Source organism: Lepidochelys kempii, chromosome 11, assembly GCF_965140285.1.
Source record: "Lepidochelys kempii isolate rLepKem1 chromosome 11, rLepKem1.hap1, whole genome shotgun sequence".
Lineage (NCBI taxonomy): Eukaryota > Metazoa > Chordata > Testudines > Cheloniidae > Lepidochelys > Lepidochelys kempii.
Window position 1 is genome coordinate 53,391,879 of NC_136390.1, and position 72,089 is coordinate 53,463,967.

Sequence of the window (72,089 nt, forward strand, 5' to 3'; positions counted from 1 at the left end):
GACCCTGTAACTTCTCTGAAAAACTGGTTCTTCATCCTGATAGCACACAAGGGGAAAATAAAACAAACTGGTATGCCGTGGAAGTGATTGTAGATCTGATTGTGAATGAAACTCAGGCAGTAAATGCACACAGGCCCTGATCTTTCATCACTGATGTGGATGGGGACATAATCAGGCCCATATTTACAAATGAAGACTTTGTGTCTGATACCAGTTACACCAAAATCCTTCATCATATAAAATAAATACACATGGCAGGAGCTATGCTGTGGGCACACAATCTCCTGCTTAGCACAAAATCGACCAGTTACTCACCTGAAGTCTTTTACAAGCTGCCTCTTCACAAAGACTCACTCATCACCTTGGGTTCCCTTTTTTCATTATAATCATTGCTCTCAGTGACTTATCTGTGTTCTTTGTTCTTCCAGCGATCTCAGGAATGCAAGAGCCAGAGACAATCTGCAGCCTTGAAATAGGCTAATTCAAGGGTCTCATTCATTTTCTTTCTTCTCCATCCCTTCACCTCCAAGCTGTTGACCTAGCTGGCCCATTGGTCTGCTCTGTAATGGTGGGATAGAATTTTCAAAGGAGCCTAAAGAAGTTAGGTGCCCAATTCCAAATTATCTTCCTTTGAAAAGCTTAATTCCATTTACGTATACTCCTGTTGATCCAAAACCCTATTATCCGAACCTCCGCAATATCCAACCCCCTTTCTTGTCCTTCATGAGATATACATGCTGCTGTGGTCATGTCTCTCTTCCTGGGGGTCAAGGAAGGGAGATAGATAATGCGGATATTAGAGCAAAGACCACCGTAAGGACTGTGAGGAGGAGACATCTGTGGCCATGGGGCCAGCCACCCCACTGCTGTCAAAGACCTAGCGGAGCTGCAGAGGGCTTCCCACGCTGCTCCAGGGCTGGCCAGGGGTCTCTGCTCTGCTCCACTAGGACCGCAGCCTTGTTCCTGCACCTCCCCAGCTGTTACTATCCCTGCAGCAGCACAGGGACCCTTTGCAGCCCTGCTGTCACAGGAGTGAGTGAGCAGGGCAGAGCAGAGCAGAGACCCTTGGCCCGGACAGTGAGGAGGACGAGCCCCTGGCTGTGGGGAAGGCTCCTGCCCTCTCAATTATCTGAACTCCCAATTAGCCAAATAAAATGTGTGGTCCCACCCAGGCTATTTGGATATGCAGGAGTATACTGTATATGTCAGGAGGAAGTCACTCTTCACTCACCTTAAAAATGACCTGCAAAGACCAAATAAATCTTGGGTTTTTGCTCTTTTATTTTGCTTCTTTTTAATTTGTAGAAAAGGCTTGACAGGTCCCTATAAAATATAATACAGACACTATTTGTTACATTAGAATTTCAGATCTTGTCTACCTGGAAGACAGTCTGTTGGCTGGAGAACTTTTTGAAATTATGACATTCCAAGAAATAAGAGAGTGAAAGCTGAATAATTTGGGAGGGAAGGAATTTTTAGCTTGACCATAAAAAGCCCTCTGCTTTGTTTTTTAATACCCTTTTAACTCCAGTAGTTAATGAACAGTTTGGAGAAAAGATGTTTTGTTAAAGGTTCAACACATCTGTCCTTTCAATCAAAGAGTGAGAGCTTGCAAAAAACATAGGAGAACCCTAAGACATCTTTGAGTAAAACAAACAAAACCCCCAACAACAAAATCAAGCACATTTGACATCCTTAATATCTCTGAGGTAACAAACAAGCAGAAAAATAAAACCTTTAAAATGCCTTTCTTTATACATCACAAAGAAGCAACAAGGGAAACAAAACAGTTATTCTGTTTCAGTGGCAATTGATATTAGCCTAACTTGTTTTGCTAACAGCCTGTGGCTCCAATCAACCAACAGAATCCAAGGACATTGGTGACTTTCCTTACAGCTGCTCTACCCAAAATGGAGACAAATCAAAGTTTTAATATTATTAAAACCTTTTTATTGGTCAATTGGAGACAACGGAACAGAAGCTGCAGATATTTCATGGCAATGCAGGTTTTAACAATGCTGAGAGTTCACCAACTTGACAATTCCCTCTAAATGAAAGCAGCAAATGTGCATGCTGTGTTATGGTAACCACCTTTACACATGATTAACCAAGCCATCATCTCCTTTGTAAAATGAGGTTTATGTTCCTTTAATGGAGTGTACGATCTAATTAGCTGAATATTCCCATGTACTTTAGACTCAAATGCATGTACGATAGTGTGGTAGGCATGACACCCCTTCCAGCTGCTACTGCACTCCTTTGGGTTTCAGTGGGAACTAAATCAGGCTTGTGGAAGTTGAGATAGTGGCAGATGTGAAATGTCTTGAAGGAGGATGAGCATCCTGACAGTTTGTTACTGACTACTTGATGTTCAGCTACATCGTGTTCATGAAAGTGGAGTTTTTGTGAAATGCTCTCTCTCCTGCTTGTGCAGTTTCGGTTAAGCTCAGCTCAAACAAGCTCTTACTTGCAACATAATCTTATTTATGTGTTGTTCCTGCTCATGTCCTGACTCTTAAATATTGTTACTGGAAACCAGTAATACTCAGACCTCAGGGGTTCAGGAGCCAAATTAGTGATGAGCATTACGCAAAAGAGTTTCATTTGTTTGTTTCATTTGCTATAGTACTATATATGCACATTTAAACAGTATGACAGGAACTATTACCTTTATTATATATATTATTCTCACAGCAAAATGACTGAGGAAGTGTAAAAAGAAAAGGAGTACTTGTGGCACCTTAGAGACTAACCAATTTATTTGAGCATGAGCTTTTGTGAGCTACAGCTCACTTCATCGGATGCATGCCGTGGAATAATTTTATCAACTACATTTGGTTAATAACATAGTAAAAACATCCTTACTGGTAAGTAACTTAGATTGTGTGATTTAATTATCAACCAATGTTTTAATATCATGTACTGCAAAGAGCCACTTGAGTATCACTGCTCTAAACACAACATGCAGCAAAATCTAGAATGCAGTAAAATGGCTTCTAAGACAATTCAGTGCAGATCAGTAATGTTTCAAAAACAGCATCCCAACTCACATCTTGATTCATTTGGAACAATGGTTCTCTAGACACCGCTGCAGATTTATTAGTCAGGATGTGCTACTTAAGGTCAGGGTGCACGTGCTCCCTCTTTGTGCCATCTTGTGGATTTCAGCAGAAACCATTGCCTAAATTACCATATTTTAGCAGAGATTTTGGTTATATACCCTCTTTCTACAGCAAGTAGCCTGAGAGTAATAATTACTGCTGCTGCTGTGCCTGGGGATAATGCAACGGTCATCATAGGCCTGACTCCGTGGGTGCTCTGGGGCTGGAACATCCACAGGGAAAAAAAAATCTAGTGGGTGTTGAGCACCCGCTAGCCACAGCTGTTCAGTGGCGCCACTGATCAGCTGTTTGGCGGCTCCCCCAATCAGCTGATTGATAGGCATTGCCGCCAAACAGCTGATTGATAGGCAGCTCAGAGACAAGGCTTGGGGGAGGACAGGACCTTGGGGAGGGATCAGAGGGGGGGCAGGAAGAGGTGGAGTGAAGGTAGGGCCTTGAGGGAAGGGGTGCGGTGGAGACGGGGCCTTGGGGCAGAGCAGGAGTGGAGCACTGCTGGGGAAAAATAGAAGTCAGCGTCTATGGCAGCCATTATGCATTCAGAAGTAGCTCAAACAGAGTCTTGCACATGAGAACACAGGGGGTCCTTAACCCATCTTAAATTCTGATTACCCATTCTGACAGCTCACGAAACTAGTCTTATTGACTTCAGTAGGACTTCTTGCATAAGGGCTAGCCACAGGGAGACAGGGCAGCAGAACAGGGCTCTACACTGCCATGTGATCTTTAACTCCCACCTGACGCATAATGCTTAACTTACCAGGCACCACCTATGGCAGCATCTAAAAATGAGTAGGATGTCATGGGCTTTTGCTGAGGCCTCACAGCTGGGCTTCTTCCTGGTGTGAGTCATGTTTTAACAGTTTGTCTTGTGGACACCTCCCTTCCTTTTATGATTGCACAGGCCACTTCCCTTCCTATCTGCCATCTCTTGGGTCTTTCTATTTCACTAAACCCTGCATATGGTGGAAGGAGAAGAAAGAGAAAGGAAAAGCATTGTGCGTAAGGGTAAGCGTGGCTGCTGACCTCCTGGAGACTGCCCTCGGTTCATGTGAATATGCAGTTTATGAAGCCCTTTGGGATGAAATGATTTATGCTGATGGTCTTTGTTAACATGTACTTAACTTAAATAACTGAGGAATGGAAGGGAGAGAAAAAGTCTTTGAATGTTTGATGCTTCCTTGCTCCTTACATTAAGGTGTGAGGTAGCTCGCAGACTGCATTTCTGAGACCTCTAACAAGTCTTCCACGTAATGCCAGCTATTTGTAAGGTAAAAAGACAAACAAGCCAGCACCTTTTAAAAAACAAACCACAAACTCTTTCAGGCCTCCTTTACCCATCGTGGAAAAGAGAGAGAGAAGAAAAAAAAAGAGAGAGAGAGAAAGACAAACCTAATGTGTTTTCTTAAAAACCAACATTGCAGTCCATCTGCCTCTTTATGGAATGCAGGGTGGGCAGAATGTCTGCGCCCTCCCTCGGGCCAGCACGCTGGCATGCTGCTGCCTTCTGAACAAGCTGCTAGTGCCAGAGAAACCCTGCAAAGAAGGAATGATAATAATTGAGCCTTGTGGTCACAAGCCTGTGTGTTGCTGTTGCAAGGCTGTCATGGGATAAATATGGGGGAAGCCTGCAGGCACTGCCAATGGTACAAATCGTGCCTGTGAAAGTGGAAAACATTTGAGAAGCCTTTGGAAACTTTACTTTTTCAGCTAAAACAGAGAGAAAAGGGATTGTCTCCCCGAGCTTTAAAATGTTTTTTAAGTCACTGTAAACAGCTTCTTACCACACTATGCTGTACTGGGCTAATAAGCCCTACAGCTGGAAACCAAGGGCTGGTGCACTTTCCAAGGGCAAATACAGAGGATATACACAAAACACTGCATTCCACAGAAATTTACTTCTGTTTAATTTTTAAAGTGTTTTTTTTTTCTGTGTGTCTTGTATGTTAGGCCTTATATACTGTAACAGGGCATAGCGGGGGCCCCCCTTGGTCCTGCCTCTGCTCTGCTCCAAAAAACCACTCAGAGACCTTCTGGCTCAGCAATCACCGGTGCAGTTTATTTACAGTGTGCAATCCCACCACCTTCTCACTATATACAGCTTGGGGGCTTCTCAGTCTGTACAGGAAGGAAGAGCTTCCACTCTCTGGTTTCCCCCTTTCAGTCCACCTCCCTAGCTTCCTTCCTCTGAGGCTTTTATGCAGCCCCTGGCAGCTGTTTCCCCTTTGCCAAGCAGGTGCAGGTTTCTCCAGGCAACTCCAATCTACCTCCCTTAATTGGAGCTGGCATGACAGAGGCTGGCTCAGCAGTTCGTGCCCAGCACCCTGTCACATATACCCACAAGTTGTACCACTTTACACCAGTACAACTCCATACTGTAGGTGCAGTTATACCGATAAAGAGGTGCTTGTACGGATATAGCTTACTCCTGTACAGAAAGGGAAAAAACTATACCAGTATAAGGTGCATTTATATCGGTATACTGTATTTACACTGCAGTTTTTACTGGCATACTTACACTGGTTAAAAAAATCACACCCATAACTGACACAGCTATGCCATTACCATTTTTTTAAGTGTAGACCAGGCCTTAGAAATATCAGAAATCTGGTGTTCCATGGAAGACTTGTTGGAGGCCTAAAAAATGGGGACTTTGAATTTTATCAGGCCTTGATCCATCAAAGCACAAGTTTAATTTTAAGCATGTGAATAGTCCCACTGAAGTCTTTGAGTTGGAGCAGACTTAACTGAAGACTCATGTTAAGAGGCTTAAGTGGGGCATAGTTTCTTCTGCAGGCCCTTCACCTGGGGCAAACTTCACTTTAAATCCCTCTGACCCAATTCCTGATTCACAACGGGAAGGCAAAACATCCTCCCTCCAATGTTACAGTAGAAGTACCGCAGAGGAGGGGTCTAACTTGAAGCAGGAGTAGGCCATGGATTTAAGTGGGACTACTCACATGAGCCAAGTAAAGCACCTTGGTAAGTGTTTGCAGGACTGGGGATGTATTTGGTAAAGTATGCTAAAAATGCATGGAATGTCCAAAACATTTCAGTCACTCACCTTTCGTACTAAACTTTGGTTTTCAAGGGACGCTGTCAATTCAAAACTCATACTTTACATTCTTATGTTATTAAAAACACCCCAGAAACCCTCAGGGAATTTTGTTTTCAACCCCTCTTTTTCTTTCTCAGCCTCACCCTGTGTTTTCACTGGTAACTGCAAGGCAGGGGAAGTCTGACACTTCCTAGTCCTTGTTGCTCCCAGGCACTAGCATGCTGATGCACTGCTCTGGAACAGGATGTGAAGAGAGCAACTCTTCCTATCAGGGTATTAGTTAGAGGCGAATGGGAGTAAATGTATTGTTAGTCTCCCACCCCCAACACCCACAGATAGAGGAAGGCTCCTAGCTGCCTCAGACATATTGTCTTTTGGCAGATCTCAAGCCTGAGGTCGTCCTTACCCTATGTGGCTTCCACGACAGCAATGCCCCTGGCCCAGGTAGGTGTAGCTAGTGCACTCTTGATGTGTCAAGAGCATTGTGTGATCCTAGACTGGTGTTTTCAAGGGTCTTCAAAACAGTGGTCTGGAATGCCCCCCTTCCAAGTCCAAATATTTCAGAGCAAAATAAAAATATAGGCAGGTAGATAGCTTGGGGCTAGAATCAAATCAATGAGAGTTTTGCCATTGATTTCATAGGGGTCAGGATTTAATTCAGACTGCTTAGAATTCTTTTAACAACTATTTAACTCAAGCTCCTACTTGGGAGTGAAACTCTATTTGGGCCTAATCCTACAAACACTTAGACCTTGTCTATACAGGAAAATTGTACCAATTTAACTAAATCAGTTTAGAAATGGATTTAGTTCAATCAGTGCAAGCCCCTTGTGTAGACACTCTTATTTTGGGCTAAGGCTGAATACCATAGTATTTCCTTGGTAAGGAATTCACTTAATAGGAAATAGGCATCCAGATCTTTTAGGTAGCTTTGCAAATCTGAGCTGTAGGCCCCAATTGTGCAATTCATTAGGGGTGCTTGCCATGTGGGTGCACGTGCCTGGAGAATAGTAGGAGCTAATTGTCAGTGGGATCAGAAGAATTTGCAAAAAGAAAAGGAGTACTTGTGGCACCTTAGAGACTAACCAATTTATCTGAGCATGAGCTTTCGTGAGCTACAGCTCACTTCATCGGATGCATACTGTAGCTCACGAAAGCTTATGCTCAAATAAATTGATGCATAAAGTGGAAAATACAGTGAGGAGATTTATATACACACAGACCATGAAAAAATACACATTGTAAGGAGAGTGATCACTTAAGATGAGCTATTACCAAAAGGGGGGTGGGGGGAAAGAAAACCTTTTGAAGTGATAATCAAGGTGGGCCATTTCCGGGCCATTTCCAGGAGTTAACAAGAACCTCTGAGGAACAGGGGGGGAAGAATAAACAAGGGGAAATAGTTTTACTTAGTGTAATGACTCAACCACTCCCAGTCTCTATTCAAGCCTAAGTTAATTGTATCCAATTATAATTGAGTCATTATACTAAGTAAGGTTTCAGATTTCAGAGTAACAGCCCTGTTAGTCTGTATTCGCAAAAGAAAAGGAGTACTTGTGGCACCTTAGAGACTAACCAATTTATTTGAGCATAACCTTTCGTGAGCTACAGCATGCGTCCGATGAAGTGAGCTGTAGCTCACGAAAGCTTATGCTCAAATAAATTGGTTAGTCTCTAAGGTGCCACAAGTACTCCTGTTCTTTTTGTGAATACAGACTAACACGGCTGCTACTCTGAAATCAGAAGAATTTGGATTGTCAGGTCCTTTGTGGAAGACTTCTCCCCTGCTCCCCTGCCCCCGGCCTCTTTAGCTGAGGGATGAGAAAGTTGTAACAGGTCTCTGAAGACAACACTTTATTTCCTGACATTTCTAAGGCTAAAAAGAAGCAGAAAAAAAAGAGAGAGTTGAAAAAATCAAGGTTTCTTTGTACACTATCAAGAAGCAACACCACCAAGAAGAAAGAAAGAGAAGAGTGTTTTCTTTGCATATCACCTTGAAAGTCTTTAGTAAATGGCAGCCTTTTAATCATTGTTAGATATTATCCAGGCTGCACTCAAGAAATGAAAAATTTGAAGGAAGATTAAAAAAAAGTGAGATTTTAAATGTCTCTTCATGAAACAGAGCAAAATATTTCATCAGTACAGGGACAGACAGCGTAAACATTGCCTTAAAGTTAATCCATAAGGCACGTGTATATCCCTGCTAATTAGTCTTGTGGCACGTCTATGTGTCTTCATCTCTCCTCCAGCCATAAGTGACGAGTAAGATACGGTACAAATCTGAGACGCCTCCACGCACTAAGTGCATAAATCTTGGAGCAGGTCTGGGACTGCCAAGCTCCACTGTGCGGAGCTTGGGCGTCGTCTGTGACCTCCCTCAGAAATAGAACTTGCAGCAAGTCTGGAACCCCCTCAGCCATGCTGCTATTTTTAGTGCACTAGCTAGAGTAGACCTAGCATGTGGCCATCTACCTGTGCTTGGAAGCAGCCTCCAGTCCCAGCTATGGCACAGCTACATGCCAGTAAGCCTTCGGACTGGTCGGTCAACCTGGAAGGAGAAACTGGAAGCACTGCCTTAACATTAATCGTTAAACGAAGCTGATTCCCTTCTGTGCGTCCTCCTGATTGCTGCCACTTGTTATCGCAGGCAGTGGCATGGCCTCTGTGACCCTACTGTAGGCAAATGGCTCTGTGAGGCGTTGGGTAACTTGGTTTAGAAAAGCTTTCTCATGAGATGTGATTAAATTCAACCAGTATTATGCAATCTGGCTACCTTTTTTCAACCACACTGACTCGAACACCTTAGTGGCCAAACCACCTGATTTAATATTATTTGTACCTTATTGACCCCCTGTGTTATGCTGAAGTTTATTTTGTTTTCCCTGATAGCTATTCATTTTTTCCACTGGTACTTGATTACAAGCAATCTCTTGCTTACGTTCAGTCACTGTATCTTTATAACACTTCACCCTAGTTCTTTTTCTTCTTTACTTGTGACTTTCTTTAATAGAAGTATTTTCAAAAAGTTTGTAGTTCCGAAATGAGGGCATCTCCTCCTTGCAAATGAGTGGCAGGTCTATGACCTACCTCGCCATCTTTTCCCCCCCATGCTGTAACTCAATGCTTGAGACTCAGAGCAGGTCTGTGACCCCTCCACAATTCTCTCGCAGGGAGAGAGAGCCGGGGCAGGTCTGTGGTTTTTCCCATCCCAGCCTTTATTGTTTATTAGTATTAATGTTTATTATAGTCGTGCCTAGAAGCCAACTGAGACTGGTGCCTCATTGTGCTAGGCGCTGTATAAACAGAATAAGAGTTTATAATCTAAATGGACAAGACACGCAAAAGGTAGAGGAAAGGATATAAAGCCTTATGGGAAAGTTTTGCCCGTTATACCGATAAAGGTGTACTAGCACAACCCCTTATATGGACATCCTTATTCCACTATAAGAGAAGCTTTTTTTTTTTTTTTTTTTTTCAGTTTAGCTCAAGCCCCTTCCTAAGCTCCAGCAGCTAAAGTAAAAAAGGCCACTCTCATACTGGAATCAGAGTGTCTCTGTGGGAAAGTTATGCAGGTATAGCTACGTCGATTTAAATTCACACCTCAGATTATACTGAATAGTTTTCCCCAGGTAGACAAGGCCCCACGCACACGCAGAATGAACAAGACCGTGGCAAATGCCATGGTAGCGCCACAATGTTGGGTCTGAGTTTGTTGTTTAAATCTTTTTCGTGGCGTTTGTGTAAGGAGAGGATTAGTTAGATGGAAGGACAGGGTGGAGGGTTTGAAACAAATAGCCAACCAGCACAGGGGCAGGATTGGGTTGTGTCCTTGATCCTTTTGCACCCTCAATGATTGAAATTCAGGGCAGGGCTGGATTCAGATAATTTGAGGTTTAGGGAGAGAAAAAGACTCCTCCCATACACATATCTTCTACCTTCCCCTTCTAAACTGAAGCCCTGATTCTGCAAACGTTACTTAAGCAATGTGGGTTGAGCTCAGTGGGGATACTTCACAGGGTAAAATTAAACATGTGCATGAATGGGACTGGGACTCAAGCATGGCCGGAGTGCTTCAGAACATGGGTGGAGATGTTTTATAACTGCGTTCATCTAAACATTTCTGAACATAGAAATTAAAAGATAAGGCCAAATGCTACGCCCTATCCAGCCACGCTTTGGCTGCCACTAGATGGGGAGGATAGCGAATGTGGTGTGAAATCTGGATGTCAGATACACCCAAAGTTCAGGGAGTTTGGACGTAGAGTTCCAGTTCTGGCTTGGGATCCAGGTTTGGTTTTGAACCTCTCCAAAGCAGAAGGCTATTTAGATTGTTTTAGTTCCAAAGAAAGGTTAGCGCATAGATGGAATAAGAATTAGACAGAAGGGAAAAGGGTTATAAGATCTAATGTAAGGTGAACCCACCCACGCACTCCTTGCAGTGTTCCTTCCATAAATGCTAATGTGACTCATACCGGACCCTGTCCTGTTTGGCTGTGCACAATGCAGGGAGCAGCACTGTGAGGCAGCAGCAAAGAACAGAGAGAGTTTTATTGCACACTCATGGAGGTTGCAGGCAAATAGTGTCTCTTTCCAGCTACCTTCATCTCTGAACACAATGGACTCTGGCAAATGTCCAAGACAACTAGCTGGCAGGAGTGCAGTGTCCTGCACACTGCCCAGGGGCTGTACTACAAATGTGGTAGTCAGCAGGCAGCACTTCAATGCTCCATGTGCTCAGAGTCCATCCACAGCTGACAATTTGGTGTGATTGCTCTCCGTTTAAATCCCTCCTTGACAGCAACACCACATGGTTGTTGCTCAGTTAATTACCCTCACCAGCTTCATGTGGTCAGTTTTTTCGTAAACCTCCTGCCAACTGCTCCACATTGCTGTAGCTGGAGCTCCGCACAGTTGGTGTCTCAGCTAGACTATGTGGAACTAGAGTGGAAAAGCTGCTTCTTTTTAGACTTCCCCTTTCAGCCAGCTGTTCTTGGCTACTTGTCCCACCCCAGGCCGGGAAGCTGGACTGAACTGGAGCAGCTGGGCAATGAGGGTTTTGCAGGGCTCAGGCAGAGGGGGAAGACCATCAGGGTAGAGGACCCCCTTCTTCTGGCGGCGGGGCATGCTGTGGATGTGGGTATCATCAAAGGGCATGCAGCCGGTCACCATCACATAGAGCACCACGCCCAAGCTCCATATGTCGTACTTCTTGGCGTCGTAGGGAATGCCCAGCAGCACCTCAGGGGAGGCATAGGCACTTGATCCACAGTAGGTGGTGCTCAAATCTGGGTAGCCATGTGCCTCCTTGCCAAAGCCAAAGTCAGTGAGCTTTGCCCGGCGGCCATCAGAGGTGAGCAAGACGTTCTCACACTTGAGGTCCCGGTGCACCAGGTTCCGGTCATGAAGGTAGCGCACGGCACTCACAATCTGTCCAAAGATGTCCCGGGCCTCAGGGACACAAGAAATTCTCCCCAGTCGCTGCACCAGCTGGAGCAGATCAGTGGACGCTGCTTCCATCACGATGTAGAGTTTCCCATTGCAGACCTCGATGAACTCAAAGATCTGTACAATGTGAGGATGCCGGATCAGCCGCAGGATGGAGAGCTCCCGTGGCAGAAACCTGTTTACAAAGTCGGGCGGTGCCCGGTGCCGATCCACCACCTTGATGGCTAGCAGGCCCTTGTACTTGGCTGAGGTGGCCACCCTCACCTTGGAGTAACTGCCCTCACCCAGAGTCTGGCCCAACTTGTAGCCCAGAGTACTCAGGAGCTTGTCCCCTTGGGACATGGTGCAGGCTCCTTTGGGGGCTGAACTAGACTTCGTTTATACTTTTGGGACTGATGGCTTCAACCCATTGTGCTTGGCACCTGTACACCTTCATTCCCATATGTCCATGGGCCACTTAGCCCCAGACGCATCACTGCACACTGGGTATTGTGAAGTGCCAGTAGTGTCGTAACAAACTGGTAACCGGGCGTGTCATATAACCCCGTTGCTCACCCGTCCCCCCCTTTGAGAACCCAGGAGTCCCACAGTGCTAAGTTAACAGACTTAAGATCAGATTTCATAGGCTCAGAAAACTAAAATCAGACTTTTTAGTGTATGCTCGTAACCAAGGCATTTCCACCTGCTTTTTAAAAATGTATCTCTAATTTAGAAAGTCTAGGAACAAAAGGTTTCTAACTTAAAGCAACAAATTACATTAAAAACCCACACCTGGGGAGAAACACACACAGAGTCCAGTCCCAGCCGAATGGAGGGGCGAGAAAGAATGAGCATGCTGTCCAGGGCCGCATTTATTGTACAAGTCCATAGCTGCAGTTTGCTACAGAATCCCATAACTCACCCTTAGTCATAGGACTGAGGTCCAGATTGCCATGGAATTACAACACAGGGTCTTGTGTAAAGAGTTAGGGTGATTTTGCTGTTTCCAGTAGTGTTCACACCCTCTTTGGATTGTCTTTAGCATAGATGATTTACCTCTGAGACTCATCAAAATATGCCTGACAAGTAAATATTTTCCTTCGCAATTAACCAGATTGTGCCAAGTCTCCTACAAAAATAATAATCCCAGACACTCTTGCACTCCCTTCACCGCTTTGGAAATGACACCAGCTGATCCGGTGCTATACTTTTGGTTTACTCAATGTGGATTATTCTTCAGAATTAAAAGCAGAAACATTTGCAGCAGTCACTTTGCTAAATGCTGCCGCCTCCATCTTTGGTTGTGGTTATGAGAAAGCATTTTTTTTTTTTTTTTAAGATGGAAACAAATGGCTCATTTCCTCATTCCCTCACCCCTCCTTTCTGCCAGTCATGTTCATGGGGCTCAACCAGCACAGGCTAGTGTGTGTGTGTCTGTAAAATACAGGCAGCAGATCACCGGCTTGTGCCCCCCACAAGGAGCGAGAGACAGCACGGCTCTGTTGTGTCACTGTCCCCTGGGCGGACCAGGCTTGAATCCACTCTAAAAGGGCGAGGGAAAGACCCAGTAAAAGTACGAACGTTCCAGGTCAGAGGACAAAAGAACCCAGCCCAGCCAATCAGCAACTCGCTCGGAGCACTGGGTCACATTGAGTTCCATTCTGAAGGCTCCGCGTTCCACGGCCGCTTCCATTCCACGCGCCTCCCCCGCTTCCTCAATGAGTGTGGCCCGGAGAGAGGGTCGGGGGAGCCGCGACCGCTGTAGCCCCGATCGGGCGGCTCGAATTAGGCTAAGGCTCCGTGTGATTGGCTCTGTCCGGTCCCCATTCCCGGTTCTCTTTTTTTCGACCCCCGCGGGGTGAGGGAGATGGGCCCGCCCGCCTGGCTATAAAAGGGCAGGCGCAGGAGCGTCCCCGCTTCATTTGCGTTGCAGCTGGAGGAGGGGACGGGACGGGGGCGTGTTGTGGACGGCGGGTGCCCGCCTGAGCTGGGCGAGCTGGTCGGCACGCAGGGGGCTGGGGCGCGCTTGCCGGCTGCCGAGCTGTTGTAACACACTAGCAGGCGGGGAGAGTGCTGGGGCTCGGTGCTGTGAGAAGGGGGACCAGAAGCCAGGGCTGCCCCCGGCTTCCCCCAGTGGGGGCAGCAGCTGCAGCTGACCAGTCTCCGTGCTTGAAAAATCACAGTGCCCAGCCTCATCCCATCACCTTCAAGCTGTAAAAGGCTGCTCCGAGAGCTCCTGCTGTCTGTTAAGTCGGGTTGATAGCTGCCCCCCAAGTGTACACACCTTCCCCCCCCACCCTGGGCCGGTCACCCTGACTCCCTTTCTCTCCCGAGGGATGCTTTGTCCTGCTCAGTCTGCCCCAGCACCTGTGTCCTCCTCTTCCTGAGCAGCAGCATGAGCATGGCAAACGACACATACCACTTTATACAAGACATAAAACCCGGACTGAAAAACTTAAATGTCGTCTTTATTGTGCTGGAAATCGGTAAGTGGGTCCCTCTGAGCCATGTCTCTTTCCTCCTCCCCTCTTTCCTCTCCTTCCTGGGGTAGGAGAGGGTACATTTGTGCTGGGCTGACTCCCGACACGTGGTCACACGTCCAGGGGGAGCAAGAGCAGCTCCCTTGCAGGGCGGAAGTCTCCTTTACTCCCTTGTTCCTATCTTATTTTAAAATAAGATCTCTCGTTCAGGCAACTAGGTAAGGGAGAGAATCCCATTGTGAAATTAATTTAACTCCATTTATTCTGCACTGGAAATACATGTCTGTTTATGTTGTATTAAAGATCTTGCTTCTTGATCTTATTAGTATAACGGGTCCATTACACTTGGGGAATAACTCTCTAAAACATCTAAACTATTTTTTTAAATTTTCAGACAGCACGAATTCTTCCAGTTTGTAAGTTTTATTGTTTATTTTAAATTCCCCATACAGGACGAGTTACCAAAACCAAAGATGGACATGAGGTGAGATCCTGTAAAGTAGCAGACAAAACTGGCAGCATCACAATTTCAGTGTGGGATGAAATCGGAAGTCTCATACAGCCAGGGGACATTATTCGATTGACCAAAGGGTATGTATGGGGTGGGGACAGGATACGACTTAGCTCAGCCTCTCCCCTCACTGTTGGCTATTTAAGTAACTTGTTGCTCAATGATCTTGTTGTTAACCATTTCTCTACAGTGGGGTGGATAAGATCTGAAGGATCAGTGTCTTTACTTTGGAACTGTAATGAATGTGGAAAAATCTTCTCTATTACTAAAGAAAAGGGTTTGAATTCTAAATAGCCTTTGGCTTCCTCTGTGAAAGAAGCAACATGACACAGCTTGCCTATTTTGGACTGCTTCCTTGATGCACTGGCAGCAGCCTGTGATCTATCATCAAATTAAAACCTCAGGATCTCTCCTTGCCTCCCCTCCCCCCAACCCTCAAACCTAACACACAAATTTAATGAGATTTGTAGATCACTCTGTCTGCATCTCAGTCACTTGTCTGTATTTCAGTAGAAGCTGTTCAGATGAGAATATGGTATTTAAGAGCTTTCCTGTGCTTTTCTTAAGTTTCACATTCTGTTCTGGGGGGATGACAAAGTTTTCTTTATCTGTACATTCAAGATAGAGATGCAGAGAGTGAAATCAAAACCATGTTCTTATTTTAACACTTTTCTTCTGTAGCACCGTGCTCATAGAGAATGGAGGGGATAATTACCTTTAAGCAACACTGAGAAGGTAGTCTGCTTCACAGTGGATTTAATGGAAATGGCAGGAAAACTGGGAGTAGAAGTTAGTCAGTAAAAAAAATTAATTAGTGTTATAAAATACAGTATTTTGTTCATGTGTAATGGCTACAATATAATGGGACACTGCCAGGTTACATATGTTCAAGTTTTACAATATGCTCCCACTGACACTAAATTATGAAACTGAAACAATTTAAAACTATGTTTAACCTCTTATTCTCCACTTCTCTTGTACAATCGCAAGAGACTAGTCACTTTTATTTCTCTTTTTAGTCAATTTCACTTTCTTATTCTCATTTGGCAGCCCAACACACACAAGTATTTTGGTTTCAAATGTTCAGGGATTGTTTAAAAACACACAAACTTCTTTACTCAATAGTTATAAAAATTGAGACTGTTTCTACAATGGAGTCATTGTTAGTGGCATAATGGTTGATTTTTTTCACGTAATTTCTGTGTTGGGGATGAAAAGAAATGAATATCCCCACCAGAATTTCTGCAGTTATTCTTGTTCAGATTTACTTTATAGAAAAGTCAGAAGTAAATCTTCATTATTAGTTATGGACTCAAATGACATCTCTTTAAAATTTTGGGAGTTGACATCCAGTGTGTTTTCAGACTCCTTGAAGATTACAGCCATCTTTGCTAAACTTTACCTAGACCGCCTCAAAAAACTTCTGCCTATACTGTGTAAAACCAAGTTACTAGTGTTGGTTGTAACTGTTAATATCATATTTCTTTGTAAATAAATTGTTATAGTTGCCACAGTGTTCTCTGGGGGAGTGAATGGGATGACAGATGGCTCACAAGATAATCTGTATTAATGTAGTCCATACTATGGAAAAACAAGAACCTCTTGCAAGACATAAAGCCATGAAATAGCATCAGTTCTACTTATTTAGGACCAAATTATGTCCTCATTTGCACCAATGCACATTCATGGAAGACAGTAGATTTGAATGGCAGGTGCAAAGATCTGACTTTGGCCCTTATTTTACAACGTATCCTCTTTCACTTTATACTGGTATACAAGTTGCATTAAGAACTGTTGACTCTGTCCCAGCATAGTTTTCACTTTTGTATTTAACTCAGGATTAATTGGCATGACATTGCTGTTGCAGTGTATTTAAAATTTTACATGTATGGGGTAATCTGATTCCTTCAGTCTGGTCACTGTTAAAAATAGTCACCCTTAGCTAGGCACTATCTATGTGTATAAAAACTTCCATTTCTTTCTTTCTATGCTGAATTCCAAGTCTAGAGGGATTCCACTGCATTAACAGACATTATCTCATGTGTTCCCTATTGTTTGTTGTTCATGGGCAGGACAATGTAGCAGCTAATATTTCAAAATTCTAAACACTTAAGTTTCTGTATTCAGACTGGTGTTTTATGGCCAACCCTTCTCGTTTTATGAACTGAAACTGAAAACTTGTGCCAATGGAAAAACCCTGTGGTGTTGGAAATTCTGTGAAGTTGTTAATCCTTCAGTGTCGTGGGTTTTTCTCCTGTATATTGTATATGTGAGATTGATATCCCTTTAGCTTACGTAGCACTTCTTTTCCTTCATGTTATAAGACAAAACTGCTCAGCCATGAAATTCAGCATAAAAGAAATCTTGTTCCAAGCAAAAGGCGAAATGTTAAGTGCAAGGCCACTGATATTGCACCTTATTTAGAGATGGTTGAATACTATTTTTTGAGGGAATAGGGCACTTACATTTTTTAATTCATTTGCAAATTGGATACTATTAATTTAGGCTTAAATAGAGACTGGGAGTGGCTAAGTCATTATGCAAGGTAGCCTATTTCCCCTTATTTTTTCCTACTCCCCCCCCCCCCCAGACATTCTGGTTAAACTTGGATTTAAACTTGGAGAGTGGTCAGTTTGGATGAGCTATTGCCAGCAGGAGAGTGAGTTTGTGTGTGTATGGGGGTGGGGGGGGGTGAGAAAACCTGGATTTGTGCTGGAAATCGCCCACCTTGATTATCAGGCACATTGTAGGGAGAGTGGTCACTTTGGATGAGCTATTACCAGCAGGATAGTGAGTTTGTGTGTGTGGTTTTTGGAGGGGGGTGAGGGGTGAGAGAACCTGGATTTGTGCAGGAAATGGCCCACCTTGATTATCATGCACATTGTGAAGAGAGTTGTCACTTTGGATGGGCTATTACCAGCAGGAGAGTGAGTTTGTGTGTGGGGGGGTGGAGGGTGAGAAAACCTGGATTTGTGCTGGAAATGGCCCAACTTGATGATCACTTTAGATAAGCTATTACCAGCAGGAGAGTGGGGTGGGAGGAGGTATTGTTTCATGATCTCTGTGTGTATATAATGTCTGCTGCAGTTTCCACGGTATGCATCCGATGAAGTGAGCTGTAGCTCACGAAAGCTCATGCTCAAATAAATTGGTTAGTCTCTAAGGTGCCACAAGTACTCCTTTTCTTTTTGCAAATACAGACTAACACGTCTGTTACTCTGAAATCTTGCAGAATTAACACTCCAGTATTCGCGCTGCAGAAGTAACACTGTGTTTGTCAGTCAATTGGCGGGGCTGCAAGGTGATGTGGACAGTGGTCCTGGCAAAATGTGTCTGCCTTCTGCCTGACAGGAAGGATGGCACTTGGCTAGCAGAAAGGTCTGTCCAAAGTGGTATAGCTGTGACAGACTTGATGCTAGTCTGATGTGGCTGTTAGCCTGTTTTGAAGATCCAAACAAATTAATGGGGCTTCCAACAGCTGTTTGTAGAAGCAGAAAATACATTAGTAACTAGAAACTTCTGTAGTAAAATAATCTTAGGGAATCTGAGAATTTTAGTCTGGGAATTCTAGCCACTCTATTTCTGCTGGTACAGAACAGGACAGGTCTAGTTCTTCAAAATCTCTTTCAATGTTAATGTTCTGTATTGGTTAGCAGAGAACATTCTGCTGATCATTTTCTAGTGTTTTACACATTATTGGTACTCTTTTGGCTAGGTATGCGTCTCTGTGGAAAGGATGTCTGACGCTTTACACAGGAAGAGGAGGCGAGCTACAGAAAATTGGGGAGTAAGTATCACGCTTTGTACGCATCTGTTGTACGTGGTCAAGCGTTGTCCTTGACAGTGGGTTGTGGGAAGTGTAAACCAGTGTGGGTCTTATTAGGAGGATTTGATGGGGGGAAAAAAAAAAGCAAAATGGAGATTTAGTGCTGTTACCAGTCTTCACTCTAACAGAGGCCAATAGGTTGCTTGCTCCTGTCAGTGGTTATATGGTTGGTTGTGGCAAAGAGCAGTAGGCCATGGGCCTGTTTCACTGGAGTGTGCTCAGAAGGGAGGGTATCTACTGGACTTTGGCCGCCATTCTCTGTAGGTACAATCTGCCAACGGTTTTACAGAACAGACAAGTTCCTGGTATAAAACCTCTTTTCTTGGGTTAGCACACTCGTGTTCAAGGACTTGCAGCATTGAAAACTTGGAATTCTCTGTTTATCCACAGGCTAGGTACAGTGCAGGCAGCTGTAATGCAAGCTTACACACACTGCAGTGATCATGAGTTCCACCCTGTTGTGCAAAAGGGATCATCCTCTCAGCCTGCCTCCCTGCTGTCCTGTGGGTCGTAAGGATAGGAGTACAGTGTGTAAAATGAGCTAGGCAATTATTAATTCTGCTCTGCTCTCTTAGCTCACTTTGAATAATCTGTTTGTTTTGAGGCCTTATTTTAAGTCCTGTGTCAAATTGATCACAGGATGAGAAACATGATGGTGAAGAAAGGTTAAGAGAATTTGAGACAGGAGCAAACATCATTCTCTTAGACTGTTACAGGTTGCTGTAAAGAAGCAAGAGATCAGCTATTCCTTATTCAACAAGAACAAATGCAAGTGACAAGCTTAAGATGCAGCCAGAAAAATACTTGATGAAGGACCTATTTCTTTTTGATTAGGCGAATGATTCTGAATCCCCACTAGAGAGGGTTTACTTGTGTTATCAAAACATCTCGGAGCTCAAGTCGTTGCCCAGGGCTCCATTATGCTAGGTGCTGTACAAACATAGAATAAAAAGGCAGCCACTGCCCCCAACACCTTAAAGGTTTGAGGACTTGACACCCCATCTACTGGATGGTTCAAGAATAACAAAGTCCAGCTAGGTGCGATGCAAAGGAATACACTGGAGAGTCCCTTTCAGGCCAAATGATTCGGCCCCCGCTGTACAACTTTTGAACGGGTGTTGCTCTATAACAGGCTTGGATTAAGGTGAAATCCTTATGTTGACTTTTCTTAATTCTGGCCCACAGCATGGGTCTGGACCAGCTGCCAGTTTGAGTGATTTTGGACAGCAATTTTACTTCACAAAGTTCTATGATCCCAGTCTCTCCTCTTCCTCCTCACCCCCTATTTACATGCCGTAGTCAATAGGTCTATTCCCTCACTCGGTGCCACTAAGTGGAAAAGGACTATATGAATTTTAGTATCCCCCTGAAATTCTTGAACTCCTCTTTAATGTTAATAGGGTGCTAGGCAGGCATACCAGGTGTTCTGCCTGATTGACTGAAATAACCTGAGTAAGGAAACATGACATCTTAGGCCTTGATCCTTCAAAAGAATCAAACCGTACTGGTCTCTTATGCTTTGGAGGGGCTCCCTTTGTTGGGTTGGAGCCTGGTTTACTTACGTCTTAGTAATGTGGGGGTACAAAGTGTCCATTCCCTTTGGAAAAACTGAAGAACTCTCTCCTAACTCCTTATGAAAAACTGTTCTGTTGCTCTCCTCACGCTCTTGTTTTCTTTTCAGGTTTTGTATGGTATACTCGGAACTGCCAAACTTCAGTGAGCCCAGCTCAGACCACCTTGGGCAGCACAACAAGCTGGTATGTTAAACTTCCTGGGGTTCTCTTGCATAAAATATTCTTTGATCTGAGTACTTCAGGCTAGTAAGATTTCTGGCTTTTAAAATGGTGCTCAAGGAAGCACATAGAAGACATAGAGAAAAATGGCAATGATGTGGTAAATAACTGTAGGAGAGTGGTGAGGGGATCTCATGTGTATCTGGTACAAAAACATGTGCAACAAATTCAATTCCTTTGTAACACAAAGAAGTTTCTGTGTCTGACCCGTATTTTTTCTCTCTCTATTTCTCTGAAGGCACAGGGTGAACAGAATAATAGTTCTTCATCAAGTAATTTGGGTACTTATACTTTCGGGCCAGTGGGTAAGTTTTTGTTTTATTTTGTGGAAGTGAAAGAACGAGAAACACTTTAAACTCTTAGATTCATTCTTGTTTTTTCAGTATTGAGAAACGTAGGGGTTTTACATTCTAGGGGCAAAATGTAGATTTCTGGCATTGAGCTAGGGCCAAATCTTACAAGCACTTTTGCACATTTGAAAGTAACTTTCCTCAAACCAATATTTCCATCATAAATGGGTTCAGGATTGGCCCTATTAGTAATTATTCAGGCAGGACTTTTTGCAGGTGCCTAAGTCACGTAAGAGCACACTTCACACTGACTTTGTTAATGTGACTCATGATCCTAAATCACGTAGGTACTTCTGAAAATTCAACTCCCGGCTTTCAACACACTGCTGCTTATTGAATGTAAAGGGGCAGAACTAAACCAGACATGGTTTTAAATGTGCACTTAATACTTAACCAGAGGTAATTAGTCCTGATCTTGTGCTGCTCCACAGTGAACATTAAGTTGGGTTCAGTATGCGGGTGCTGGGTGAGGTTGGTGGCATTTGATATGCAGGAGGTCAGACGAGATAATCTGGTGGTCCCTTCTGGCCTTAAACGCCGACTCTAAATAGTCACACATTTCCTGGTGGGTTACTTCCTAAACTGGGAAGAATGGCAGAGACCTGAACTCTTATGCAGGAGGAAGATTAGAGTATAAGGACAGGTGTGTGGCAGCACTGTACTGAAAGCAATTGTGCTTCAATAAGAAAACGTGTCAGAGATCTCGGAGTGGGTGTTAAGCTCACTTGCACCTTTCCCCGGGGGGTTACCTAATGGGTGCACCCAATAATCAAACCCTAGTCGTGTGTATCCAAGAGTTGTTGCTGGCAGCGAATTGTCTGAGCTCAAACTGATACGATCGACAAGACCGGTGACGTTTCTCCGTGACTGTCAGTTTTCTCTTTGGGAGCAGATTTTCACTTCTCTCATCTCACTTCTTTGAGTCCTTTCTGCTCCTTCAAGTATAAAAACTTCTGCTGAGCAAATAAGGGTGGTACTCTGAAGCCAATTTTTGGTTGCCTTAATACCAGGGTGGGGCAAGTCCTCTGTCAGCCTAATTGCTGGGTCGCCACCTACTCATGACCCAGTCATTTTGGGTGGTGGACTGTCCTGATTCCATTGCATTTGCACTTATATTTTGAGACCTGCTTCTTTCCTTGATTCTCATTATCCTTCTTCCGGCTTCTGTGCAATCTTTAATTTTCTCCTCCCCCCCCTGCCCCCCCAACCCTCCATACTGTTTTTGCCTTCTCAGCCTTCATGTGTTTTGTCCCAAGCATTGTACCAGCTGTCACTCCCTACAGCAAAAAGAAAAGGAGGACTTGTGGCTCCCTACAGCGGCTTCACACAAGACTGTTTTTTCTCTCTCTCTCTCTCTCTCTCTCTCTGTGTTTGGTGGGATGGGGTGGGACGAGTGCTGTACTGACTGCTTTCCTTCTGCTCTTTCTGGTGTTACTTCCCTCCGTCCCTCCCTCCAAGAATGCAATGCCACATCATAGCAGCACGAACTGTCTGCAGCCTTCTTGCTTCAGTCATCGCTGCGGAGCTACTGTTGGAAAAAGCTGGCTGTGATTTGGAGTTCTGAGGTCTCCTGAGTTTGCTCCCCATCCTAAAGCTCAGTGTTATGTAGTAGCCATGCGGAATGCGAAGGCTGTTTGCACAGAAGAGCAGTGATTTCAAAGTGTGGAACTTGTGATTAAAATTTTACTGTCTTTTTAGGAAATGGTTTGCAAACGGGACCTGAATCCAGTGGATTCCCATTGGCCTACAATCATGCCCACTCCTATGCAGGCACTGGGAGAGCCAATGGACGAGGACCTGTAAATCCACCAATCCCAGCATCTAATAATATTCAGCCCCTTCTAACTGCAGTAAATAATGGGAGGGACCCACGCAGAGCCTTTAAAAGATGACTGTGCCAAATGTGGTTGTACAACTTGCTTAAACTATACACCCGACTTGAACACTGAATGCACTTTTATTTATGGTTAACTGTGAAAAAGTTTGTCCTTCGTTAGTGTTTTTTTCTTTATTGTCTATGGAGTGAAGTGACTTGCTTTCTTCAAGAAAACGTGGTGAAGCTGCTTACATCTCAGAAATTGGGGGGTGGGTATTTGAGAGCCCGGGTAAAAGTGTGAATTCAACTGGGGTGAATTTTTAAAAAAATGGGAGCAAATTTTAGTTGGATATTAAATTTGGGGGTTTTTTTGGTTGCTCTGTTTCTTCTGATAGCCATATAGCCTTAAGGGGTCGATCATGTCCAATAGTTCATATATGTGACTTCCGTGAGGGCTACTGGGAATTGTGTGAGTGTATTGAGGGGCTGAGATGCCCTCTGCAGTCCTATGATGCCCTACGTTTAAAATGGAAATGACCTGCTAAAGCAATAAGTGCCCCCAAATTGGTCAATGTCAGCAGCTAGTAGCGCTGCTTAAATCAGAGGATGGGTAACTCCAAGAGATTTCAGTTGACTACGGTAAAGAGACGTTGAGTGACTGAACAGTAATCGCTTAGCTTTTGTTGCCAAAAAGTGTAAATTATTTCTCCTGCTACAGTATCTCTTTAAAGAAGAAAGTCATCCCTAATATGCCAAACAGTCCTCAAGGAAAGCTGCAACCATTTGGCACACAAGGTAAATAATAGGAGGGAAAGTTCTAAATTACAAAGGCCATTTCTTACTGTCCTTGTGGTGGCTGCAGTCTTGATGAAAAGTAACTTTGTGCTTTTTCTGAATTGTGGAAACTCCAAAGTCACCAGTAGAGAACAAGGTGCCAAGGATTCTGCTGTTCACATGTTTAAGGCTATACATCTAACTCTTCAGGAAGATGGCCACCACCTGGACTTTTGAATGCCTACTTTTAACACTTGTTTATGTTCAAACAAAATACTTATAAGATTCAACGATATACTTACAGGTATACAAAAGTACTAGCCTACCATAAAGCAGCACTTCCAATGCCATAAGACGTTAGTTTATTTTTCAAAACAAGTATTTTTATTCCCTTTTATATAACATGAATTATCTCTGTATGAACTTTTGACACAACCACCACCACCTCTAAACAAAATGGGTGCAGTTTTCATCCCAACTATAAGATTCTTGGTACTAGATCACATAGCAACAAATGATCCACAGAGTAAACTGATTCAATTTCTGTGCTTTGGATCAGGTTTGGAAACAATTCAGAAGCTGTAAGATGACTTACTGGATTCTTTATTTGTTAGACTCTTTTCTTGAAGCTGACTTCTTAAATAAAAGTTGCACTAACCATGTTGACACAAATTTCTTTTGGTCAAGCCTTAGAGATTTCACGACAGAGAAGCCTGTTTTGAAGTGGAAGTTGTCACTGTGAAGTCATTCCAATTCACTGAGTTCTTTAGACTGCTTTCAGCTATTTTTGGTGTTTACAAGTCATTTTACCCACTGTCTTTCTGTTTTGTCATATTTGAATGTCAGTGTTCTGAAACGGCCTAGTTTCAGAGCTTGTGACAGCAGAAATGGTCTTTCCTTTACTTTGTCGATAACCCTTGTGTGTAAAGATTCACTGCTTGCTTAAAACATTAGCTTTTAAAAACTTCTTGACATCATTTAGAAAGATCTTTGTGCCCAAAGATCTGAAGGCTATTTACCTCCGATACAGCAAAGAGCTAGGCAGATATGCATGCACTGGTAAAATAGTCATTGCTGCTCATGCTTCCTGGTTGAAATTGACAAAACTCTGAGACACTAAATAAAATCTAATCATATAACTCCTAATATAGTTATCAGTGGATGCTGTTGTCCAGACTGTACAGATCTTGTGAAACTACAAAACACCAAGTGAACTTTGAGGAATGTTTTAAGTTGGAAGTGGAGGTGGTGTGCCACCTACAAATAGAAGCTCTCTTCACTTTTCCATTCCGCTTCCTTTAAAAAAAGATTATTGTAAGTAGAATTTTATGTGCACTGTAAAGTTTGTGTGTAGTTCCTTTATTAGCAAAGCATTAGGTACCCTTTATAATAGGGCTGGAACTCAGTTTGGGCTCGCTCTCTATACATGTTCCTTTAGGTCCCTGGGTGATAAGTACTATAAGTGAGAGCCTATCTTTTCAACTGAGAAGCAGGTATTAAAAAGCATTGTGTTTAAGTGATACTCAAGCTAGAAAACTTAGTGTTCTTCAAGATTGCACAGTATGTTTTGTTTTAAATATTAATATTCACAATAGCTCAAGGAATGATGGTATGCTGGCAAATCCTTATTTGCTGGATTGCTGTGAGGTACTGAATGTGATTGTAACTTTACACATGCAGGTTATGTTATCTTTAGTCAAATAATTCCTTTAAGGAACAGAAAACTAAGAAGGTAGAGCATGTATTCTCGTTCATTGCACTTTTAAATAGAAAAGGTAACAATTGTGCTTACATTAACCAGACTGTTAAAATGGAAATGGTTACTGCTAGTAAATTTAACACAGGATGCTGCCAAGACTTCGTGTAAGCAAATGACCTCTGATTGAAAGAAATGAAGCAAGAAGATTGGTCTTTACTTTTTTTAAGGTTGGTAGCATTCCTGTCTTCAGTGTCTAATCATTTGTTTTAACATTAGATTGTATCATTTTATTAACTTAGTTTTACTTCTCTTCAGGGGGAATCTCTGCAATATGAAGCCAGGTGAATTTTGATATGTTTAACAATATTAACGTCAAGTCTCTGGTCGTGTGATGAATTCGGGACAAGAAGTCAAAGGAAGAAGTTCTACTTTCCCTAGCAAGTTCACATCCAGTATAGAAGGCTCTGATCCTGCAAAGGGATCCATGCGTTTACCTTATACTAGTGTGGACCCCAATTCACTTCAGTGGCACTCTTCAGAGAGCCCTTTGCAGGCGCAAAGCCTAAAACAATTATCATGCAATAGTCTTACACCATAATCCAGTTTGCAAGAATAAGTGTTACGCGGGAGGATTATAATGGTGAGTAAGGTAGGTAAGTAACATTGGAAAAGGGAGTCTCTCACTGCTTACTGGAAAACCTCCTCCAGAAGGGAGATGGGGAAAGTGTTGGACTGAAGGATGATTTTTCAGTCCTTTTTGCTGGGTGGCCTTATTTGACAAGTAGTTGTCCTAATTTTTTCAGATGTATTTATTCTAGGCCCTGTCTGTACTGTTTTCCTTTTTGCAGTGGTGGAGGTACATTGTAAGAACCTGGTAAGTCACATGAGCCCAACCCACATTTTGCACTGGTGCAGTGTCTGTATTAGTGGTTTGCCCTGGTGTTAATTACTTTGGCATAGGCTTCCCTGATCCAGATGCTCTCCCTACTGGAGTAAACCTGCAAGTAGGAACACATCCTCGTCAGCTGCCTATTTTAATATTTGCTTCCAAAATTTGCAAATGATACCAACTTGGGAGGAGCTGCTAATACGAGCCAGGGCAGAAACCTAGTAGAAGGGATTTAAGAAAAGAACAATGGGCTAGATTATTCACCCTTTGTATTGGGAAGTATCACCACATGTGAAGTCCTATTGAGTTCAGTAGAGCTACACACACGCACAGCTGCTCACTGATGACAGTAAGGATCACCCACAATCTAGCTCAATAATACTGAGTGGGGGAGGGTGGTGGTGGTCGGAGGGCATGTGGGCTACTCTGGTTAGTGAGTAAGGGGTGAATTCTAAACACCAGTAAAATACAAAAGGGAAGGGATGATCATAATGAGACATGAGTTTGTAGTGGTGTGAACAAAAAATAAACAAATTAGCCAGTGCAGTTTGGGGCTGCGTATACAGAATCAACTAGTTACAGACAAGGAGACAATAGTTTGGCCACAGCAGTATTTCCTGAAATGTGCATGCCCTCCAGGGGTGGAAGAGCACAAAGGACTAATTGGGCTGAGCAGACAGCTGTTCTCCATTCTCTGTTTTCATTTTTAAAGAACAATCTCTAGCAATAATGGCTGCAGAAAGAACCTTGAAAACGTGACCCAAGTGTAACTAGTGTAGTAAAGTCTGGCTGAGTTTGTAGAGAGCCTGAAATGATAGTGCTGAGGTGCGAACTGCCCCATTCACTTCTAGTTGCCAATAATATTGTAAACGTCAGTGTTCACTATTGTACATACTTTCAGGAAAAAGAAAAGGAGTACTTGTGGCACCTTTGAGACTAACCAATTTATTTGAGCATGAGCTTTCGTGAGCTACAGCTCACTTCATCAGATGTTTACCGTGGAAACTGCAGCAGACTTTATATACACACAGAAATCATGAAACAATTGTGTGTATATAAAGTCTGCTGCAGTTTCCACGGTAAACATCTGATGAAGTGAGCTGTAGCTCACGAAAGCTCATGCTCAAATAAATTGGTTAGTCTCTAAGGTGCCACAAGTACTCCTTTTCTTTTTGCGAATACAGACTAACACGGCTGTTCCTCTGAAAACTTTCAGGAAAGAGGAAGTAATATGGGGAGGCCAGGCCTTTAACATCACATGCTGGGGCTCAATAGGGGTAGGATTTCTTTCCTCTTCCAGAAAGGAAGGGATGGGCTTAGTTTTTAAAAGCGAGGGAAACACTGTTCAAAGGGGGTGGCTAAGGGCTTGTATTTGCTGTGGAGTTATCTATCCTTGAATTAACTCGTCTTGATTTAGCCTAGCTTGAGTGAGAGCAGTCACACTGCAAAATAGCACTGGAGGTGCACAGTGTGATTGGATTAGCAGCAGGGAGTAGGTATGTCCCCTCTGCATTACTAGCTTGAGTGTCAGCTGCACTCAAACTCCCACCCTGCCCCTCCCCCTATGTCAGCCACCTTGGAGTTTAAATGGTGCTTTAACCAGAGATAGAGAGGAGTTGGGTTAGGGGCAACACTTGAGGTAGACCTTGAGCTAACACTGTAGTGAAGGCAAAGCTCTAAAGGGGAATATAAATCTACATATATTAAAAAGGGTATATTTTAGGGCAGCTGGTATAATTTAAGAGCATTGGGATGAAATTAAGCATGGGGAAATCTAAGACGAATATCAAGAATCTTTATTAGACTAGAATATTCTTCACTGCTAACTGGTCAAAGTTCAATCACTTAGTATTTTTAAAACTAGAGCAGACACAATCCTAGAAGCTGTACTGTGAGGAGTTGGACTAGCTGACCTAGCAGGCGTTCTCCCCATCTCCTCCGACCCCGCTCTGCTCGTTGTTTGTATGTCTCTGGATGATTAGCAGGGAAACTAGTTATTTCAGAAAAAAAAACATAAGGGAGCTTGGTGATATGAAAAGGTGTGAAGTCACCACTGGAAGACACAATGTACCCTCTTAAAATAGGTATGGAACAGTTGTCTGAAAACTTAGATAGCTGGGTTGAATATCAACTTATCATGGCTCTGAAAATTCATTTTGAAAGATGCACTTCCTGGGTTGAGCCTTAATCTTTCTTAAAAGCAACAGAGAGTCCTGTGGCACCTTATAGACTAACAGACATATTGGAGCATAAGCTTTCGTGGGTGAATACCTATTTCGTCGGTATTCTTACTAACCCCATAACTCTCTCCTCCAGACTATTTGAAATTACTGTGCCCCTCAGTGGGGATTATGCATTTTAATCTCTTATATGATGTATAAAATCTGTATACACACACACACTGTGTCTCATAATTGAGATTAATTTTTAATCCCAAACAAGCTATTTACTAAACTAACAAGGCTCCATTTAAAGGGATCAGAAACTAGAGGTCAATGTGGTCTAGGGGAATATTCAAGGACTTAATTCACCTTTTTATTTAAAATAGGCTAATGCTTTTCATCAGGAAAATCCTCCTGTATTTAAATAGGCTTCATTAAAAAACAAACAGAAACCTGGCTTAGAAACAGTTTGTCCCTGTTGCCCATTTTATAGTGAAGCAGGTTAGGCATGGAGTAAAATACCAGGACTTGCCTCAGCACATGAAGGCAAAACTATTCTCCACAATCATTTGGATTTTGCCGGGAAGTAAACATCAGTGCTAAATTCATTCTGTGTGTTTATGTAGTATCTCTACTGCAGAGTGGAGCATTCCTGGGCTTGTCTGGCCCGTGCATGATGATCAGAGACACTGGTATGTAAAAACCAATTCTACTCTTCCGGAGCAAATTCTGAAGCCTGCCCAAAGCAGACAGGAGTTCAGTTGTCTGTGGGCAGACAAACCGGTAGAGTTCTCTGCTAAACTGATCTTTAAGGTTGAAATTTGTGGTTAAAAAGGGAGGATGTGATGGGATGATTTTGTGGCTAAGGCATGAGCATGGTACTCAGCCCAGGGTTCTAATTCCGGCTCTGCTACAGACTTCGTGTGGGACATGGGCCAGATCACTGGAGGTCTGACCCGACTCCCATTGAAGACAGTGGGAAGGCTCCATTGATTTAAATGGGAATTAAATTGGGTCCTTAACTGATGGGCCTCTGGTTCCTTATCTGTAAAATTGGGATAACACCTGATTGGTGGGTGTGGAGCTAAATTCATTGTTGTGGTGGTGCACTGAGATAGATGCTGCGGTGATCAGTGCCGCAGAGGAGACTTTAAGAAATAAATGCCATCTCACACCAGGAATTAGTTTTTCTTCTGTATAAATGAATTCAAACTGGAACAGCGTTATAGATAGATATTATGGTGAAGTGTTACTGCGTTTCTCCCAAAGTCAGTTCTTGAATGCGGGTAGGGTTCTAAATCCATTCTGCGGTATCTAGGCAAGTGATTTCCACCCCTATTCCAGAGGTGCAGAGCACCCACAGCTCTCATTGTCTTCAGTTGGAGCTGCGGGTGCTCAGTGCCTCTGAAAATCAGGTCACACTTATTGGTTTTAGGTGTCGAGGAGGAGGCATCTGTGTGTAAACTTTGGCCTTAGGCTGTTATAAACTCCGTGTGTGCTCAGCTACTCCTGAGTGCCTGAGCTGCATGGGCACATCTGTTTTTCTGATTCCGTTTCGGAGGGGGGCCTCTGGATACTACCACAATAGAAATCGGGAGGCCATTTGTCTGGTTTTAAGGTGGACAGTCTGGGTTTTCTAATATGTTGTCCCCTGTCTGGTAGTGACTTAGAAGCAGACTTGGTTTTGTCCATTATGTTCATGTGGAGTCAGTGGATGCACAGAGGAGGCTGCCCTGCCCCTGTCAGTATGACCTGGCAAGTGCTGTGTGAGATCACACTGTGGGTGTGGGCCTAGGCTGTTCCCAGAAGTACTAGAATGTCTGGTACTCTGGGGATGTGGCAGTGGTCACCTTAAATACAAATAACTTGTGTCCCTTAGTAAGGTAACATCAGGGGTGCTGGAACAATTTGTATAGTGGGGGTGCTGAGAGCCATTGAACCGAACTGTAAACCCTGCATATGATGGAAACCACTTCAAGCCAGAGGGTGCAGCCACACCCCTAGTTCCAGCAGCTATGGGTAACATTGATCCTCTTTCCATGATACCAAGTTTGTGACAAGTCTACAGGCTCTTGTGGAAGGATTAAGCTTTATACACAGCAGCACCATCTGCTGGCTGGCTGTACAATCTGCCAAATGCATGGCATACCATGGGGAGGACACAGGTAAGGCTCTGAGGCAGAGAGAAGAGAGTAGTTCAGCTTGGTTGAGAGGGCAGCTTTTAAATCAATGTATGAAGTCCCCGTTTAAATATCTGTAACAGGTGACTGGCATTTTTGTTGCTTTACACATTCAAAGCAAGGTAAGCACATGGGACTTGCGTCACTCATAATGTCCTGTGTCATATGTGAGTATTCACGGATGCTGGAGAACAAGACTGATCTATTTTAAGTAGCTAAACTATAGGTAGCCTTGGAGTGTACAGCATTCTGTCTGTTTACTGTTCTCAACATACACAGGGCTGAGTTAGATTACACAGGATTCTCAATGAAACAGTTGTAAAAATTTTTTTTACATGAGACAAACATATTTTCCTCTAACCTCATTCTGCGAAACAGCTGAACTGTCTGCTGAAATTTTCAATAACCCTGAAATGCAACAAAAAATACACCCATGCGAGTTGTCTGCCACAGGAAAAATCATAATCCGAACAATTGAAGTTTGGCAAAATTATAAGCAGACTTGGAAGGATGAGATTTTTAGCAGTAAATGTTGGTTTTTATTGTATACCAACTGATGTAAAATATTTCTATTGATAATTGAAATTTACAAATAGACTAAGAAAAACACTGGTTTGAGAACTCATTATAGTTTGACTTAAGGATATTTACTTAGTATATTTTGACATGTGAGGTTGACAATTTGTTTTTTAATGGTTACATCACTTTAAATTTTTGAATATCAAAGCCTGCTGTCATTAAATATTTTCTCCCCCCCCGCAAGTTTCCAGTGATGAAAATTGAAATCAATAAAAATTGAGCAAATAGTTTTAAAATCTGTATTTTCATGCAACTGTGAAATTTAAATAAACAAATCTAAAGAAAGCTTAAAATAAACTTAAAATAAAATAAAGCTTAAAATTTATCCATCAAAATTATATTAAAAAATAAAAATTAAATTTTGCCAAGCCTAGTTATAAGCATCTGAACAACAGGGTCTTATAATGCAAATTATCAGATAACTGTAACTACATTCAGCACAGGTAGTGTTGTCTATATATTATCTCTGTGTAGCTACAGTAAAAATGTATTGTGCATGCATGCAAGATGGACTATGATTGTGCAACACAGTACCATATAAACTCCCAGCCACCCTGTATCATAGTAGAATTTATCTGTTCTTACATGATGGAGAGCTTCCTTTTGTGCATGCTTTTCAGTGGGTACCTACAATGTCTCTGCCTGTGGTAGTCATTGGATTCTTCACCAAAATGATAGCTGCTACCGCCCATCTTCATAACCGGGTTCCACTGCGTACATATAAAGGCCCTGATCCTGCCTGTTTTTCTGAAGGGCTAGATCCCTGTCCTTTATTGAGCTCTGTTGATTTCTGTGGAGCTGTCCATTGGCAGAGGAGCCCCATGGAGAACAGCTTGCAGGATTGGGACCTTAGAAAGGTCTAACCAGTCTATTTTTATTATTGGAAAAACAGACATTTATGCATTAAGTTAATTTCTTGCATTTCCTTCTTCCTGGGTTGATTAAAACAAAACTTGATTTGCTGTAATCATCTTGAGTGCTTAAGCACACAATGTGGAGAGAAGAGAGTTATGCTGACTGCAGTAAATATCTGTTAATTTGCTTGAGTAAAGCAAAAACTATTTTTATTGCTAATTTTATAATATTAGCTAGAGGACTGCATGAATACTCAAATATTAACATAAATGGTCTGGTCTTTTTTCACAATACATAATGCAAACTGTGTAATAGGGCTTGTTACCACAGACCCATCTGCATGTTGTCAATCAAATTATTAAGAGGGCAGATGCGGATAGTCAACCTCAGTGTCAGACTTTTATTGAATATGAAAAATATTTAACTGCTAAGAATAGAAGTTGCCAAGAAAACTAAATAACCCTGTGCTGGAGTAAAAAATCAACATTGATTTTCATTTGTAGAATTTGTGAATGCAGACCTATTGGATAAGTTGCTAAGCAAACGTATGTCACTTAAATCTGTAATAACATTGTTTAAATCAACCCCAAAATATCCCCCTAAAACAGACTGAGACATTTTCCCCTTTAAAAAGCCCTAAGAGAATCGATGGACCTTGAAGCATCCCCTAGCACTCAAGACTCCAGAATCTAATTCCGGAGAAGAGGACCTCATGCTGATATTTCTCTGCTGGAGAGATTTACATTTGTTCTTGGCTCTCCAGAGTGGGCCAGAGAGAATATGGTGTAATGAAGTAAGAGAGTGTAAAAGGTCACTCTGGAGTGCTCTTCTTAAGAACTTTAAGGCTGGCGTCTTTTTGCTCACATTGTCTTCCGCAAACCTCAGATGTTCTAAAGCTCGTGCTCCATAGTGTTCCAATGGCACCAGCAGGAGAGGTAGCCCCTCAGGCAGCTGGGACCAGGATCAGCTAGGCTGGTATAAATCGAAGTCAACACCTTAAAGCCAATAGGAAGGCTGGGTAACCTTTGGGACTTTGGTGTAATACATGCTCTGCAGCTGCTGTGGCAAAATAGGTTTGCAGAAGCATTTTGCGATAGTTATGTCTTCCAGATCATTTATGCTTTAGCACAGTCCATAGGTTACAAAGGCATTGGTGACTGTGGCAAAATTCTCATCCAAGAGAAGCGTTGCAATTACCTTACCATTGCAAATGAGTCATGAAATTTCAGGTGCACTCTCACCCCCATCACAAACCTTGACGCAGTGCGTGTGCTCCTCCATAACAGATCCTACTCTACCCACGAGGGGCCAAACACCGAAAACTGGAGACGGATAGAATTGGCTGGGTGAAGCATATAAAAATAGATTTTTTTTCTTTTTTTAAAGAGCTCAAAACCCAGCATCTCCCACTGTGACACCTAAAGCAAGATTTTCAGGAGAGCCCTGCACCAAAGGCATAATCAACGTGCTAAGTTCTTTTGAATGGTTCTGAAAATTTGGCCACTTATTCTGGCATCTGAATGGAAGCTGAGCTCTTGAAAATGTCCCTATGCCAGCCAACTTTGATTAATAATCGTTGCATGATGCTGTAAATATACACTTTGCCCAGAGAAAGGTGATCTGTTTTGGAATGTTCTGAGCAACTAGAGAAATGAATTCCTGGCTCTCGGCCTGTTGCTTAGTCCCGGATACCATGCTACTCACCAAATAAATATTCATTTTAACAATGAAATCAGTTGAACGTTGAGTTCTTTAAGGGCCTGATCCAAAGCCCACTGAGGTCAATGGAAGTCTTTCTGTTGGTTTTTATGGGCTTTGGGTTAGGGCCGTTTGCTACTAGGGACTACAGGGAAACCAGAGTGATAATCCAACTCTTATCTCAGGCCCATTTATATAATTCCAATTGCTATAACCAAGCTACTGCTGCTTTGGTCAAAGATGATTCAGTCTCTCGGTAAATGCAAAGAACTTGCATTAATACTTGTTAGTTTATTGGATGTATCATGAGCATCAAAAGGATTTAGGGACCAGAAGTAGATTTGTACTTGACCTGTTTGGAGTTTTTTTGATATTTTTCATGATAATTTTTCTACCAATTTACTGTTGCATTGTTTTTAGTTTGTGGGGCTAGATCCTGATGCTAACTCTGAACTGGTCTGATTACAGTGGGCTAGTAAATAACATTCCTCATCACAATCTGCCTTTTCAATACATGTACTGCAGATTACTACAGCTTCTCAATTTGAATTAGGGATGTTTAAATTATAAAGCATGATCAAAAGCAGCAGCTTCAGTAAAGGTTTCTTTCTTTAGTCAAAAGAAAAGGAGTACTTGGGGCACCTTAGAGACTAACAAATTTATTTGGGCATAATTTATTTGGGCACTTATGCTCAAATAAATTTGTTAGTCTCTAAGGTGCCCCAAGTACTCCTTTTCTTTTTGCAGATACAGACTAACACGGCTGCTACTCTGAAACCTTTCTTTAGTCAGTGGACTTCCTTAGCATTGTGTGGGAGGAATTTCTTGGACTGTATTTTCAGGCATGCTGGGACAGCTTTCCTGTTCCTTCAGGAACATATGGCTCTCTGGAGTCCAGTGTTTATTGGTCCTGTGAACATACACTTTTTTCACAGTTCTGCTACTTGCTCCTTAGTGCTGTGCTGAGCAGAATTGTCAAGATCTCTGAAATGCTGTCTCTTAGCCTGCTAGAAAAAAGATTTTTGCCCTTCCGAACTGAAAGCTAAAAACTGAACTGCAAAGCTTAAATAAATGTTGAGCTTCCTCACTGGTTAGGGAGCATTCAGTACATTCGTAGGCAAAAATATACCTACGTTAATAGTTAGGCCCTAAGAAATTCCCATTCTGCTGTGACGAACCAGAAGGCTTTGTTGGAGTCTCATCGCAGCCAATAACGAAGCTTTCTGGAAGAGAAAACTCTTGTCCATAGCTATGATACATTCTGGGATGGAGCAGAGTTGATGGGATTTAGAGGTGGGTGCAGTTTTATTATTTTTGGTATGCTTTCCTCAGATTACTGTTTTTTTTATGGTACATACACTATGATGATATTACCTTATTCTGTGGACCTCACCTTGAGGAGAACTACTCCTCCCTCAACTCCTGCTGACTTTACAGATACTTGAGGGTGCTTAGGGGAGTGATCAGTGTCTCATATCCTGCCCTATATTAGATTCCTAGTCTTATTAACTTCCTTTACTTTGCATTACTTATGCTATTCCCTATATTAATGCACACTCTCTTTAACAGAATACTGATTTGTCCCTACCCTAACGATGCTCATTTTGGTGTCTTACAATTCTGTCTCTGATTATTCCAACATATACCCACCCATCTCTACCATTTTTTTTAAATATAGGTATGATATTGCCTACCCTTCAGTCTAATAAGCTGATCCTTTTTCAGTCTCATTGATTGAATCCTCAGACTCAAGACCAAATTTCATGCCTCATTGTAACAAGTTGTTCACAACTCCCTCTACATGGGGCTCTAAAATTCAGCCTTTTAAAAGACTTTGATAAAGACAATATAATTTTTTCTCTAACTGCTGCAAATGAAAAAGCTTTTCACTTGGAAGTAGTGGTCATATTTATGGAAATGCAGAGAGTACTTGCAATATTTATAGTGGTTACAGAAGCGATAGAACCTCTCTTTTATTGATATGTATTTACAAGCCCCCCCCCCCCAAATCTTATCACACAGTATTTGAAAGAGCTTTATTTAGATTTAGTATTTTGAAGGGTTCAGTATAATTTTTAGTGCTTCTTTATTAACTGTGGAGCACAAGATTCAACATTTTAAGTAGGAATGTCAAAAGCAGCCTGAGCTTTCTTTACATTTTTATTTTACATAAAGATAAATGTTGACAACACATTTTTCAGAGGTGCCATCTGTTCTGCATTGACCTTAATTTTCTGGATGAGTGCTTTTCTTCAAACGTTTTAAGCCCTGTCTACATTTCATTTGGTTAGGAGCATTTAGGTTAGTTGACTGAGCAGGAAATCAAATATTCTGAATGCAAATGCACCGTTACGTTGCAAATGATTCCCTTTGTGTAATTTAGCCTACCACTTTGTAAATATTCAGCAGATGTGCTGTTAGGCTTGTTTCTTTCTGACATTTGGCAGGTCAGCCACATGTAGAATTGAGTTTCTTTTGAATTTCAGTGTAATGCAATATAATGGAGGATGAGGGTATAAGATGCCAACTCCTAGCGATGGATTCCCACTCCAAACGACCAGCGTGTGTTTGCTTCCCATGATACTGACCTCATCTAACTAGTCATGTGGTAATATAATGGTTGAAATGGTTTCATGGCCTTGCAGGGGTTCAGTATTCAGAATGTGCCAACAGTAACCTTAGAAAGATTCTACTGTGAAAGGAAGTAACTAAAATAGCTGTGTGCCTGGCCTGACATACTTGGGTGGGTGTGTTCTTGGTCATCTCCTCTTCTCCCTTCACACTCTTTCTGGATGATCTAATCTGTTCTCATGGTTTCAGCTCCCTTCATGCTGAAGCAGACTTGTAGATCTACCCACAGGTGCTGGAACTAGGTGTTCTGAGGGCATGACAGCATCCCCTGACTTGAAGTGATTTCCAGCATATGCAGTTTTGTTCATTGGCTTTCAGCACCCCCACTATCATAGTTGTTCCAGTGCCATTAGATCTACCACCTGCCTTCCTACTTCCAACTTGCTTCTGTCCATCTAGTCCTCATGTTGGCCTGTCTGACGACTTCTCCTGGATATCTCACCATTGACTTGTGTAGCCAAAACTGAACTCTTGATCTCTCTTCTCAAACCTCTACACCACTATTCTGTCACTGTTGAGTACAGCGCCATTCTCCTCCCCCAACTCACTCCTCTCTTTCCCTTGCCTCATGCCGCCAAGCCATGTCTAAAACTTGCTGTTTCTTCCTCTGATATTTCAGATCCATACTTTTCTTTTGGCCACATAGTCAAAACTCTCATTCAGGACCTCATCTCCGGTCTTGACTAATGCAACTTCTTCCTCTCCCGTCTCCTTAACAGCATCATTGTCCTCCTCTCCAATCCATTCAAAATATAGCTGTTAAGATCAATTTTGTTTCTAGTTGCTTTGACCATGTCACTCCCTATTTGATCCCTTCCTTTGAAGCTCCCTCTTTAAACTTTGTCCTTTCCATCAAGGACCTTCACAACTCTACCTTCCTTACTTCTTGTATTGTGTTCTGTATTCCATCAACGCCATCTCCTTTGCACCTCTAGTGATATCAGTTTATACACCCAATTGTCAGTGTCTCATGCAACCATGTCTCTGCCTTCTGCTACGCAGTGTTTTCCCCAAGAATTGAAGTGAAAGGGGGTATTCGGATTTACAGGGGAGTGAGACTGTGAAGGTAAAAGTGGTCTCTGTTTTTGTTGGCAAGGCGATTTGGTGCTAACAATTGGCCCAACATTTTAAACATCATAAAATACCAACAAACATCAGCATTTGAACTTATGATGATTTATTGTTTATAAATTTAAAATTATTCGGTTGGCAAACATCACTGAAACAAATACACCGACATTGTCATAACAAACATAGCTGTGTGAGGAAGCTAGTCTTTGTTCAAACATTTCAACCTATTATGCTTTTGCAAGTACAAATATTTTATCATATATATGCTTTTGAAGTGTGTATTAATCTTTCAATTTCAATTTCCAACCAGCACCTACATGGACTTTTTTCCAACTAGAAAATGTTTAAAACAATTAGATCTAGTTGGAAAATGATTAAATTGGCAACACTGCTGTATCTAGTTGAACACTGGGGTGGGGGGGGAGATGCGGGAGTTTGAGGTGTAGGGAAATCCCTGTTGTCCTGCTGCTGCTTATGTGTAGAATGTCCTCCATGAATCATAAGACCACTTCCCTCTCTTCCAAGACCTACCTCATCTATTTCTATCAGAAATCAGCCAAATGATGGCTAGGGTGACAAAGAGGGACAATTGACACTTTCATCATCAGTTTGATTTTTAAAATGTGGTGTGTATGTGTAATATAAATGATTGCATCCTTCTCCCCATACCTTTTGTATATCATGTGTTGTCTTAGACTGGAAGTTGTTCAGGAGAGGGACAGTATCTTTGCATATATTTTGTGTAGTGTCCATCAGAGTGGGACTCCAGTTTTGTGTACTACTGCAATACAAGTATTGAGCCATAAATAATAATCTTAATGCTTTGCATTTATATAGTGCCTATAGTGAGGTGTGGTAAATACTGGCAAATATTGGCTTGTAGCAGTGACCATTTTAATTAAATATTATACAGATTTTTACAGATAGGTAAGCAGATTCTGTGACACAGCGAAGTTAGACTTACCTCTGATTGCAGGGCTGTGAATAGAACCTTTCCACTTCCCTTCCCTAACCAGTAAATAACCCGCTTCCTGTGCTTTATAATATTGGTAGCATAATAGGACAGGGATATTGATTTTGATGTGTAATTGGAAAACATAATAGAATGATAGTGAAGGAGATATGAGGATTTAAACTTTATTGCCAAGATCAAGAAAACATGGGCAAGTATGTAGAAGTTACATTAATAACAAAGACATTGGATTGGAAACAACTGGTGGCCTTGTTGCTTTGTTATGGAAACACTTAATATAAGATGCTTTAGTGGGCTGCCAAGACTCAGGAAAACATAGCTGAATGAATGAAGAAATATCTATTTAAAAGAAGATTACAGTATTTCAGATAGCCAACTGAGGAATCCATCTCCTGTTATAACTTGCTTGGTCTCCCAAGAGAATATGGAAGGAGATAAGAGTCTTCTGATATCCCTATAGCCCAGGGGGTGGCCAAACCATGGCCTGCGAGCAGCATGCCGCTCTTTTACAGTTAAAGTGCGGCACACGGAGTCCACCATGCACATCACCCCCAATTCTCCACCTACCAGACTGGGTGGGAGCTCAGGACCTCTGCCTTGCAGGAGGGTCTTGGGGTAGGGGCTTCTGCCTAGCGGGGAGGGAGGTCTCATGACTTCAGCCCCACGGGGGCATGCCTGCCAGGGCTCAGGGCTTCAGAAGGAGCAGGGCTGAAACCCCAAGCCCCAGCAGGTGCGTCCCGGCTCTCAAACTTCTGAAGATTGTTGTATGTGGTTCAGCGGGTCCCTAAGTTTGGCCACCCTTACTATAGCCAAATCAGCTTGGGGCAAAGACGTTTGTTACAGCAATAGAAAATATTCAATCTCAGAAAAGCTGGGGGAGGGAAGAGATTGGGGTCAGGGGAACAGTGGGCTACTTAAATGAGCCCACCAAATATCTGTCACATAATGTGGAATGTGAATTCTTGACTTGAAAGGTGAAAGGAATTAGTCATCTTGGATATTCACATAATGAATACTACACTGAGGATAGTCTCTGCTCCAGAGGCCAGGACTACAGTAGTAGTGTTGGGGGTGAGTAGATCTGAAGTGTGGTATATTGGATGTGCTGTCTGGCAAAACCTGCAGAACTCCTGGCAGCACAGCGTCTGCCTGAAGCCTCATCCTTCTCTTTGATGCGGATGGTTCTGCTCTGATCTCATCAGCCATAACCCTGTAAGCGATGGTGAGCTGGAGCCGGTTCGCACCAGTTTGTGCGAACCGGTTGTTAATTTTTGAAGCCAGGTTTAGAACCGGTTGTTAAAGGGGTGGGCTCAGCTGCGGAGGCTCCCCGGGTCTTCGGCGGTACTTCGGCGGCAGGTCCTTCAGTGCCGCTGAAGACCCGGAGCGACTGAAGGAACCGGTTCTTCAGCTTTTGGGAGCTCATCGCTGCCTGTAAGTACTGACAGTACTTCAAGGCAAGCAGTGAAATAAGGCTAGCTCAATCTTATGGGGCCTGAAAGGCTTGTTTGTTTACAATCTTGAAAATACAAATGGCCGCCTGCAGTTTTCTGTTAGCTTTCGTCTGTGCAAGTTTCTCTCTCGTACTCTGCAGGGTTTGTTCTGCAATGATGACTCCTGGCTGCCAGGACTGCTGTGGAGTCAGCACTGAAAGCAGAGAGTTTATTTCCTCTGCTCTCAGTGCTCCCCCTGCTGATGCCCCCAAATGTAGAGTCACTAGAAGGTGAGACTGGGGAGGAGGAGACAGCAGTTGCCTGCCTTGGGAGCTTTCCACCAAGGAGGGGAAGGGGAACAGCTTAGGGGGAACAGAAACTTCCCTTGTTCTGGAGGTCACTCTTCAGTTTCACTTTGAGTCAGTTTTTGTGCATGTGGGTAGGCCATGCACACAGAAATAAGCTCCTCCTTTTCACTGAAATGAGTCAGGGTAAGGCTATTATAACTATATACAGGTTAGTATTTTGCATTTCATTAATACTAAAGTTGAGAGATAGATGAACATTGGCTCTAGCCCCTGTGAAAGTGGGTTTGATCTTGTTTGCTTTGATGAAAAATGGCGTGTACTGGTAAAAAGCTTCAGATCACTGCCTTTACAGAGATGTCTGCATACGGGCTGATAAACAATTAGTGTTGGGAAAGACCATCACGTCCAACCTTTTGCATGTATAAAATAAAATTTCCTCCATACGTTAAAGGGTTAGTGAGATTTGTAAGCACACTGAAGGGAAAGTGGGTTCCTAATTCTTCCTGAAAGGTTGATTATTGTAGTTTCCTCCATGTCTGCTATCTTCAGGAATTTCGATGATAAATCACACAAAATTTAGCTTGTGATAAATATCCTCTCTTGCTGTTGGTTTTGAGGCTGAGGCTTAGCAAATGAAGATGCTCTTTATTAAATGAATGTGACTCAGTGAGAAGAGTTCCTGCATCAAAAAGGTGCCCAGCATCTATTGCATCAGCTTTTCAAAAAGGCTTGATGTCTGCAGTTGCTCAGCAGCCAGGTCAGCTTTTAGTTAATATTTTAATTAAACTCAGTTTGATTTTTAAATGGGCAGTGGTGAAGAAATTAACTACAACTGAAACCAATAAAAAGCATTACCCTTTTTGTACTGAACAAAAATATGTTTGCTATTATATGTTTGCTATTATAGTATTTACTATACAGTAGTCAAATGCGGATTGAAGAAATATCAGCACATTGGATTGACAATGGCATGATTGGCACCGCAGCCCGAGCCTGTCCTTTTCCTTTCACTAATCTGGCTACGCCCCTGAAAATTGGGCCTCACCAAAAGGTCAAAGGCTTTATTTTTGAGGCATACTTTACTGATTAAATACAGTTCCTCAGTGCTAACACTAATGAATAATACCTACCTCTTATAAATCACTTTATAAAGGAGGTAAGTATCATTATCTCCATTTTACAGAGGGAAAACTGAGTCACAGAGAGGTGAAGTGGTTTATCTGAGGTCACCCAGTAGGCCTGTTGCATAGCTGGGAATTTAATAGAGCTTGTGCTTCACACATCTTTGACAAAATGGTCAGCTATGTTCCAGTTGAAGTCAGGGGATCTCAATTTTTTTTGTGTGGATCCCATCTTTCTATAAAAACTGTCTGGTGCCATTCCATTTCCATTATCAATTGCATGGCCCACTTCCTCTACCAGTCATAATCTGAGCACGTCCCTCTGGGAGATAAAGCAAGTGGGCGTATGGAAAAGTATTTAATGTATTTTTAGCTGAATTTGCAGGACTAGTCATTGGGAGGATAGTTTGGCTTGTCAACTGAACAAATTTGATGTCAAGTTAAGAGAGTAAATGACACCCCACAATGTTAACTACTTTTATTACTAAAACTGCACTTTATGCACAGTCTGCCCTTGAAGAAGAAGAATTAGTGTCAAAGCAGAGCCTGCCTAGTTCTTGATGAAACACGTGTATGCTTTTTAAATTCACAGTTCAGTGGTCCTGTCCAGCTCACAGGATCTAAACAATAGTAAGGCAGATCCTGAATGTTAAGAGTAATAAGAGACACAGATACTACAGTGATATGGTCCATATATGTATTTGATTAGATGGAGATTACTTTTCGATTATTATATTCACCCAGTAAAGGCATGATCATGCTCCTCTCAAATGGCAAAACTCCCGTTGTCTCCAGTGGGAGAAGAATTAAACCCTAAATTAGGTACAGTGCTGCAGTGACTGAAATGACTGAAATCTCCATCACTATAACTACTTCATTACTGTGCTCCGTTACTACACATTGGTTTTGCTTTCTGCACTTCAATACTCTGGTAACTGATTTAGGCAGCTTAGTATTACTGTTACCCAGGCAATGTTCTCTTACATGAAGGTATCTGCTGAACAAAGGACACACTCCAGGGAACTCTATTTCAACGTGGTGGTCTTTAATAGTTGTAGCTACAATGTAAAAGAAATAATGAGCACCAAAGCAAATTTCCTGAAGCCACATGTAAGGCATGGAAAGGGTCCGCTGTCGGATGTTTTACTGTGAACCTATTTCTTGGAATCTAATTCATGGATTGTTACATGATTAAGAAGGACGTGATCAGTTGATGTCAGCGGGAGGTTTGTCTGCATGGGGACTTCCGGGTCTGTTTCTCTAATCTGCTGTGAAGAGATAACAATCTATATGTTTATAAAAACAGTTTAATATCTAACCTTGTTTTCTTATGGAGATGGCTAAGGACATTTCACAAGGCAGTGAATCTCTTGGCTTCCTTGCCCAGAAATGAAAGAGCAAATGAAGAATCCCCATTTGAAATGATTCAGATGAAATTATGTTAAAAATATGTAAGCGGGCACTGACTAACTCATTTCCTTGCCGTTAGAGTGCTGCTGTGAGGAGTGGGGGGAGAACACAGCACAGGCAAAGGGCCATGAGTAAAGTTATAATCTTAATAATCCGCTTACCTCTACTAAAGGGCTTTTAATGTCGTCAGATAGGACACATCGAGCAATCCTCTGTCTGTGTCTCTCAAAACGTGCTGCTTTTTCTCTGACCCATCTTCTGGGGTTTAGACGTTTGATTAATAGGGTGTTTTAAAAACTGAATTATTATTTATATCAAAGCTCACTTTGTTCTAGACATATCTTTGCTTTAGTGATGGAGTTCCAAAATGGAAAGATTTCCAGAATGGAAAGCTGAAGCTGAATTGACTTTAAACAGTTTTCATATTAAGACTAAAAATTTAAGATACTAATGTGTTTGTTTTAAATACATTCCACTGTTTAAGAGAATGTAAGAACATAAGAACGGCCATATTGGGTCAGACCAAAGGTCCATCTAACCCAGTATCCTGTCTTCTGACAGTGGCCAGTGCCAGGTGCTTCAGAGGGAGTAAATAGAACAGGTAATCAAATGATCCATCCATGGGAATGCCTCATTGGATAATTGCATTGTAATATTAAAACTAATATTAGAATAATTTACACAGGTTCATAAATTGGCTGCATGGATAGTCTAGTGGGAGAGCTGATCATTAATCAAAAGCTTTATTATATTTATGAATTCTTAATTTATTTTGTGTTTTTGCTATGTAAAAATCCAAACACACCTATGATCGTAGGAAGATATTCCGCAAGTGACTAAGTTTGGCTTACTTTCTGAGCATTTAATGGCCATTACAAATATAGACCCTGATCCTTCATTGTAATATGCTGACACAAACCTTGATGCCTGTCTAGAATCCCACTGAAGTTCAACTCCACGTGGGCTAAGGATCCCAAGGTAGCAGGTCTCTTACAAGTGGAGGTGCCAATGTGAGGAAGGAGTATAGGAAAGATGTCCAAACTAGCATGACTCTGGGGCAAAAGTCAAATGTGAAATAGCCATGGAGTTTTAGAGGATTACTTTTGGAATGACACATGGCCCGGCTTCCAGTTCTGAAGCTGAAGGGGAGTTCCAAGCCAAATATTCATATGATCAGAATGCCCAAATTATCACAACATGAAAGTATTGGGTGTAACATGTGTCTTCATTGCTAATAAGGGGGAAAAATATCACCTTTCAAATGACATACATGATAGACGACTGCTTTAAAAAAGTGGAGTTTGGCTTTACCATGTAATAGGTAGTATTTCCTGTGCTGATGTGGTAAAGTTATACATCACAGTGCGGTGTAGTGTAATAGTGTAGGAAATAATGCAAATACTGAAATAAAGTCAAGGGGAAGCCCAGCACAAAAGGGGCATAAAGCTGCCCTAATAGGGCAACTGTGGATTTCACTAATATTGAGGAATCCCTGGCTGGCATAGGCAGCTCTATGCCACCCCAATAGCCAGCTCCAGCCTAAGGGCCTGGCTGGAGCATGGTGCACTCTTGTGATTCCCAACTTTGTCACAGTCCCTTGAGGGGTCATTACAAGCCACGATAATCTAAAGCAGCCTTGAGGCTGCTTCAAACTATGCTGGGGACTGGAAGGATGTAGAACATGCCCCAGGCTTGTGGAGCGGTAAATAGTTCCTTCCGTGGCTCTTACCCAGTGCTGTTTCCCACTGGGCAAGGCTGAGGCATTAACTTCAGGCCAGGAGGAATTTTCAGCTGATGATTCGTATGTTAAAAATCCACAAACTATAAGGGACCAAATCCTCATCAGTAGGAAGTTTGCAAATCACTTCATAGAGACCTGGACTTGGCCAAAAAAGTATGGTTTGAAAATTCTGTTTCCAAACTAATGTTAAGTGGCCATTGCTCTCGGTAGGTGACACTTCCCCCTAGGTTTTCTTGATCCAGAAGAAACTAGTTTGCGTCTCTGTACTCTCCTTGTTTCCTCCCTGTTCCCAGGTAAGAAGCACAGCTCAGAGCTTCAAGTTCTCTCTTACCTGTTTGCTCTGGTGCACAATATTTCCTTTCTGATGCAGTTTAGTGTCAGCTTCCTTTTTGCTATCAGCTTGTGCATCACTGTTGAAGCAAATGTGGTTTTTCTGCAAAACTGTACTTTGCCAAGGGTCTGTTTCTTAACTCTATTTTGGGATCATCTGCCAACATCAAACAATCTGATTATTGCCCCCTGAATATTAAATCACTTCTGTGGACTCTAATTTGCTTAGGTGGGGTAACAGAGGACATCACTCATGTTAGCAGGAATGGTGAGAGAGAGAGAGCGAGAAGGATATAGAATGTGTGTGAAGATTTCAATGTGCAGCTATGTTTTAACATTAAATGCACTTTTTAAAAGTCTTCGATCAACGCCTCTTGCCTTTTGTTGTAGCTGGCGGGTGTGGGGGGGGAATTGTTTGGATTGGAAGAAATAATAGTAAAACATGGCTTTCTGCTCTTAAAATATACATCCAGCAAAACCTGATCTTCTAAATCTTCCTTACATTCAGGAACAAATGGCCAAAGCAGCAGCAATGTCCATACCTTGCATTTAGTGATAAGTGTGGTTAAATTCATGTCTTGGTGTAGAAAGTTTAAAATAACTACTTTTCTTGAAAGCATAGAAGTCTAAAAGCATCTACCTCATCAAGAAAATTACCACCCAAATTGCAAGTTCGGAAGCCAAATGTAATATTCCCTTATTAAATGCATCAATGCCACTCCACGCAATCACTGGATTGTTACTAATTAGTGTAACTACAGGTAACCATTGGATTAGAGTTCATTAATGTAACTACAGGTAAACCTGGGCTTATTTTAATGAGAATTTTAGAGAGATGGAAATGAATTTAGTTCTCTAAATGGTATGTCCTGTGATCCAGAATTTCTTGGTGCTAGTCAGCATTGTAGTGCCACATATTATTCTTTTACAGACTTACCAAATAAAGCATAAAGTGTGCAGTAGCTTGTATGATGCACTCTGATGTTGATGAGCAGGAGTCACTCTATTTTATAGAACTATATGCTAACCACAGCGGTACTGGGTTGGCACTGTGGCTGAGAGATACTCTATACCTTTAAGCCTATAAATCAAAGTGACTTTAATATGTTCTCTGGGAGGCAATGCAAGCTGGTGAAGGTTTACATTTTTGGAACTATTATAGGTATCCACTTGGAACAGGGCATATTTGTGCCTTTTTAGCAGATAGAATTTATTACGGTGAAGAGCCGCATTCAAGGCCGGACTGAAGGAAGCTATTTCCATTTAAGTAGGATTCCTACATTTTTTGAAACTTTCAGCATAGGTAATAGTACACAGGTCTTAGTGATAGTCTGGTGGTGCCATGAATGAAAAATGATGGCAATAAACACAAAATCACTGATTCAAAATGTCTAATGAATTTGGCCAACTAAAGAGATGACCTATACCTTTGGTACATTTGATTTAATAAAAACATAGTCTTAAAATATAGAATATGGGCAACCATTTGTGTATGAGCCTGTGATGGGGTGGACTAGGCTCCCTGCTAAAGGCCTCAAGATCCTACCACACCCTGTCCCAGAGAGGAGCAGAAGAGAAGTCCTCCAAATAGCCTAGAGTGGTTGCTGGAAAGCAGCCAATGACTGAGGCTGCAGAGAACAGACAATCAGGGCCCAGCAGACACCCCCAAAAGGAGCTGCAGGGCTAGAGTCAGACAGTTGCTGCCTGGAGCTGGAGGAGAGAGAACTGTGTTCCTGGCTGACTGAAAGAGCAGCAGGACCATGGACAGCTCAGTGTTGGCAGGGACCAGGGAAGCAAGAGAGAGCTCCTGGCTAGCTGCTGGGACTGAGTAAGGACTGAGCCCAGGAAGGGCTGCAGAAAGACAGTGTCTCCAGGGAGGAAGCCCTGTGGGTATGGTCTCAAACCAGGGCTGGGATAAGTTAAAGACTGTATACCTTGGAAGGAGTTTGTTCTGTTTCACATAGAGACAGCATGTGTGACTCAGCTGGAGGGCTGAGTCACTGAAAACCTGCCTGAGAAGCCACTGACGGGTCACCACAAACGGAGAGAGTCAGACACATGCACTTCAGCAGGAGGCGCTCGTGAGAGGTGGGTGCCATGCCATGCCATTACAGGGTCCCAAAGAATATCAGCAGTTCACTATACAATTGATGCTGCCTACAGCAAGAAGGTGATACTATGCCACAAACCATCATTGTCTTTTCCCAAGTGGAATAAGTACCCTATTTTGATTAAACAATCCAATGTGAGAGAGGGAAAGATTTGTAGTAACCTTGCATTTGGACATCGTAGCAAGATCGAGGAATGATATCCTATAATGGCCTCTACCATGTCATCTGTGTTATAATTTGAAGCCAAAAATGTCTTATTCCTAAACATTATTTTTCTCAGTTTGCAAGTTTGTAGAAACAAAGTAATATTTTTTCCCCACATGAGAATGGAAATAATATTGTTTACTTGCCATCTGGTTATTGTACACTGTTTTTTTGTCCTTCTGCCAAGATAAAAATATGAAGCTTTTTGACGATCTACTACAATAAAATGTAATTGATTTATTTGCAAGAGTAGCTATTGGCTGAGTATGCTTCTGTAACAGAAGTGTTGTTTGTTATGACATTGCACTGAGTTAATTGATGCTCTTTGGGTGAGAGAGTTTAGTTAAAGGGACTGGAACAGGATGTTCGTTTTATTTCAGTACTGCTTATAATCATGAAATGTCTTTGGAGAGTGACAGTAACTCACATTTTAGACAGAGCTTCTCTTTTACATAATTCCTGGATGTTGTAAAGAGAGGGGGAAAAATATCCAAGGCTTACTTTATGCATTGGTTTTATTTTAGTCCTCTCTCCCCATAACATTTGTTACACTGCATCTGTAGGTGCTTTCTCATTAGGTTGGAAAGGTGGTGGAGCTACTACTGGTCATGTGATCTATAGTTAAGCAATGGGTGAACTTCAGACAGTTCAGAGCTTTGTGTTCAAAGTTCATGCCCCAAAGTTCAGATGGTTACAGTATTGTACTACATAAACAATGGAGTCTGCCAGGTTTCATGTGTGTGGTTTCTGCTGTATCCTTCTGGTCAAGCTTCAGCTATCCTTAGAACTGCTTCTCTCATGGTATTTCTGCACTTCCACTTTGGGACTTGGAGAACTGGGAAGCAGAGATGCATGGATGTGTGAAAACAATGTTCTGGGAAGAGGGAAGTTACCCAAACTCTATTGGACCTCAAAGGTTCAGTTCAAATTTTAAGCGATGGTCTGGTTCTAATTTTAAGCTGTTAATCTGTAGCAGTATAATAATTAAGATAACTATCTTTGGTATGAATTGTCTTATGTATTATTTGTCAGTTTATTATTAGGGCGGTTGATTAATTGCAGCTAACTCACATGATTAACTCAAGAAAATTAATTGCAATTAAAAAAATTAATCTCAATTAATTGCAGTTTTAATCACACTGTTAAACAATAGAATACCAATTGAAATTTATTAAATATTGTGAATGTTTTTCTACATTTTCATATATACTGCATTCTGTGTTATAAATGAAATCAATTCAATACAGTCTGGTGAGAGGCCTGTGCCAGCATACGGCAACTTCATCTAACTTTCCCAGCATGACAGAGTAACTGAAGGTAAGAGTGGGTTAGATGTGCTATCTTGAAATGATCTGAGAGAGAAGAGGGGCTGTGAGGACAAGGACAAAGCAATTTGGTTCTTAATTCTCATAGGCTGTGTAGCATCGTGGCATCAACCAACTAAAAAGTAGGTCACTAATTATGACAGAGTGGAAATGTTAATGAAATTGATTAGAAGTGACAAAGCACCTGGAATTGTCATTTTGGCAGATGGAGCAGCTACAACAGATGAAAGGATGAAGATCTGTACCAAAACTGAAAATTAAGTGTATGGTTAGTAAGTCCTTGCGTAGCTCATATGTAATTGCACACCACATGCTGATCAAGCTTGCACTTGAGTTGTGCTATAGAACTGGATAATCTGGTATTAATCAGAGAGAGAGGAGCCATGGTGGCTTCCAGAAACTTGTAACCAGCAGAAGTTCCATGATTGGAGGAGCTTGGTCATGCTACTTTTCTGTGTGGTGGTTAATGTGTGAAGTTGTGGTATCCTGCTTGACTAGGAAAAGACCATTGCCTAGAGACATTCAATCCAGCTATCTTCTCCTCTAAACAAATTCACAAGCATGATTCATCCATAGATAAAGGAAACTGGTCTGCTTAATGTTAGAAGAAATCTCTCTCCGTGCTCACCCTTCCTTTATGTTAAGTAAGGAGTTTAGGGAACCTGGAAGAGAGAAACTTAGAGGTGCATTTCATGTCAAAAACCAAAGCTGTGAAAGGGGGTATCTACCTTAGGATTTTGAGAGCTATAATTGGGTGCAATTTCACTGGAGGTAGCAATAGTAGAGACCATTGTGTATTTGAGGCTCAGGCATCTTCACCACCAAATCATCATACTTGCTAAGTTCACTGATCATAAAGGCTTTTGTGACGTGGGATGAGAAAAGAGGAACATACGACGAGAGGATTTCTCTGTTAATTGTTCATTAGTCATTTATTCTCCCATCTCACCTGCCCTCTCCTGCATTATTTGGAGTAGAATGTCAGTTCTTTTTGCTTTGGAAGACTGAGGGAATGGAGTGCAAGTGGTGCTTAATTATTGCAGCTGTATGATAGGCCTTGTTTTGTGCTTCATGATCCAGTGAACGGAACACTGGACAAAGAAGTTGAAGAACTAGGTCCTATTCCCACCTCTGCTACCGACCTACTTAAAGGGAATTGCTCAAGACCATAATATTTGGGTCTGTATTTTCTCATCTGTGAAGTGGGGCCGATGGTACTTTATGGTTCTGAGCTCTACAGATGAAAAGGTCTGTGTGAGAGGTGGTGGTGGTGGTTTAATAGTCCTTGATTGGTTGAGCCTTAATGTTGCTGTTAAGAGGCTGCTGTTGGACAGGATCAGGGAAGAGAGGACAATGACCAACAAGATTGCCTGTGAGTAATCTTCCCATATCTCATCGTTCGGTCCTGTGATATAATTTGTTTGCAAGATGGTTTCAAGCTATCCTTTTGGAAATGTCCTATGGAAACATATTGCTGCTGCTCGTAACCTTTAATCTTCACATGAAAAAATCTTTCTTTGCAGGGCTAGGCTGCTCTTGTTTTGACCAGGTTAATTAAAAATGAAACCCAATCTATTTAAAATATTCTCAGAAAGATAATGGACTAAACTCATCCTTGGTGCAGTGGGGAGCTACAACTGGGATAAATATTCCACATTTGCTCCCGCTATTTTAATGAGCGGATGCATTGCCCCTCATATTCAGGAGGCTCAGAAAGACTTATGACTTTATTGTAAAGTTTGATGCCGGACAGACTCTGACACTGCAAGTTTTTAAAATATATATATTCAAGCATATGTGGGGTGCCAAATGATCAGTGGCAGTGCAGGTTTCTCCACAGGGTCCCACTAAAGTGCTTCATTACTGCTCTGAAAGGATTCACCATAATGGGAAAGAAGTTTTGCAGTCACTGCTCTTTCGTTCCTTTGCTTGCTGCTGAGCCTACCAAGAAGGGTGTTAATCGGGGTCACTAGGGATGGTGTTTTCTTCATACCGGTCCACTAGGAACTGGAGTGAGACTACCAAAGGTCACTGAACAGCCATTGTAACCTTTAGAGGATAGCACATTGTGTTCATCTTAAAACTAGGCTAAATTTGAACCAGCAACCTTAGGCTCATTTTCCCCTTGTCAAGTCTCCTCCTAACCCATTCAGTCCATGGGGAAGATTCGATTATTCTAAATCTGAATCATGCCAGGCTTGATACTAACACCAAAACACTTTCTTACTATGAGAAATCCTTTTGACCAATCAAAGCTGTGTACTAAGGAACTGGGAGCAGAGGGTGAGCTTGTAAAATGTGTAGACCCTTCCTCAGAAAACACGCTGTGTGTAGTTTAAAAAAATCTTTTTTGGTGCAAAATTGATGGTTTAGTGCAAAGAGACCTAAAATAAATTTTGTCTCAAGTTTTTAAACAGGCACACCTAAGAGGGCTGCGCAAAACACTTGATAGGCAAATCATGGGGCTGCACATCACTAGGCGTTTTGAACGTGCAACTTCGGTATGCTAAAAACTGTGCACCCAGCACTGCTCTTTCCAGTCTTGCTGTCTTCTTTTTATCTCTTTAGATTTAAATATCAAATAAATGTCTCTACAGAGGCTTCAATGGTTAGATTTACAATGGCAAATGATGACCACTCATCAGCAAAAAGTAATTATACGCAAACGGGGAATTAACTCCAGCACCGGCCAATAAATCAAAGCACCAAAACAGTGCTCTGAACACTCCCTTCCCCTCCCCACTGCATACCAGGGAACATACCTTTTTCCCAAGTCTTATCAAATAATCTTGAATTTCCTCTCTCTGACCACTATTTCCTCTCCTTCAACATCGCTCATTCTCCCCCGACTGCCTTGACATGCTTTCCTTTCATGATTTCCAGTTTACCAATCCCACTGACTTCTGTCTCCTACTTCTATCTGCAAAAAACCTTATCCCTTGCTGTCTCCTCTCCCCCTGGCTCCTTCTGTGATTCCTACCTCTCCCTTAACTCTGAATGTATGTTCTCTCCCCCAACTCCTTTCCCTCTGTCTAGAGAGAACTTCCCTTGACTCTTCTCTCTCTCTGAATCCTGGCATGTCTCCACTTCCTATTTTGTCTCACATTCTTGAGCAGGCTGTCTACTCTCAGTTTACATTCCATTCAGCCGTGGTCTAAAAATTCTACCCTGAAAAGACTTTACTGAGGAAACTTCATAGCAGACCTGAACGTGTCTGAATGAGCCACTTGAGCTAATTGAGTAAAATTCCTGATATTGTTTCCCAAATATGGTAAAATTTCAGCGTTCATGGTTGGGCATCTGTAGCAAGTATTTTATTGGACGTGACACAGTACTGCTGATTTCCTTCAGTACTCCCTGTAATAGTCTGACTCTCTGTAAAAGCACTATGAGAATAAACAGTGATCTTTGACAAAGAATACCTGACCGAGATCTTTCATGCCTTTGTGACAAAGCATGCTTCTTTGCCAAGATGGAGGTCTCAAGGAAAATACACATTAGAAGGGATAATTTGGTGCTCTTGTACCTCTAATTACAATTTCATGACTTAATCATAAGCTGCCTTTTGCCCAGGTCTACTTGTTACGTTTTTCTGCATTCTGCTTATGACCCATGGGCTTTCTCTTAGATGTAGCAGCTGTTAGGTTCCGGCTTGAATGATGGGATTGAAATACATGCAGACAAGGGGAATATCTTTGTCAAATTCCTTTTGAAATGCACTAGGAATTGCAGGCTCCGTCCTAAAAGGGAGAACCTAAGTATTTATATGCTACCCTAAGGAGCAAAATCTGCATTAGTTAGATACACAAGCATGCTAGCTGCATATACAGAAAAGCTCTCTAAGTAATCATCTTCAGTTTTCCCACTGTGCAGCACCATGTTGCCAACTCTCATGATTTCATGAGACTTCTCATGATATTTGGTATTTTCCATAAAGCCCCAGCTCCTGGAGTCATGTGATCATGTTAGAATCTCTACTTTTTATTAAAAAAAGCTTCCAACCCTTGCTGTGGAGAAAAGCTTAAAAATGTAACCCTAAAGGCTCAAACATCAGAAGGAAAATAGAAATAACTCCACGTTTTAAAAAAAACCTCATTAATTTTAAGCCAATCTCATGATTTTTGATTCCTTGATTCATGATTTTTGAGCATTTGAGGTTGATAATACTGTTAACAGCTGATACTTTTCTTAAGATGATCTCTAAAGGAAATAAATAAATTGGGCTGTGCCCTTCTTTGCCTGTTTTTGATGTATAAAGATATGAAATAGGTTTTTTAAACATTTTTTTCCAATTTAATTTTTTAAAAAAATTCTGCATGTTTTTTAAATTAGAAATTCAAGCATTGTCAAGGCTGAAAGAGCGATGGGCTTTTAGTCAGACTGTTTCAAACTTTTTTTTTCTGGTTTGTCTTTGGTAAAACTAATTTGAACTTGAATAATTAACATTTTGAATAGAGGAAGCCTTTGTTAGAGATTCAGCTCTCTCGATTGAGATGCTGAGTATTCATAATAAACTCCCTTCTATCTTCCACAAGTCCTTCAGGAAAGCCAGAGAAGACCAGACTTTATCTGATATTTCTAAGGTAAAAAAACAAGCCTTAATAAAAACTTTAAGATATCCCTCCTTCCCCTCAACACACCTTTCAGGCCGTCTTTACACATACTTAAAAGAGCATACATCCAATAAAAAAAAAAGGTATGGGTTACCTTTTAATATTAATGTTATGAAAATTAAAGCAAAACTTGTGGATAAGGTGTAAGGTTAAGGCCTTAACAAACTTAGCAATGAGTTATGGAAACTGAAAAGCCTTGAGAACTGTAAATTTGGAATATTGTCATCTTACAATGAATTATGTACTATTGAAAAGCATCTTTATCAAAACATTTCTGACAATTGACTGCCTGTGATACATGTCTCTTCATTGCATATTGTAAATTCACCTGATTCAGATTTATTTCCATGTAAATGTTGTTATGAGAAGGAATTATTGCACGTGTCAGTTGATGCTGTCTGAATGGTTGCCAGCATGTTCACTGACTGGTGGTGCAATGCCAGCTCTTTTGAAATTAAGTACTATTTTAAATCACAAAATTGCTCCTGATTGAGGGGTAATTATGAATGGCTACGCAGCATTTGAGATGGGTAAAATAAAGCCTGCTCCTGAAATTGTTGCTCAGTGCTCTCTGATTGGCAAAGTGCTCTTAACAGCTTAGTTAGAGATTTAGGACCTGATTCTTCACTGTGTGACTGTGGTTTTATGCTGGTGGCTTTACATTAGTGTAAAATTGGAGTAACACAGTGGAGAATTGTGCTCTTTGTGTTCGTTTGCAGTTGCTGGTACAATCGTTATCCAAGTATGGGCGTTTCCTTCCTGCTCAGTTTGGAGACTTCTGCCAAAGATCCCCTTTGTTGACTCCCATCACAGTGTAGGGAATGTGGAAAAATGGATGGACTTGTAGAATTTTCCATATTTCCTTTATTTGGTTCTGCCATTCTCCCCTCCATCCCTACATGTAATCCTGACTCTGCTACGCTCACTTCACCCTCCTGTGGCTGACAATGGCGACTTCAAGAGGGCTATATAATAACTGTACTGAGATCAATTTGTAGGACACCTGTATCCTTCACCATTCTGAGACTGCATCCTAATATAGCTCTTCCACTTGGCAGAACTTCTTGCTGGTTATAGTCAGCATTCAAGACCAAGGGTGAAGCTTCATATAATTGCTTTTTAGGGTAAACATAATAGGCACATTATTCCTAATCAGAGAGCATTTATTACTTTATAGGTTGTATTTCTAAGAGAACAGAGCATACGCTGCTATGGACAGAACTAAACGGAATAGACAATTCAGTCTACAAAGTCTGTTGGGAATTTATTTTCACTTTTTTTTAAGGAATTGAAGTACCTCAGAAATCATGTGAACGGAAATCCAACTGGCAGCTCAGTTTTCCTTGAGCACAAGTAATTACACCTTTTCAGATAAACAACTTCACAACAACATAATTACAATACAGGGATCCTTCTACAAGCCAAAGTCTTCAGAATAGTTTCTTACAATATATGTAATTACTTATACTACTTTTGGTTAGAAATTGAATGTTAACCTGCAATAGTAGGACTGCAGACCCAGCTTCTCTTGGCTTCCTTCTGTGGCTACTCTGACTGTTCATTAACTTTTAAAGTATAATAAAACAAAATAGTTTAAAAATGCTAACCAGGATCAGACTTGTCCAACAGTTGCTTGGGTTTCTTTGAAGAACATTAGATGCTGCAGGAAATGTCATCTAGTGGCTTAGCAGGGGCCACTCTACACCTGTGCTATATTGGTGTCCTAGTGTGTTAAGTGGCATATGAGATACTGTTGACCACAATATGACTCAGCTGAGTAGACTGGATGGTGTGATTTAGAGTGGCTCCATTTCATGTCTGTGGTAACGAGTAGCTCAGTAGCTCTGAGGCCCATTCCCATATGGAGTGCTGCAGGGGTCAGTTCAGTCAACATTATTTAGCGTATATGTGATGCTGCTTGAAGAACTGATATAGGGTGACTGTCCCTAGGTATCCTCTGCATACTAATAAATACCCAGCTTTAGATTTCTGTCTCATCCAATTGTGGTGATTCCATCTGAGCCCTGTCTGACTGAGATTGCTGAGTGGATGTTAGGTTGGTAATGTCCCTCCTGGGTCAGCTGAAGTTGTTACTTTGGGGTAAGGGAAATGGATCACCATCATTTTGGCGGTGTCTCTGTTAATGGAGGGATTATTCCTCGAGTAGACTGGCAGGATTCTTGGTTTGGGGATAGGTTGTTACTGGGTTTTTTTAAAATGTGAACAGAATGTGAAACCCCATGTCTTGGCTGTGATTAAGAGTGGGTTTTTTTTCATCTGAAGTAACGGAAGCTGCAGCCTTCCTAACTGACAGACATTGGCAAAGCGGGATTTCTGCTGGCGAGGTTTCCAGGATGCTGTGTGACTCATAGATACCAGCTTGAGATGTTCCATCTGCTAAAAAAAAAACAGATAAGAAACTCTTAAGGACAATGTATAAAATAGACAAAGCCATATAAAGAATCAGCAATTTAAAATACATCTTATTTCATAACAATAACAAAATCCCTCCATTAATTCTGGATCTAAATTTACCAGATCATTGCAGAAAATGGTTAGGGTCCAACCCTATATCCCTGGCTCAGCCAAAACTCCAAATGAAGCAAGTTTGGAGTTGGGAGCATGCAAGAAAATACTGAATTGGTTCCTTGGTTATGGCTGTAGATAGTCACAAATATTTGATGTGTGCTCAGTATGGGAAGTTTACAGCCTGGTCTGTGACCATGGGGTTCTCAGTGCATGAAGTTCTGACTCTGGTTGCAATTCTTAATTTGTGTGTGTGTGTGGCGGGGGGGCACTTTAAAACAACTTTAAAAACCTGCTTTGGCCAAATCCCATGATTTGTGGTCCATCAACTCTAAATTTTGAAAAATGTTTAGATTTCTGGGGTTGGGTCTTCAGGTGTTACCATAATATCTGTAGTAGTTATGATTCATTTAGTAATGAGGATAATGGTTTGGAACAAATAGGAAAAAACCTTTGCAAGACATAAGGGCCAAGCTATTCAAAAGATTGGGGCATAAAGTTAGGCTGCCAAGGCCTTATTTTTTAGCTTACCTGGATTTTCAAAACTGCTGACCACCCGCCAGCTCTCCTGCACTTAGTGGGAGCTGCAGAGTACTTGATACATTTGAAAATCAAGTCATTCATTTAGGCTCTTAAACAAGGATTTAGCAGCCTCACGTGATGTACAGTATATGGTCGCCATCCACTGTGTAAAAGCTAGAGGCAGAGAAAGGAAAACATCAAATGGCTCTGAGAGGGAATGTAGATAGGCCTGAATATGCAGAACTACGTGATATAGACTGGTACGTAGCCATGCACCAGGGATTTGCATGCCAATTCATGGTGGGATCTGGAACAGGTGGCCTGTCCAATGACAGAGGGGTTCTGCAGGAGCTTTTGCAGCCAGGTGATGAATGGCAGAGGAACAATGCGGGGTTCCCATCCTTTGTAGAGTTCCTGGGTCTGCAAGGTTGGGAGTTCAGGCAACCTACATTTCCTGTGCCTCTTTCCCCACAGACCACTGCCTCCCAACTTCAGAGAAACTCACTTCTTGTCTCTGTTTCTCTCCTCCCTTGTTCAGAGGCTTCAATTCCCTAATCCCAGCTTTGCCATAGAGACTCAGTGTGGCCTAGAACAACTAAAGTAACAAGCGATATTTGATGGGCATGCAAAGCAAACCAGGTAATTAAAAGAGAAACAAGAAGTTCTGGAACTTTGACCTAAAGATGGGATTACCTGGAGATGAACTTTGATGTACCTGGAGGGGAAGAGATTTCCAGAGCCATGTGCTCCCAGTTCTGACAGATGCCCTTCCTCTAGTTCATGCTCTGATTTTAGCTGTTGTGACAGGGTGGCAGTCCATTAGGTGCACTGATTCTGGGATTGCTATTGTATATTTATGGTGCCCAGAGTTCTTCAGGCCTGGGTACCCACAAATTTAAATCTAAATTCTTACTACTATATAAAACTGAAGCTCCGCTATACTCTGTAAAATGAGTCGCTAAAGATCCCATGATGCATCGGCATGCAAATCTCTGGTGCACAGCTCAGTAGAGGTCTGGATCATATAGTTCTCTATATTCAGGCCTGTGTAATAGCAATTTGATGATTCCCTTTCTCTACTCCTAGCTCTTACATTGTGGTTGGACAGCACATACTGTACACCATGGCTGAACTTGAGCAGCTGTAAAATGGATCTTGTGCTCAGTGTCTGGGAAGCTCTTTGAGACCTTCTGGGGAGAGCAGGTGCCAATCTCATTCATTTTCTTCTAGAACTTACTTTACTTGTGGTGCAAAGGATATGGGTCTCACCTCTGCTGTATAGGAGGAAGATCAGCCAACTCAATGGCACCTTCCATCCCCACCCCCACCTCTGGACCCTGTGGAGGGCATTCCATGAATCCAGGGTCCATGCAGGGGGAGGTGGCAGAGGTTGAGCAGGCCAGATGAGTATTGGGAAGGCGCAGGGCCCCTTAAGACCCTCAAAATTTAGGTGCAAAAGGAAGTACAACTTAGGTCTCTGTTATCCTTTCTGTGGAGCCCTGCCCCCCAGACGGGATTCTCAAGAGCAGCCATGGCCAAGGGCAGCATCTGCTAACGTGGCCCTATTGGAGTCACTCTGCCCAGGATTAGGGGAGGGGTGAGAGCCAACATGGAGGCCTTTTATGGGTCCCACAGGATTCACCAGATGCAGGGGCCACCTCCGTGGCCTGATCTGGGGAGGTGTGGGGTAAACCCTGTCTCCGGAGAGAATAACCAAGGAGGAATTCTTCATCGGATCCTCCAGAAGATTCCCCTTTCTCTCCCCTCAAAACCTTTCCTGTGAGTTTACTACGGGACGGGATGATCCGAGCCCTGGACAAGAAAACGAATTCCCATGTTTGTCTGCACGTACATGCTTCTGTGTTTCTTCTTGTGAGTGAGGCAGGGGTTTAATCTTGCACTATGTTATGACCGGGATCTTTATGAAAGATCTCGAAGGTATTAATGTGTTGGCTGCTTGAACACTCCCTATACATCTTACCCTATTAAACAGGGCCAAGGCCCTTGGGAGCCCAGCACTACACTAGTAGTTTTAGTCACTTTCAAACAGAATTTGAAATGTAGCCAGCAAATGCACAGCCTCTGAGACTTGCCGCCTCAGCTAGTATTAAAAAGAGAATTAATGGTGGGAATGTTGCCACTGACTAGGAAACCACTGAGGAGCAGCTGCTGGAGAGTTACAATTGTTGTTGTTACTATTTATCTATCATCAGCATGTAGGAAGATAGGCCCTTGCCCCAAAGTGCTTGCGATCAAATTAGGCAAGATGCAGACAAAAGCTGTAGAAAAGGATGCAAGCTGGAAAGAAAGGGGCCTGATTGTATCTAGATATGACAAGGGAGGCAGGCTGCCTCTAGCGTACCATTCCCTGCATCTTCCCGGGACTCTGTGGAAGCTTGTTTTTTGGGGTGGGGTTTGTGGGATGTAGGGAGGAGGGATTGGGCAGACTGAAGTTGGAAGGGATCAGCCATGATTTGGTTGTGGGGGGCAGGTGGGATGCACATCTGGGCAGGTAGCGCCCACCAGCAGAGATCCATTTTTAAAGGGACCCCTAGGGAACACAGCTGGGGGGGAGCACTTGGAGCCTGGTTCCAATGTAGCCACACTGGGAGGGAGAAGAGAGGGTGAGGGTGCGGAACTTTGCATGGCCGGATCTCCTGCTGACTTGCTGGGATACACACGTCTGGGTGTCCTGCCCCCAGAAAGGAAAATCAGGGAGGTTTTTGGTGGCTATTTCCTCCAGTGCTGTAGCCCCTGCCTAAGATAACACACTGCATGGTCATCTTTTACCAGCGGCTTTTTTGGGTTTTTTTTTTGTGGGGAGGGGGAGGGAGATATTTTTTGATCCCTTGTCTTCATCTTAATTTAATACACATTTTTATGTATGTGGCAAACTGTGTAAACTCTCCCAGTTCTGTTTTACCATCATCCCATATTGCGTCTGCCTGCGCAGCCCTGCAGCTCGTTGCTGTTTAGCCCAATGATATTTTTGTTGACATGTGGCATACTTCGGAACATAGGAAATGCCAGACTAGATCAGACCCGAGGCCTTTCTAGTCCTGTCTCAGAGGAAAGTGCAGGAAATGCCAGAGTGGACAATTCTATAGCTGCCCCTAGGGGAAGCTTGTTTTAACCGCTGGCAGTTAGCGAGTGACTCATATACAAATCTATATTTCTCTCTGTGGTACGTGGGGAAGTTCTAATGAGCATTTTTGTACTTGTTGAGGTTTTCCTTTTAAATTTTCATGTACCTCACTGTATGTTGATTAGCAATGTCACTGCCTTTTAAAGCAGAATGCCCACCCTTTACTGCTTCAGACTAGATGCTCTGTTATAGAAGAGGCCACTAGTCAATTACTACCCATTACAACAAACGCATCTTCCTTATTTTCCTTCTTGAAGAAAAGGACAGCCAAGTACACAGTCACTGCTCCAGGTTAGGAGAGGTAGAACGCAGGGAGCTAATCCAATCCTAATTCCTTTTGGATATGGAGCAGGGGACGCTCCCATCTGTGTCAGTGATTGTTGCTGCTTCCCCGGCAGGGTAGAACTAGGTGGGTGGGTAAAGTACTTGCTCTGTGTGCTGCGTATGGCAGTTTTGAGTCTCTTACAGGGTGGCAATGCGCCCTGTCTGTGTGTGGCAAGGTGTCCTCTTTCTAGATGATCCAAGGGACAGGATTGTTTTTCAGCCTGAGCAATGGGACGGGATTTGGCTTTGCATGTCACTGTAGCTGTCATATGTAGCATGATAGAAAGCAACCGGAAATAAAAAGTGATGGGGAAATTAAGGAATGGAAAGAAAATGGGTTTATGTTCATCTAGCCAGTGTAGCTAAGTCCCTGGGAAAAGCAAGGCTTTTGATACTGTTCCTGCGAACACCTGCTTGCTTGCATTACATGTTTGTTTGGAGCATTGAGGCTACTCTGGCCTGGGCAGATTTGCATTATCAGGACAATTTCGACAGCAGCGGGAAGTTAAAAATGTTTCCGTTTTGGTTCTAATTAGGTTCTAATAGTCTTGACAGCAGCCGCCGCCACGGGAGGATTTTCTTATTTGAATGGAATATTCCAGGGCCTTCGTTGCCAGAGGGATTTGATTGTCCATCTCCAGCAGATGGTGCTAGTGTACTATGGAAAAACCATTAAGCCTGCATAGGTTGGGGTTTTTAGGTATCTCTAGACTACATATCTCAGATATGGTCTGTACATATATCCTGTGGGTTTAGAGTGTTAGAGTGGAATCTCATTTTTTTCAGAGCAGTTTTATGGCGATATCATTATTTTTTTACAGCTATAAATTAACTGTCTGCTTCAATATGCCCTGTGCTCTTGGTGCCTTCAGGGATCTTCTTGACAGTTATGCAAGTTTCCAGTTTTATGACTCTGGCAGAGTACCAATGAGATCAAGAATGATTTCGTAAAGACACAGCATTCTAAGTGACAAGAAAATGCAATTCCTTGGGTACTAAACCCAGTGCAAATGGCTTTGCTATTGATTCCCAACAGCAATATTAAAGTTTTCTCTCAAAACAAATAGCCATCCCCTTAACTAAATGTTTAGTTTCACAGCACCAGGCTAAGCTCTGACAGTTCATCTTTGTGTTGCTTAGCTAAAATTCAGTTATCTGTGTGCAGTGAAGTCAATTGGAGTTTGTTATTAACTTCAGTGGGGCCAGGATTTCACTACAGGTGTTTATGCCAATTGTGATAACCAAAGAAAATGGATGAAGTGGTGGGGATGGGAAAAGTGCTCATCAGAAGGAGTTAGAGAAGTTTCTCCAAAGTATACCCTTCCAGAAAATTTTGTGAGATATAGCCACAGGTGTCCCCTTGCCTTTAATGGAAGCTGTGTAGACAAATCCCAGGCAAATCTGAAAATGCATCAGTTTTTTATTATGCTCTTTAAAGAAGACAGATGTCAAATGGCCATGGAGACTAACCTGCCTTCTTACCTCTCAAATTGTTCCCACATTGTACTGGGCATAGAGGATTTTAGTCTGTGGGGCTGTCAGCCCTTTCACTAGCACTAAATTCACTTTATGCAAAAGTACTCTGACAGCTTTAACATGTATGTGTATTTCTCACACAGATTTTGACTTTGGCATTCCAGTGTGGGGAGATTTTATCAAAGGAGGTGTTTCTATTTCTCAGTCTCCCACACTCCAAGATAATGGAATGCATATATAATACATCATTTCAATCCCCAGGGTGCAGTGTGTATACAATGGGCCTTCGATTCCCAGCATATGGCCAGCTTGAACCTGGCTCTTGAGTAGATGTGCAAGAGGGGAAAGGTGCAGAAAGTCAAGGAGTACTGCCTTCTATGCTCCACAGGTACGAGCCACCCCAAACGGGGTAGGGGAGGAGGCCATGGCCACCCTTGAGAAGTGGAGTGCACACCACAGACTGCTATGGGGAGGTGCAACAGCTGTGCTCCCAGGAACTGTGGGAGGTATATATCCCTCTGACCTACCCTGCTCCAAAGATGCTCTGCGACACCACCTGCTTACGTCTCAATAGTAGAATCTGGCTTTTGGTACATAGTGCCTATACGCCTAGGGACCTTGGCACCTGCCCCTTGAAGGGAGACAGTCTCTCAAAGCTTTGCCTTTGTTCAAGGCAATTCTGACACATGCTTCCTGCTGGGTTATGGTTGCCAATCCTCCAGGATTGTCCCAGAGTTTCCAGGAATTAAAGATTATCCTTTAATTAAAGATTTGTCATGTGATGAAACCTCCAGGAATACGTCCAAGCAAAATTGGCAAGCCTGTGCTGGGCCAAGTGACTTTGAGCAGCCAGAGCAGAAAGCATCTAAAGATCTGAGTTCGTAGCTGACAGGACAATCCTGTGAACTAAACCCTGCCTGACAGTAGAGAATGAAAGTTTGCGGGTCAACTTAAACACATACGTGTCTGAGCCATGTAATGTCCTATATAAATTACAGTTGTGAATTATATTCAATTCGTCTCTAACCAGCGTCCTGGCTCTCTTATTCTTCGCCTACCTACCAGGCATCCTAACTTTGTTACGAGAAAGCTCAGCATATCCTAGGTGTTTGGTAAGTGTTGCCTCTAGATAACTAGGAAATAAAGGTGGGAGACAGGCTTCATTCTGCTTTCATTTGTAGTTGTAATGATTGAGAACGCAAAGGACTTGGAATGTAGCACAGGGAAAGGTTTCAGGCCCTGAAAATTATTTGCTTCTAATGGGAACCACGGAGTGTAAATAAGTCATCCGAGATTACAGTTTTTCCACTGGAAGCTGACACCTGACTGTAAACTTTTCCTCCTAAACTGATGCTTTCCCCCTTCAGTATGATATTCAGCACGGACAGCCTGCTCTTTGTTTACAGGACTTGGAGTTGAATGCTAGCATTCTGCAACCTACCCTCTCTCAGCTGATTATTCATAAAGCTGAGAGTCTTCATGGGGGATAGAAGGCACAACTATGAATTAAAAGCACCAGCGTATGTCAAGAATACCAAAAGGTGGAGAATACTGGTGGTTGAGCTTATCTTACAAGGTACTATGTAACAGTACGCTCAGCTGGGGAGTAACGTTGGTTGCTTCATCTTCTGAGGCTTTTGACTCAGCCACATGCTATTGGAGGGCAATATTGTCAGTGGAATTGTTAGTGCAATACTTGAATTAGCAACAATAATAAATCTTATGTTTTATTGTTTCCATAAGTGGTGCTAAGGACTTGCTGCTTGGGTTCCCTCTCCTGTGTTTTTATGGTGATTTAGACAGCACTGACAGTCATGGCTTGCTAATCATCAGAATCCCAGGTAAAAATAGCTAGAGAATTTAAGTGCTGTAGGGTTTTCTACTGACTCTTAATAACCCAGCTACTGTTTTTCGTAGCTTTTCTACTGTGTATGCATTGTTCTAGTTCCATCAGACAACAGAAGGATGCTTGAACGGCATTGAGACAGAGCTGAAAATGGTTAGATATTTGAATGTGCAAAATTGAGCTCCACCTTTCCTTTACATTTTGGCAATTTGTTCAAACCCATTTTTGGCAGTTTATAGAAGGGAAAAATAAAAAGAGAGCAAGAGAGAGAAATCCTTGGAAGCTCAACATTTCAAATCTTGCAACGAGGGTCAGTTTTGTAATGAGCATTATGGGACTTTAATGTACCATATCACTCTTGTGCACGATAAGACTAACAACAAGTAAGTTTGTTTTGCTTAGCACTGAGCACCCTAAATAAATAATGCTGATTAAAGATTTGATTCTGTTGCCATTTAAATAACTTCTGTTCTGTTGACTGGTGAATCAGGATTGCGTTCATATGTTTTCTTCCTTTTGTGCATACCTGCATTCTTTTCAATAAGAACCTTTTTTTTTTTTTTTTAAAATGAAGGGCTCAGTTCTTATACCAGCACCCTGACTACTATGGATTTGAAGGGGTCCCTTAAAATTGCTTTGTGAAATACCCACACTGGCACTAAATTCATGGCTTTTCAAGATCTTCCAGTGCTGTGTCTGGGCCACTACCTGTGTCATGAATTGCTGATTCACCATTTCAAGGAGCAGCAGCTTAGGGGCATAGGCAGAATGAAAAAGAGTGTTACAAAAAAGTAGGAGGTAAAAACTATGGACCCAGCCCTCCAAATTCTCATGAATCACTGTGACCCAGGGACCCTTTGGTGCCAATTGGCAGAGGACATAACAGGTGCATAGGAGTTTACAGGGATCCCCTGGTTCTGATGTCTACATAATAATATGCCGAAAGGTGGCATGTAAAGCTGCTACCCAGAGCCAGTAGCTTACTAGTCATCGTAATCATTGTGAAATATATGTACAGATAGTATTTGAAGAGTTACATATCTATATTGAAAACTGTTCTTAGGGTATGTAAGTTAAGACAGGTCATCAGAAAATGATAAACCGGTTCTGTTCAAGCAGGTGGTAGTAGACCAGTGATTTTCAACCTCTGGTCCATGGACCCCCGGGGATCTGCACACTATGTCGAAGGGGTCTGCGAAAGATTGTTGTTACTGGAGAACAGTGCTTTTCAATCTGTGGTGCATGGAGCCCTGGGGTCCGCAGAGTGTCTAATATTTCCAAAAGGGTCCGCACCTCCATTTGAAATTTTTTAGGGGTCCACAAATGAAAAAAGGTTGAAAACCACTGTAGTAGTAGATTACCTCTTTGGCTGGTCATCATATACTTTGTGTCTCACAATGTAAGTCTATTTGCATTTCTGAGCTTGATGCTGATGAAAAAATTGTGAAAGATTGGTAGGAAAACCACAGACAAAAGTGGGGTGTCCTGTTTAGGAGCAAAGACAATGGATTTTTGGGCTATACCTGGGGGGTACTGAGGTATACCCGGGATCCTTCATCGAGATGAACTGTCAGCATGTTCTGCATTAGGAAAGGAGGGTAACAATCAACCTGTATGGAAAACATTGCAAAGACTTTGGGTGAGCCAACTTCATTAGAAAGGAAAGTATCTTGTTGTTAAAGTCTAGGCTCTAGAATGCATGTTATGATTCTATTTTACATGTAGCCACTTGTTTTCAATACTTTGTTAAATAAACCTTTACTTGTTTTCACTATGAACATATCCGAGTGCTGTGTGTTAGGTGGAATGGGGATCTAAGGTGAAACTGGTAAGCTGGTGTGTACTGTTCCTTTGGGAACAAAGAATATGTAAATTCTGTGACAGGTTTCAGAGTAGCAGCTGTGTTAGTCTGTATCTGCAAAAAGAAAAGGAGTACTTGTTGCACCTTAGAGACTAACAAATTTATTTGAGCATAAGCTTCCGTGAGCTACAGCTCACTTCATCGGATGCAGTGAGCTGTAGCTCACGGAAGCTTATGCTCAAATAAATTTGTTAGTCTCTAAGGTGCCACAAATACTCCTTTTCTTTTTGTGAACTCTGTGAGTGTCCAGTGAACCAGCGGCTGGATGCTCCAGGAGATGCTTGTGGGGTTCAGGGTTTGGAGTGTGCCTATAACTAACCTAGGGAGAGCAGGGCCTGCATAAGCCTGGAGGGGAGGGCTTGTTGTTGAATGTGGCTAATGGAGTTGGGGAGCTGACCCACAGCAGGCACAGACCAGGTTTCCTCATGCTAAGGGCAGGGGGTAGCAAGGTGCCTCACAACCCTGCATACCCCCAGGAAGCAACACAATTACTCAATTGATATGAAAACAATCACATTATTTCCACAACTATAAGATAAATTACTTTTATTTTGCCCCTTTTAACTGCTTCACCTTTATTCTGTCCCACTGATCTGCATCTACTGGGACCGACATTCCAGATCTCTGAGCACTTTTCAGTTTTTTTTAAATTGTAAAAACAAACTCTCCCCTTCCCCCCAATCTGTGAATTTTCCCCACGAATTGCATTGGTCCAAGATCCAAAACTGACAAATCAATCCTGGAACTGCCAAATATTTTACGGGATGAATCTTGCAATGCATCAAGTTAGAAATACTTGCTGTATCCCATTGGAGAGTTGGGAATCCTTCTTTTCTAGTGGTATACAAAATACACTTGCTGGTCTCAAGGTACATAAAAAATTATGATTTTTTAAAAATATAAATGCTATTTGAGATCACTTTGCGGGCGGGGGGGGGGTGACATCACTACTGATTTTCCTGTCTCACTGAGACATGGTAACAATAGATGTGCTGAGTGCCTTCTGGGAACAGCTGAACACACTCAACTCCCATTGACCTGTGGGAGTTGAAGGCCCCCTGCATCTTTGTGGAGGTGCTCAGCTCCGTCCCTTCTACTGTGGGACTCCAAGGCAGCCCATTCCCCCCTCCCCTTTTATTATCCCACCCATCCTTCAGCATCCTATACAGCCTCCCCATAATTCTGCAATGGGTATTCAGTTTTTCAATTGGTAAAAGACATCTGTCTATGATGGAGAAAACATACACAAAAAAGAACAGATGTACAGTATGTGTTCCATGGAATAGCCAAATAATTCCAGGGGCAGCAGTGATGTGTGCTACTCACGGGGGAAGTATTCTCCTGAATGGTACAGGGTTGAAGTGTGCAACTTTCTGTACTCACTAACATGAGTAATCCTCAAATGCTCGCTAGTTTGAGTAAGGCTTGCATAATTGGATTCCTAGTGTTTGAAGACAACAGAAGCAGAAATTCTGTTTCATTGACCTTTTCAGGCCTTGACATGCTTTCATTCGGGACAATTTTCAAATCTGATAGGCTTCACTTATTGTTGTGGGAGTGTCTGGGCCATAGGCAGATCCATTAATAAGAGCTGACTTGTGATTTTTTAAAACTATGGAGATTCCTGCAGGTCTTGCTAATGTATTTTTCTTGCATTAACACTGACACTGAATGTCATAAACCCCATACATGGATCTGCAAGTGAGATGCTGCTTTATGCTGTTGCTTTGCCTGTACTAGCTCCAATGAAATGCATATATTGGCTGTGGAGATTTATAAGCCATGCATCTCTTTGAATCACATTCCTATATTAATAGTTTTTAATTCTGCTGTGGCAGTTTTTGTAAAACAAATACACAACTTCACGAACACAGATATGTGAATAATACCCGCTAAGCTGTTGGGAAGAATTGGATTTATTTTTACACTCATTCATGCCCTCTAACAGCATGATTGGCAGATGCATCCATGAGCGATGTCAGAGTCCATGGCTAACAAGCAGAAAAGAAAATCAATGTTTCCAATTCAGCCATGTAATGTCCTATTTATTTAATACATTTAGTGACTTTTAAAGTTTGAAACTGTACTTAGCTTTCCTCAGTTCCCTTTGATCTGTCTTGCAGCTGTGCCAGATGGTTCTCTCTGCTGATGGTACTACCCCTCTAATCTGCTTTTTGATTTCATAGGCATTTATCTGCTGGTTGTATTCCATTTGACACGTTCAGCTCTTAAAATAAGAACCGATGTCGAGACTTGGTGATAAGACAATACTGCTTCTTTGCTCCATTATAAAGGAACTTACATTCTTTTGGTAACTCGCCACATGAGTGCAAAAACATTAGAGTCTTAAAAGTATCCACAGATCTTATAAGTCCCAAATTATGAAATACCAATGTTACTCTAAACACATTTAAAGCCAGACCCTCAGCTGGTGTAAACTGGTCTAACGCCATTAGTGTCAGCAGAGCTATATCCATTTACACCATCTGAGGCTCTGGCCCTTAATGCTTAAATGAAGTATTTAAGCTTTATTTAGTATTTTACAGCACCAAAAAGGCATTCTAGGCCCTTCGCCGAAAACAGAAATACACAATCTCTGCCCCCATGGACTTTACTAACTAAGGGCCCACGTTTGGCTCCCTTATTCATGGTGGGTAGTGTCCTACTCCTGAGTAGTTCCACTGGTTTATAAGGTACCACTTATCTTGAATAATGATGACAGACTTGGGTCCAAAGTAAAAGCCGTGGCAATGAGTGGTAGGGACTAACAGGAGGCTTGGGGTGAGGAAGGGTGAAGGTAATGTAATTACGTGGGTCGGGAATGTGCACAGTCGCATAGTACTTCAGTTCTTTTTGTTTGCTTAATATATATGAAAATTGAGGAAGATATAAGAAAAATGAATATTCTTGACCTACTTACTGAGGGCGCTGAGGAAGAGGGAGTTTTCAGGAGGGATTTAAATGAGAACAAGGTAGTGGTTTGGCAAACCGGCACAGGAAGTATGTTTCATGCATACAAGGTAATGTGAAAAGAGGTGAAGAGATGCCTGTGAGAACGGTGTAGAACGGCTCAGGGCTGAAATCACTGGTAGAGCGAGGAAGGTGAGATCAAGGCAGTAAAAGGCAAAATTGGATAAATAGGGAGGGATGGAATTAGGTAAGGCCTTAAAGATGAGTTTTTAAAGCTTTCCCCTTTTTGTCCCAAGTGTTAAATCAGGGCCTTTATTTAACAGTCTGGTCTGAATACAACCAGCAAACATCACAAGCAATGTGACTTTTCAGCAGGTGGCTCAGAGCAGACAAACTCCAACTTAAAAATTTTAGTGTGGCTTTCTGTTCATGCTGAGAAGTGTAGCTCCCACATCGGGAGCCAAACGAATAGTTTTTGTCCATATGCAAGTCAATAAGGCTGCAGGAATCCCTTCAATGCTAAAAGGCTGGTCTACTTTCAGAAAGACAATGCAAAGCAGTATTAGCATCCTCGACCAGGGGCTACAGCACCGAATCAGGGTTATTAAGGCTCTTGCCCTTGAAACTTTGGTTTATAATCTTATTTTAAGATGCCCACTATGTGTATGCCCTCTTCTGTGCACGCCTTCTTCTGTGCTCCTGGGACAATGCCTGTTTTTAAGGGTGTACGCAGACAGGTTTAAAGTTAGGCCTCACAAGAATGGGTCTAAGATGTGAATGCACACAGATGTGGGACATATATGCAGTGCAGAGATTCTGAGAATGGTCTTCAGAATGCTGGCCTGCTTTGTTGAGAATGTTCAGGGTTCAGTCAGTGGGTCCCTGCTCCTCGCTCTTTCTGACAGGCGGGATGACAGTGTCTCTCCACTCAGCGTTTTCACTCTCCAGGGCTTTCTCCTGTGTTTCTTCAGTTTGATTCCTGCCTCACCCATGAAGGCAACCTCCACGGCCGTGTCTGGCTTCCATTTTGTCTCTTGAGCTGAGAAAGCCAGAGCAAACAAAGTAAAACAAGCCATCTGCACGGTCCCTCTTTTGCTAATGCTTTCCCATGGGGTCCTGCAGTCCTCTCTCACTGAGGGGAACCTCTGTTAATCCAGTAGAACGAGGCAGTCTCATCTTTTTCTGGGGCTGTGGCAGACACAATTAGCTATTCATCTTCTCTAAATGAGGCAAGAAACTCACCCACAGCGATTCTCCCCTGAGGCAGCAATGAAAGACAAACCCAAACTGCTCAGCTTCCTTAAGCAGGGAGAGAAATTCTCCTGTGGGACAGAGGCTCTTCTTGAAGCATAACAGCTTCTTCCTGGATGGCTCCAGTAGAATAGAACCTGGAATTGGGAGTGGTGCTGCTTAGGCTGTAGGGAGCTCATTTACAAGTTACTCCTTCCCTTGGAGCAGCATGAATTTAAAATTTGGGGAACTGTATTCACCAGGCAATATATCCTTGAACAGGCTATACCACTGGGCCTTCTAATTGAGTTAGAAGAGTTATGCCACTTCTAGGTCTGTGGCAATTCTTCAACAAAAAAACTTCAAAAACAGACTCCAACGAGAGACTGCTGAATTGGAATTAATTTGCAAACAGGATACAATTAACTTAGGCTTGAATAAAGACTGGGAGTGGATGTGTCATTACACAAAGTAAAACTATTTCCCCATGTTTATTTCCCCCCTCCCCCCCACTGTTCCTCACACGTTCTTGTCAACTGCTAGAAATGGCCCACCTTGATTATCACTACAAAAGGTTCCCCCCTTCCTCCCGCTCTCCTGCTGGTAATAGCTCACCTTACCGGATCAATCTTGTTACAGTCTGTATGGTAACACCCATTGTTTCATGTTCTCTTTGTATATAAAATCTCTCTACTGTATTTTCCACTACATGCATCCGATGAAGTGAGCTGTAGCTCACGAAAGCTTATGCTCAAATAAATTTGTTAGTCTCTAAGGTGTCACAAGTACTTCTTTTCTTTTTGCGGATACAGACTAACATGGCTGCTACTCTCAAACTCCAAAAGGCTCATTGCATAGACATTGCACTTGTATGGAAGTCTGAGAGTTTTACTTTGTGATTTAAGGTTTAGAAAGTATTGAGGTAAAACTAACCAAATGTGTTTGGTTAAATGGGAAAGATGATAATCCTCTGGGGGAAACTTCTTCCCATATGTCAGAGTGTCTGGTAAGAGTTTCTGTGTAAATATGTGCTTTGGAGCTGAAGAAGGAAGGCAGCCAGTGGCTATGAAAACATTCAACTATCTTCATATCAGTTATCTGTAGTGACCTTCACTGCCCTTGTTAGTTCTCATTACCAACAAACATCATCGCTGTCGAGGCTGAAATCAGAAAATTCTCCTTTGGAAATTTGCAATCTACTTTTGAAATATTCCAAACACTGGTAGGTTTTTTTATTTTAGAATTACTATAATTTTTTGACAGGTTTCAGAGTAACAGCTGTGTTAGTCTGTATTCGCAAAAAGAAAAGGAGTACTTGTGGCACCTTAGAGACTAACCAATTTATTTGAGCATAAGCTTTCGTGAGCTACAGCTCACTTCATTGGATGCATACTGTGGAAAGTGCAGAAGATCTTTTTATACACATAAAGCATGAAAAAATACCTCCTCCCACCCCACTCTTCTGCTGGTAATAGCTTATCTAAAGTGATCACTCTCCTTACAGTGTGTATGATAATCAAGTTGGGCCATTTCCAGCACAAATCCAGGTTTTCTCACCCCCCGCTCCCCTCACACAAACCCACTCTCCTGCTGGTAATAGCTTATCTAAAGTGACCACTCTCCTTACAATGTGTACGATAATCAAGGTGGGCCATTTCCAGCACAAATACAGGGTTATTTGAGAGTGTTGGGTCATCCTTCAGGATAGGTTGTAGATCCTTAATAATGCGTTGGAGGGGTTTTAGTTGGGGGCTGAAGGTGACGGCTAGTGGCGTTCTGTTGTTTTCTTTGTTAGGCCTGTCCTGTAGTAGGTGACTTCTGGGAACTCTTCTGGCTCTATCAATCTATTTCTTCACTTCCGCAGGTGGGTATTGTAGTTGTAAGAATGCTTGATAGAGATCTTGTAGGTGTTTGCCTCTGTCTGAGGGGTTGGAGCAAATGCGGTTGTATCGCAGAGCTTGGCTTTAGATGATGGATCGTGTGGTGTGGTCAGGGTGAAAGCTGGCCATCCTTATTCCTGCTGAGTTGTACCTTACTCCATGGGCAGTTCCATTAATTTCAAGAAACTACTCAGTGTGAGTAAGGATAGCAGAAGGGGGTCATTAGTAAAACTGATGCATTTATACTTATTTTGGAAAATGTCTAGGCATCAAATACTACTGCATTTTACTCTTTTCATTACTGGTGCACAAACAGTTTCTGAGCAATGTCCTGGTTTAAAATGGTCACTGAAAAGGGAAATATGTATGCATATTGGTCCTATTTAATTGTCTTCCATCAGATGACAGTTATCCCAGTTTTAAAATGGGAATAATATTTATTTACTTTGCAGGAAACTAAGTATTTTATTGTAAAAATTAATTAAAAGGCTGTTTCAACACTGAGTTACACTGCTGTAAATCTGGAGTAACAAAATGGTGAATCATACGTAAAGGTTGTACAGAGTTTTCAAGAGGTAAAGAAATGCTATATAAGTATGAAATATTGTAATAAATCCTACCTGGATAGTTTAGCTATATAATAATAATTATTATTATTCCTAGCTCTTTTATAGCACTTTGCATCGGTAGATCTTGAAGTGCTTTACAAAGGAGGTAAGTATCATTATCCCTATTTTATAGATAGTGAAACTGAGGCACAGAGAGCTTTCCCCGGGGTCACTCAGCACATCAGTGTTAGAGCTGGGAAGAGAACCCAGGTCTCCTGAGTCTAAATCCAGAGCTCCATCCACCAGGACACCCTGCCTTGATCACTGAAATCTCCCTTAAACTGCTCTATTAGGTAGTCCGATGGATTTCTGAAAAAGGTAGCAGTCTATAGAAAAACTGTCAAAGCTACTGAAGATTAAATAATAGTAGCTAACTTGTGGAATACCACCCAAAATCAATGCCTGGCTAATCTTTTGGAGAATTAGATCTTCTATGATAAAGGAGTTAGAGTTTGCTCCTGATGGTGCTGTCATAAATATAAAGGGAAGGGTAAACACCTTTCAAATCCCTCCTGGCCAGAGGAAAAACCCTTTCACCTGTAAAGGGTTAAGAAGCTAGGATAACCTTGCTGGCACCTGACCAAAATGACCAATGAGGAGACAAGATACTTTCAAAGCTGAAGGGGGGGAGAAACAAAGGTCTTGTCTGTCTGTGTGATGCTTTTGCCAGGAACAGAAAAGGAATGGAGTCTTAGAACTTAGTAAGTAATCTAGCTAGCTGTGCGTTAGATTCTGTTTTGTTTAAATGGCTGATAAAATAAGTTGTGCTGAATGGCATGTAGATTCCTGTTTTTGTGTTTTTTTGTAACTTAAGGTTTTGCCTAGAGGGATTCTCTATGTTTTGAATCTGATTACCCTGTAAGGTATTTACCATCCTGATTTTACAGAGGTGATTCTTTTACTTTTTCTTCAATTAAAATTCTTCTTTTAAGAACCTGATTGCTTTTTCGTTGTTCTTAAGATCCAAGGGTTGGGTCTGTGTTCACCGATGCAAATTGGTGAGGATTTTTATCAAGCCTTCCCCAGGAAAGGGGGTGTAGGGTTTGGGAGGATTTTGGGGAAAGATGTTTCCAAGCGGGCTCTTTCCCTGTTATGTATTTGTTAGACACTTGGTGGTGGCAGCAATAAAGTCCAAGGGCGAAAGGTAAAATAGTTTGTACCTTGGTGAAGTTTTAACCTCAGCTGGTAAAAATAAACTTAGGGGGTTTTTCATGCAGGTCCCCACATCTGTACCCTAGAGTTCAGAGTGGGGAAGGAACCTTGACAGGCCTTTTACGAAA

At 42.2% G+C, this 72,089-nt stretch overlaps 2 protein-coding genes across 2 annotated transcripts; one reads left to right on the forward strand and one right to left on the reverse strand.

The window, feature by feature from the left end:
* Positions 1-11,139: 11,139 nt before the first annotated feature.
* On the reverse strand, positions 11,140-11,964 carry LOC140895966 (testis-specific serine/threonine-protein kinase 6-like). The gene has a single exon (XM_073306960.1). It carries the CDS (start codon positions 11,962-11,964, stop codon positions 11,140-11,142), a length of 825 nt encoding a protein of 274 aa, XP_073163061.1.
* Positions 11,965-13,482: 1,518 nt separating this feature from the next.
* NABP1 (nucleic acid binding protein 1) lies at positions 13,483-23,811 on the forward strand. Its single transcript, XM_073306221.2, has 6 exons — positions 13,483-14,087; positions 14,534-14,672; positions 18,308-18,379; positions 20,100-20,175; positions 20,450-20,516; positions 22,260-23,811. Exons 1-6 carry the CDS (start codon positions 13,997-13,999, stop codon positions 22,451-22,453), a joined length of 639 nt encoding a protein of 212 aa, XP_073162322.1. The 5' UTR covers positions 13,483-13,996; the 3' UTR covers positions 22,454-23,811.
* Positions 23,812-72,089: the final 48,278 nt, after the last annotated feature.

Coding starts and splice junctions, on each gene's coding strand:
- LOC140895966 (XM_073306960.1), bottom strand. CDS start 11,964: ATGTCCCAAGGGGACAAGCTCCTGAGTACTCTGGGCTACAAGTTGGGC.
- NABP1 (XM_073306221.2), top strand. CDS start 13,997: ATGAGCATGGCAAACGACACATACCACTTTATACAAGACATAAAACCC. Junction 18,380..20,099: donor GAGCTACAGAAAATTGGGGA/GTAAGTATCACG, acceptor TTTTCTTTTCAG/GTTTTGTATGGTATACTCGG. Junction 20,176..20,449: donor TTGGGCAGCACAACAAGCTG/GTATGTTAAACT, acceptor ATTTCTCTGAAG/GCACAGGGTGAACAGAATAA.